We start from the raw sequence: 72,089 nt of genomic DNA, 5'->3' as shown, positions 1-72,089 counted from the left end.
ACTGATCCGCGCCGTGAGGCGGGGACCTGGTCTGGGAGGGGTGAGGGTGACCTAAGGTGCGGGTGGGGTGGGAGACCTGGTAACCCTAGCAGGGGAGGACAAGCTAGCACTCCTAAGGCTAGTCTCAGAAGGCTCGGTGCTGGAAGCTAAGCGTACACTCCTAGAGTCCCCGGAAGTGGCCTCCTCCGGGTCCTCCTCTACAGATAAACTTCGTGATCTTGACATGTTTACCTGTACACAAGTTAGCAAACATATAGTCCTTTTCATAATGTAAATCCTAATTAAATTAATATACACACATTTATACCACCTTGTCACATAAAAATATTATTATATACTTACACATATGTTGCCGATTTTACCTATTAAAGTCCCCCGTGACTTCCCCTGAATTCCCTCGTGCGGACAAGTCTGTTATTATGTTCCGGACCATAACAACTCACTTGTCCATCCAAGTTCATCCAGACCTCGTCACAATAATTTATTAGTTGATATTAAGATCCTATAACACTCGAGCTACTGGTTATATTTTAGGTATCTTTTAAAGACATCCTAATTCTTTATAACCAATGGCTCTGATACCAAGTTCTGTAACACCCCGTAACCGCAGCGGAAACGTACACGGGATGCAACAGACACATCTGATATCAACAGCATTGCTTATAAAGAAAACACCACTACATTAATTTAAACGAATTACATTGTTCCGAGTTTCGTTACCATCTAGGTGTAATCACATAAGTTTTACCGATAGTACATTAACATATTTAATGCAAAATATAGATCCTTAATCTTCCACAAAATAGCACACATCATCAAGCACGTATCATTCATTCCAATTTGGGTGTACCTAGAAAGCATGTAAAGAAAACGGGTCAACTACGAATAGTTGGTGAGTTTCACTAATTTAAATAAACCATGACAAATCATTTTAAAAATCATAAATCAATGATGTAATTATGCTGAGCCTACAAGTGAAAAATCTGTTAACCCAGAAACACATTTAATAACCTCTGGGGACACTGTTAACCCAGAAATACATTCAATAACCTCTGGGGACACTGTTAACCCAGAAATACATTCAATAGCCTCTGGGGACACTGTTAACCCAGAAATACATTTAATAACCTCTGGGGACACTGTTAACCCAGAACACTGTTTCGGGCCTTACATTATTAGCAACTCAGACAATTACCATCTTAATACACTACCGTACGATTCCCGTACAATAAACATTATATAATACATTCATTTCCATGCGATCGGCATGTACTTAAACACTTTGATAAAAACATGCTTTCCGCCCCGAGAAAATATTTAAAACAGTTCAATAAAAAGGGGCTCGTGAAAACTCACCTTTTTGGTGAGCAGAGGTGTAATACCGTGAACAGCTACCGGCCCGGATCTGTAATACGATCCCTAAGTCGTTACTACACAATTTCTATTAATATAACTTAAATTCGTGTTAACCGGTACGTCCGGGGACACTGTTAACCCAGTACCGTACGCGATCCTGGGACAATGTTAACCCCGATACACTTCTCAGGACTTAGATTGTGATATCACTTAGAGTTCTTTAGTCAAAACTATCATTAGTTTGTTTTCTCGTTTTGCGTGCCTAGCACGGTTATTCGTCTTTATGTTTTCAAAAATGAGTTTGGCCACATACGACCCGAAAGTAGTTGTTATTGATATTTTAATTAAAGTGGTGAAATTAGAGCTCGGTTTAGACACCCCGTTTGGCCGCGGGGCCCGTTTCCGTCTTTAATATACCGGAAACGACTAAATCGGGTAAAATTACCCAAATCATCCGAATTATTTTCGGATGATTTATTTTTACTTAACTAACTTAGTTTCAAGAAAATAGTCCATTTTTAAGGTTTTTATACACCAGTCAGCTCGCTTAGGCGAACTTTGCCGGTTTACACGTTTTAAGCTTTAAAAGTTTGTTTTTAAGTTCCATTTAGCACAAATAAATATCCGTTTAGTCTCGGATCTTTAAATTTTGCACAATTCAGTTTTTGACAGTAAGGAATTTTATAAAAATATTTCCAGAATTAATTTTTATATTTAACATTTATTTATTAATTTTTAAACGTCATTTAAACACCAAATATGCCGAAAATACCAAATGACTTTAGAAAAATCCCAAATTTTTCTGAGATGACTCCTGCCATCCATATGGTTCCCAGTAATTTTTACAGAACCAAAAACTCATTTTTCATGCCATTTTCACCAAAACCGAGCTAGAAAACCCTAGAACTCGTTTTACCGAAAAGCCTACTTAGACTTCTCCAATGGACCTGATATTTTGTGTGTGACTTTTATATGTTATAAGAAGCTTATCTAAATTTTTCAAGAATTGTTCATGATGTTTAGCCATTTTTCACCATTTTTTGCCAAAACCGAGCATTAAATTCACCAAATATTCATCCTTTATCCAAAAATTACCAAAATTTCACAGATCTCATATTTTCATGTGTAGATCATCTCTGTGAAATTTCATGACTCAACTCTAAGTCTACCACAATCTGTCCAAATCTTACAAATCATACGAAAAACCGAACTACCTTGTGTTTCTAGCTTTAGATCGCAAAGATCTTGCTTTCTAGCCTTTGCTAGCAACTAGATACAACACCTACAAGCATAAAAACACCACACCAAGCAAGTTATACCCACAATCAAGCCATTTCTTTCATGGTTTCGGTTAAGACATCAAAACAAAGATTTTAACCGTAAAAATTCGTTTTTGACTCTTTTAACTCCTTTCTTGGAACAAGATCCCTTGTATAACTTGTATACATCACTTGATCATGCAAGAATCGGTTTCATCTCGGGTTTTCACCCATTTTTCACTTGAAACCTCATTTTCTTGTAAATGACTCGAGAAAAAGACGATGAACACGACTATAATCCGATCTTTACCTCGGTTTCTTGGTATAAATCAAAGGAGGTTGGATGAATGTGTAAAGGGTTGAGAGGATTTGGAGAGTTGGATGTTAGAAAAAAGAAAATGAAATGTGTGTGTGTGGTACTATGGACCGATCGGTCCATTGTAAGGTGGGGGGGGGGGGGCACATCTCAAACCATGGCCACACATTTGGATTGTGTAATCCGGATAATGTTGTGGATAATCTGGTTCAGTTCGTTTTTCGGTTAAACACTTAATTCGGCTTAAAACGAGGCTAAAACGGTCGTTTTTCGGCTTAAAAATAAAATTTATATAAAACCGATTTAAAATCTTTAAAAACTTAAACCATGACATTTATTGACTCAACACATCATATTGTCGGTCATTGTGCTTCTTTTTCGGCTTGATCGATCGTCTCTTGCTTGGTTTGATGTTAAAGGTTTCGTTTAACGTATCGACGTACTAATAAATCGAAATCCCTTTTTCTGTGCTATAATTCACTCATCCCGAAGCCTTAATACTTCGTACACATCACTAAACATTATATATTTCGTCTATAATGTAATCCCCGATTCGTTCGGGTTTCAATAATCGTTCATCGATTAAATCGTAATTTCAATACGACTAGCTGTATATTCGAGTATAATTCGTACTGTGAATCTTATATACTCGTACAAACACATTATAATTCATATATTTAGTATTAAATAACACATAAATGGTATATTCCGGCTAGGGTATACCTGAATTTGCCGGAATCGTTACAGTTTCATTCCCGAAACCTAACTATTACTGAAACAAATCTGGATAAAACTTGCGCATCTCTTCTTCAACTTCCCAAGTAGAATCTGATCCTTTACGGTGCTTCCATATCACCTTCACCAAAGGGATAGATTTATGACGAAGTTGCTTCTCCTTGTGGTCAACGACCTCTACAGGCTACTCGATATAGTTTAATTGTTCATCCACCTCAATGTATACTAATGGTACATGCGACGTGTCATTAGCCAGACATTTTCTCGCTGCATTTGCACACAACCCAACCCACGATGCGATGCATCAGTACAAACAACCAAATCGTCATCACCATCGGGTAGAGCAAGGATTGGAGATTGTTTGAGTCTTCTCTTCATTTCCTCAAACGCTTCTTCCTAAAACTTACCCCAATTGAATACTACAGACTTCCGGGTCATTCCGGTCAGCGGTGCGGCTATCTTGGAGAAGCCTTCAATGAATCTCCTATAATAGCCAGCCAACCCTAAGAAACTGCGTATATCAGTCGGGTTATGTGGAGTCTTCCAGTTTGTTATCGCTTCAATCTTAGATGGGTCCACAGTGTTCCCTTCAGGATTGATTACGTGATCTAGAAACTGCACTTCAAGCAACCAAAATGCGTAGTTTGAAAACTTAGCATACAGCTTCTCTTCCTTCAGCATCTCTAACACTTCTCTTAGATGTTTAGCATGATCAGACTCGCTCTTGGAATAAATCAATATATCGTAAATGAAAACGATAACTAACTTATCCAACATCGGCCGACACAACATATTCATCATGTCCATAAATGCTGCAGGGGCGTTCGTTAGACCGAACGAAATCATGAGGAACTCGTAGTGTCCATACCGCGTCCCAAACGTTGTTTTAGGGACGTCTGCCTCTTTCACCTTTAGCTGATGATAGCCTGATCTAAGGTCTATTCGTGAGAACCAACTCGAACCTTGTAGTTGATCAAACAAATCATCAATCTGTGGAAACAGATATCTATTCTTTACCGTAAGCCTTTTCAACTCATGGTAGTCTCTACACATTCTCATACCGCCATCCTTCTTCTTGACAAACAAGACTGGTGCGCCCCACCAGGATACACTTGGTCTTATGAAACCTTTATCTAGGAGTTCTTGAAGTTGGGACATCAATTCTTTCATCTTGGATGGCGCTAGGCGGTTAGGTGCTTTCGCGACGGGCTGTGCTCCTGGTACTAAGTCTATCTGGAATTCTATCTCTCGCTCCGGGCAACGCCGGAAGGTCCTCAGGGAACACTTCTGGGTAGTCGCGTACAATAGGAACATCTTTCACTTCTTTCGTCTCGGTCGTAGCTTTTACAACATACGCCAGGTAGGCACCGCACCCTCGCCTTATCAATCCTTCGGCTTTTATCATCGAAATGACATTAAGCCCTGAACTTTCTTTATCACCATAAACCGTTACCGAACTACCATCCAAGGACTTTAACCTTATTTCCTACTCTTACACACTATCTGAGCTTAAAACTCAGATAGCCAATCCATCCCCAAAACCACATCAAACCCTCCTAAGGTCATGACGTACAAGGTAACAGGGAACTCATGTCCCTCTAGCTCTATTTTACAATCCTTAACCATTATCATTATCTTAGCCGAGGTCTCACTAGTATTTTCAACTATAAAGGTTTCGGGCACACGATAACATTTCATTTTCGCTAACTTACTAACAGTGTAGCTACGGAACTTCTATTCGCACCCGAATCAAACAGTAATGAAGCAGAAATGCCGTTTACTAGAAACGTACTTGTCACCACCTCTAGAATCTGCTTGACCTGCTCCTGTGTCAGTATGTAAGCCCTAGTCATTGGCCTCACTTGTTCAGCATCTTTATTCTCACTTCCTCCAGCTTCACCACCCGTGCAAGCCCTTGCTAAGTGACTAGTCTAACCGCACCTATAACATGTGGGCTTTGCATGGCAATCCTGAGCAAAATGTCCCATCTTTCAACATTTGTAACAGGCATTTGTCCCTAACTTGCATTCCCCACCATGGGACTTTCCACACTTATGGCACACATCAGAACCAGTGCCCCATTTGTACAGTCTTGCACGACCTCTTCTCACACACTTTCTGTCTCTTATCTCTGGGGTTCCACAATTGGGTACCAGATTGTTTAGCAGGAACAACCCATTTCTTCTCCTTCTTATCTTCTACCACCACTTCATTCACAGCCAGATCATCGTAAACTATCTCTACGAGTTCTACAGCAGATTCGAAAGTAGCAGGTTTACTGGTCTTGACCAAAGTGTGGACATTCTGTGGTAGTCCTCTTATGTAGCACTTGATTCTTTTGGCTTCGGCATTCACCATGTAAGGCACTAATCTATACATGCGGTGGAATTCGGTAGTATACTCGCGGTGTGTCATCTTTCCCGCCTTCAAGTTTAGAAACTTCATCTCAGCCCTTTCAACCTCTACATCAATATAGAACCTTCTCATCACTAACTACTTCAGGTAATCCCATCTCATCGCCTTAACCTCCTCCCGAGTCTTCCTCTGCTCTACCGAATCCCACCAGTACATAGCTTCGTCTCCGAATGACTAGGTAACATACCCCACCGCTTGGTCAGGACGACACTCGCTAATTCGGATAACCTTATCCATGGCGGTTATCCATTGAAGAGTAGCAATTGCATCCCCTAAACCAGTCATCTTCGACGGGTCGCAACCTTTGAACGACTTATAGTTACACCCACCTCGGCCTCTCCTTCTGTCATCAACCTTCACAAACCTAACCTCACTCGAGTCGCCTTTCTCCCTCTCGCCATCCTTTTTACCATTCCCTCCTGACCTCTCAGCAGTTCTTGCATGGCTTCCAACAGACTTTTCAAGTTGCAGATTCTTCACTGCAGCAACTACAGCTTGAGCAATGGCTACCTGAACAGCATGGTCAAGTTGATACCTTTCGTTTTTGCTCGGATTCCATCCAGCTGCACTTCCTTCTTCCCTTGTGTTAGCAGCTGATTCTACAGAAGGTTCTCGGGCAATACGTGGCCTACCACGACGTCCAGTACGGCCTCCCGGACCGACGACCTTTCTTGCTCCATCCATTCGTATTCTATAAGGAAATACAAACTTCATCACTTAAGGAACCATTTAGTACAAGGATAGTAAGGCTAACAGGTAATAACAGTGGCCAACTGTGGTTAGCTGATCACGTTACACTCCGTGTCCTATACACTTCCCTTTGTGAGTCCACTTGTGCTATTTCTACTTCCAACAGTTAGACAGTCACACAGTTCATATAATCACATACTCCTATCTCTAGTAATTAAGCTAACTTCCTTACACATTCTTACATTACACATGAAATTAATCATACGCTTTACCTTTACTCAGCTTGCTTGAGCGACACATGGCTTTCTAGAACTGGCATCTTCTTTCTTTTCTTACCTAAATCCCATTCTCTTTTCGAGTCAAAGCATGTAAGATGTTTAATTTTCTCAAACTTATGCTCTGATACCAACTTGTAAGGCCCTGGTCCCGGTGCCCTACATTGACATTGGATTTACTCATAATCACAGTTCTGAATATTAGAGTTAATTAAAACTTTCGCGGAATAAATAAAACTTCAAACATTCATTACAATCATTCGATTCCTGTCTTAAAAATAGAACATAATTAATTTATATAAAACATCATGACAAAACTTCTTTGGATGCCAGTCCCTTCAATCCTGCCATGTGTCCTTCTCTCAAGCCAACTGCTTCAATCTATTCACATGCGTGGATACTAAAAGTCAGCTATGCTAAGTGAGTTCTAGTTAATCAGGCAACATGCAATACATTCACATACTTACATATATACATATTACATACTTAGCCTGTTATCTTTCTTTCATTCGTACATACATACATTCTTTCTTTAATACTTACATATATACTTTCATTCATACATATACATTTTAAAGAGCATTTTGCCCTATAACCTTCGCATATATTATTAGGGTCTATTTCCTACCTTCGCATATATTATTAGGGTCTATTACATACATTCGCAGATATTATTACGGTCTGTTCCCTACATTCGCAGATATTATAAGGGCATGTTCCCTTTTTAATCATACCTTCCATCTGGTCTAAGACCATACATACCTTTCATTATATACTCATACTTTCATACATACTCATTTCATTACATACTTATACGTACATATTTCATACGAGGCATACTACACATCACTTTCCCTGTCGATACGTGCAATATCCAAAGATTGTTCACGCACCAACAAGCATTCATTCATAACATTCATACATACTAACATATCAATCATTATAGCATACACTTACCATTTAAGGTAAGTGTATTAACATTCGCATTGAGTCTGCATACATCCTCGAAAGCATAACAAGAAAATGGGGCTAGAAACTCACGTGAACTCGGTTACGTTCACCGTTAATGGTTATTCCTTTCTTTAGCTGTGCGCGACTAACTGTATAACAATTACACGTATCAATTAACTATCACTACCCATACCGTGTTTCTAGTCTAATTATAACCCTCAACGAACGGGGGTCCGGGGGCAGCGCCCCTGGCAGCGAGGTTCTAGGGGCGGCAGCCCCTAGCATGGTCCAAGGGGCAGAGCCCCTGGTTGGGGTTGAGCTGCTAGGTCAGCTTGGAAAAATTTTATTTCCATTAACTGCCTTAACACAATTTTCATTAGGATTCTTAATTTATTATTTTATTTGCTAACTCATATAGTTCAAGGGCTTCTTTGTAATTAATCCATTTTATTCTAAGTCCAGGGACCTTTCTGTCATTTCTACAAAGTCTAATTCGTTATACTGGCCCTTAATGAATGAGGTTCATTCGTTACTTCTTAACAAATGGATCTTTATAACGAATTGATCCTCATAACGAATTGGTCTTTATAACGAACTGTCCTTAACGAATGATCATAATGAATTGCTGCTAATTAGTTATTTCTCCTTAACGAATGGGCATAATGAATTGCTGTTAATTCGTTATTCTTCCATCACGAATGGGCATAACGAATTGCTGTTAATTTGTTATTCTTTCGTTAACGATTTAGGGTTTGGTCAGAATGTCAGGGAACATTTTCTGACATTCCCTACTGTTCCGGCGCCGCCTTTCCAGCGTCGCTATTGCTGAAAAACGAGATCCGTTGGAAAAGCGAAATCTCGGGTGATCCCGTTTTTCATGTTGTTTGATCCAAATCTGAGCTCGGGTGATCCCCAAGCTCATCTTTTGATCGGTTTATGCCCGATTCCATCCGGATCTGGTGACTTTAACGGTTTAGGGTGTCGGCTCGTCGTTTCAGGACTAGGTCTAGAGGGTTTGGATCCATATAATATCATACTATCATTACCTCGGATCGATGCTCGGTTTTCCTTCTTGATTTCGGTTAGAGAAAGAGAAAGATGAGAGAGAGAGAGAGAGAGAGAGAAAGAGAGAGAGCTTAAGTGTGTGTTATGGGTTGTGTATGGAATGGATGAGAATGAATGAATTAATGGTTAATTATGGTATTTATATCATGGGTCATGGGCTTAAGCCCATGGTCTTTTCTTCCTTCCTTTTTAATCTAGGTCCATTAACCATATCTATTTAACCCAGCACTAGCCCGACTCATAATAACTTATATTTTATTTTATTAACCGAAACGAGAAAACATGATGTTACAAGTCTTCCCTCCTTAAAGAGGTTTCGTCCCCGAAACCTAACTATTACTGAAACAAATCTGGATAAAACTTGCGCATCTCTTCTTCAACTTCCCAAGTAGCATCTGATCCTTTATGGTGCTTCCATATCACCTTCACCAAAGGGATAGCTTTATGATGAAGCTGCTTCTCCTTGCTATCAACGACCTCTACAGGCTGCTCGATATAGTTTAATTGTTGATCAACCTCAATGTCTACTAATGTTACATGCGATGTGTCATCAGCCAGACATTTTCTCAGATGAGAAACATGAAAGGTCGAGTGAATTCCCTCTAGGTCTTCTGGTAAGTCTAGCTTGTAAGCTACCTCACCCACACGTTCAGCAGTCTTAAAAGGCCCAATGTACCTTGGAATTAGCTTCACTCTCTTCCTGAAACGAATAATTCCCTTCCTGGGTGAGACATTGAGCACCACATTGTCACCAACGTTAAACTCGATCGGTCGTCACCGCTTATTAGCATATGAATTTCAGACTGCCCATCTATTTGAGGATGATACGCCGTACTGATGTTCAATCTTGTTCCCATAGCTTCTTGTAACTTCATCCAAAATCTCGAAGTAAAGCGAGTATCTCTATCAGACACTATTGATAAAGACACTCCATGCTTAGCCACAACCTCTTTTATACCCTTATTCAGTTGAATCAGATCTAGTAGCGCTCACCGCTGAGGCGAAAGAAAGGAGCTGAACACATTGCTTACGTTTCTGACGAGATGGCCTCTCATATAGGCAGAAAGTGAGCACTTTTCATTAAACGGTCCACAACCACCCAAATGGTATCTTGATGTATAGTTGTACGGGGTAGCTTAGTTATGAAATCTATGGTGATGTGTTCCCATTTCCATTCATGTATTTCTAGTGGCTGCATCTTCCCATAAGGTTTCTGGTGCTCAGCTTTGACTTGCAAAATATTTAAGCACTTACTAACATAATCCACTACATCATTTTTCATACCCGGCCACCAGTAGTCCCCCTTTAAATCTTGATACATTTTGGTGGATCCCTGATGACTTGAGTATCTTGACTTATGAGCTTCATATAGGATTCGACCTCTGAGATTTCCATGGCGTGGAATCCACATGCGGTCAAACCTAGTCTTCACACCATGAGTGTTATCTATCATTTATTCAAAGTCTAATTCGTTATTCTGCCCCTTAACGAATGAGTTTCATTCGTTACTTCTTAACAAATGGATCTTTATAACGAATTGATCCTCATAACGAATTGGTCTTTATAACGAACTGGCCTTTATTACAAACTGGATTTTATGATGAACTGGTCTTTATATCGAACTCGCCTTAACGAATGATCATAACGAACTGCTGCTAATTCATTATTTTTCTTAACGATTGGGCATAACGAATTGCTATTAATTTGTTGTTCTTCCATAACGAATGAGCATAACGAATTGCTGTTAATTCGTTATTCTTCCTTTAATGATTTAGGGATAGGTCAGGATGTCAGGGAACATTCTCTGACATTACCTACCCTTCCGGCGGCCCCTTCCGGCGCTGCTATTGCCGGGAAAACGGGATCTCGTCGGAAAAGCGAGATCTCGCTTGTCTCATCACCGTTTTCACCATTTTTCGTCCCGTTCGATCTAGATCTGAGCTAGGGTGATCCCTAAGCTCATCTTTTGATCGGTTTATACGCGATTCCATCCGGATCTCGTGACTTTAACGGTTTAGGGTGTCGGCTCGTCATTTCGTGACTAAATTTAGCGGGTTTGGATCCATACAATATCATACTATTATTACCTCGGGTCGATGCTCGGTTTTCCTTCTTGGATTTGGTTAGAGAAAGAGAAAGATGATAGAGAGAGCTTAAGTGTGTGTTTTGGGTGGTGTATGGAATGGATGAGAATGAATGAGATAATGGTTAATTATGGTATTTATATCATGGGTCATGGGCTTAAGCCCATGGTCTTTTCTTCCTTCCTTTTTAATCCAAGTCCATTAACCATATCTATTTAACTCAACACTAGCCCGACTCATAATAACTCATATTTTATTTTATTAACCGAAACGAGAAAACGGGATGTTACACAACTACGCTATATAATATAGAGAACACACTCACAATAATATAAAGGACTTGTTAGGTTTGCTTTAAAATACACAAAATTGTGCCTACGCAACTGCCACAACATAATAACAGTTATTCTTTAAAAACCCCAAAAACCTACCTAGTTTGCAATAAGGAAACAAGAAATGTTGCCAAAACATCAACAATTTTCATTTTAAAATCTATCTATCTATATAAATGTGTACGAAAAAAAAAAAATAATAATCATATGTGTTACTCTCTGGTTTTCATAGCCCCTAACCCTTACACACCCCAAATTAGGGCCTAGAAGTGTGACCAGTAGTTGGTATCTGTTTTGTAAATTTATCAGAGTTTAAGGTTGTAAAACGCGGAAGTCTGGATTAAAATATTATTATATTTCAAAAGACGGGGATGAAACACCCGATATTTGTTACAAAACTGTTTGAAGATGAAAAACCGTAATTTACATTATTTTAATAATAAAAACTTCATATGAGCCATCAGATCGTCCAATAGCTAACCATCATCTCCAATCACCTATTCTTAAGTACCTGTAAAACATTTTATAAAACACGTTGACACAAAATATTCTAATACTTAGTTATTCACCTAAGACATTACTTAGGCCTCGACCCAATGTTGCTTATGAAATAATCAAGTTCTGAAAGTCTGAATAACTATTACAAACTCCATCTCGACTCGAAACCACTTAGTGAACACCGCAGCGTTCGAGTACTTACCAACTACCAATATACACCAGATAATCCCCACTAGAACATTACTTAGGTCCGACCCAATGTGGCGGAGGCATTATCAGGGGTGGTGCGGTGTGCCCACCGTCTAACCATATATGTAAGGATCTAAACAAATGTATATGATAGCCTGAGTGCAGTGATTACCTTTGTTTATAAAGTTTTAGGGATACGTAATCCCGTGTAAATAATTTATAACTCGATATATAAAGTTATAAAGAGTTTGGACATACTCACCTTTTTTCTTGATCAGTGTGTCCCACTGAGTTATACTTCTTGTTACCTCAAACTCATAGTATGAGAATAGCCTTTTATAAATACTAGATCAGCAATCTAGCTTCCAACTGCATAACATTTACCTTAATAATCATTTCTTTATATAAAATACTTGGATCTTTAGTCCAAAAGGTAATTTATTTTTGATGTTTCTTCTTTCATGAAGAAACATATATACCGTTTTTCTTCCTTCTTAAGAAAATTATAAAAGTATTATATACATAAAGAATTAATATTTTAATTATACCTTTGTCTTATGAAAATTATATTCCACTTATTATCCGATCAAGGTATGGGCCATACCCCGACTAGGGTCTAAGCTTTATATAATAAAGTAATTGGGCAGAACCCCTACCCTGTATGAATTCTTTATAAGAAATGCCTAAGCTTAATGCGGGAATCACTTCTACTTGCTGTTGGGTAATCGGGAGAATAAACGAATAGCACTTCTACTCTTTGCACGTACTTCAAGAAACAAACACGTCAGAAAATCGAGATTGAGACACAAACACGTTGTTGGTTAATAGAGAGAATAAACGAAAAACACTTCTACTCTTTGCACGAACTTCGAGAAACAAACACGTTAGAACATCAAGATCGAGACACGTATATCAAGACAAGTGAAAGTGAGAGTTGATTTAGGATGCCAAATGCCGACCCCGACTCCCTTATTTATAGGGTTTAAATTTAGACCCATCGCGTATCACGATAGGGCATAAAGGGACTCCATTGCGTATCGAGATGGATCTCTCCACTGCCTTTGATTATAATATTCCATCGCCGATGCTGTGTGGAAGTAGTAGAAAAAGGTGCTAATTTTTTGAAAGGTTTGTTCACACAATGTTGAGTTTTAAATTTATAAAAACGAAACTACACAAAATATAAGCAAGTGTACTTATCGTATATGTAGTAAAGTATAAGTAAGAACCAAATATTGATCCCCGGACACACTTGTAGTGCTTTACTACTAAATCGTTGTATTTATTTAACTGAAAGTAAAGATCATTTTTGTTTTGGTTTTGGTTTTGGTTTTTAGTAAACAATTTCTAGTAGAAATAAATTAGAAAACAATATTTTTGAATTTTTATATTATAATGTGGAAAGAAAATCAAAGATAAAAGGGTATCACCTTGGTTAATACTTATCTTAACTAGGTTTGATAGTGATTAGTAAAAATGGGATCTTGAGCTGGCTATGGTAATTAAATGTGAGAATAACATAGTTAGTCATGTTATTTCAAAAAGAAATAGGTGACTCTTGACCCCTTTGACTAAATCATCATTTTATTATGTAAGCAAGTGGTTTTAAATAAAAATAAGTTAACTCACTTTAAATATGAGACAATCCCTTAAATTACTAAGTGAATTGTCCTTGATAATTTAGTAAAATATCCTTTGTATTATGGCTAATATACCAATTAAGATTAGTTGAGTCTTAAATGATTTACCTTGAATTACCAAGTCTTAACCCGCACAAATCTTGGGCAATTATAGAACTCATGTAATAACCACTTAAGAGTTGCTTTAAGTTGGTTATATTGTACACTCACTCAACGAGTAATTAACCGGTCTTAGTGGATGAATACCAACAATCCGTTTCCACAACATTGTTGATAATTCTAATTCTAAAATAGTTAATCACTATTAATATTCCAATTGGCCCATGGCAATATTAACATTCATGTTTTTTCCCAGACCAAAACCTTATAAGAATGACAATTTCTCGACTTATCATCAAGCTCAGAATCTTGGCGGCTCTTTAAAAATTCTTAAGTTATACCCAAACCCTAACAAGAGTGGCAGTTCCCCGGCTTATCGTCAAACTTGGCGTTTGGGGGTTGATTTTAAGGATCTTAATTTATCAACCAAGTCCTCACAAGAATAATGATTTCTCGAATTATCATCAAGTTCGGGGTCTTGGTGTCTATTTTAAGGTTCGACAAGGCTTCGCAAGACTAGAAATTTATTGGCTTATCGAAAAGCTTAGAACTTGGGGTATCTTTTAAGAGTAATTTTATATTTCTCATCAAGTGATAATTGCAACACAACCATTAGTTAATAAAAAATGATCTCATGTTTTACTAGTATTATCAAACTTTAATTAAGATTTATTAAAAACCAAGATGACACTAGGGAGTTTAGCCACTAATAGACATAATGATAGTTATCAAAGTAATAGATACAAACATGATCAAATTGAAATATTCTAACCAATTTGGATGACTAATATTTGATGCTAATTACTTCTTCCAAAAGCTTAATCTTCTTAATATTCAAGTGTTGGATGTATGCGATTTATTCCCTTATTAATGGTGGTGAAAGGAAGTGGTTGGAGAGTATTGAATGCTCCTCCAAGGGGTGTTCAAGTCCATTAAATAAAGAAGAAGAGCATTCAATTTATATGTTGATCAGACCCTCAAGGCACGGTCGTGCCTTGCTTAGCACGACCATGTCACCAGTTTTGTCTTGTTGCATTAATTGTCATGTCAGATCATACAACTCAAGGGAAACACGGTTGTGCTAAGCAAGGCACGACCGCGTTGAGTTCCACAACAGTCCAAAATCTTCCTATTTTGTCTTTTCTCTTGTTCTTAAGGCATGGCCGTGTTTTGCTTCAGAACCTTCTATTTTATCTTTTCCTCTTGCCTTTGATAACATGGGGTGTGTCTTGGTTAACATGGACATGTCTTGTGTTCCTAATATTTGTCTGTACTTCGTATGCTCTAGGCATGACCATGTCTTGATTCACCATGGGGTGTGTCTTGATAGTTTCACTGTTTATCTCCATTTTTTTCGGATTTCAGTTTGTTTTATTCATAGGTTATATTTACTCATAGATATAAATTATAAACGTTAGTGGTTATTTATTCTAATATAGTTGTCGAAATTACGCTTGTTAGGAGATATTTTTGTTGGAATCGGTCTGCCCAAGACACATATTAGAGTTGATGTGGCTAGTATGCTAAGATCCAAGTCGGGTCATACCCAATAACAAGCTAGACAAACACCATGATATTTATTTAAGATACGATCTAACAAAAAAATATCAACACTTAGAATATTTAGAAATGAGTTTCTAGATATTTGCACTTGTATAATATATAAATTATATGGATAATTTATATTTTAAGAGAAAACATTTCATGTTGTTGTTTAGATTGATTAAATAACAAGTATGAAAGATATGACACATAATGCATGTTACTTGCTATGTTATGTTACATTACAATACACATAGCATAAGTAACAAATAATATTGATTTTGAGTTTTGAATTTGAGTGGAAAACAAGAGGAGGCCGGGCCCCCCTTTCCCCCTCTCTCTTATCTTTATTATTCCTTGTTATTTACAAGAACATGCATTGAACTTGGTTGGTCCATGAGTTAATATTCAATCTCACTTTCTCTCTCTCACACACACAAGAACACTCTCTATTGAATTCGTCTAAGAAGATTACACAAGAAGGAGTCTTCCAAGTGCAAGTGTTATCAAATCCTAGCAAGCAAGGTGTTTGTTGAAGGCTTGGAGTGTATACAAGCTTGAGGCTCTTCTCCATTGAAGGCAACCCTTCAAATCTTCATCTCCTTCATCTTCTTTGCATCTTGAAAGGTTGTATTACATAAACCCCCTTTGGTTGTTGATTTTTGTAAGCATGTAATTTCGCACAGGGATCCGGGGCTTGGGTTTTACATATAAAATGGGTTTTATATTAATCTAAATAACAAGATTTAAAACTTATTAATCCGCTGCGTTTTTCATATAAATGGGTTTATATGAATTTGATAATCTTGTTAAAACCCAATATTTTTTGCACTGAAAAGATGTATAATTTCTTGTACATCAATCGCATAACGCGATGAAAGCTATAATTGGCCATTGTGTAGCGCGAAGTAGCCTGATGTATAACAAATTATACATCTTTTCAGAACTGAAATATATCTAAATAAGCGTAATTTCGCCAACTAAATTAGAATAAATAACCACTAATGTTATAATTTATATCTATAGGTAAATATAGTCCTAAGAAATAAAACAAGCTGAAATGCGAAGAAAAAAAAGGAGAAAACAGAACTTAACACACCCCATAGTGAATCAAGACATGACCATGCCTAGAGCATACGAAGTAAAGACAAAACTCAGGAAATCAGAACATGGCCAAAACACACCCCATGTAATCAAGAGCAAGAAGAAAAGACAAACTAGGAGGTTCTGAAGCTAAACACGGTCATGCCTTCCCAAGACACGACCATGCCTTCAAGTACAAGAGAAAATGACAAAACAGATGAAATTTGGATTGTTGTGGAACTCAACACGGTCGTTCCTAGCTTAATACGGCCGTGTTAACCCCTAACTTTATGATCTGACAATTCCACATCATTTACTCCTCTCCAACCACCTCTTTTCACCGCCATTACTAAGGGAATTAATCTCATTCATCCAAACATTTTTAGATTAAGAAGATTAAGCTTTTGGGAGAAGTCGTTAGCATCAAAGTTTAGTCATCCAAATTGGTAGATTGTTTCAATTGATCATGTTTGTATATACTACATTGATAAATATCATTACGCTTATTAGTGGCTAAACTTGAATAGTATCATATTGGTTTATAATGAATTTAATTAAACTTTAATAATGATAGTAAAACATGTGATTGGTTTTTAACAATTAATGGTTATGTTGCAATTATCACGTGATGAAGAATGTTAAAATACTCTTAAAAGATACCCCAAGTGCTAAGCTCGACGATAAGTGATGACCGCCGTTTGAGTCAATCAAACACCTAATTATTCTAAATAGTAAGAGCAAGTAGGGTATCGTATCACAAGGAGTATGTGGTTAATGCAATTCGTGTACAGATTTAATATTATGAAGTAACTGGTTTTTAGTGCTGATAACACAAGCAATTTAAGTAAATTTAGAGAACTAAGCAACGAACATGCGAACGAGTTTTTGTTGGTACATGATGTCAGTAGTTCAGTGTCTAGTGTCTGTAATCGAGTCGTTTGGATTTGTGTTTGTATGTAAGCGAAGTTAGCTCACAAGTTCGCTGATACAGGCGAACTTGTGAATTAAGCGAAGTTAGTGACAACTTCGCCTGAACATGCCAGGCGAAGTTGTCGTGATATATATGTCCTAGGTTACGGCTTAGAGAACAAAAAGAATTCAATCAGTGTATTCAGTTTACGTGTAACGAGTCCAGTATTAGTGATAGATATCACGTGTTTTCCGGTTGCAATATAACGTGTTTGTGTTTATTGTAACGTGTGTTTAATCGTATAGTCTTCTACGCTCGTAACGTCTTACGTAGAGATTCCGCACCTACGTAGAACGAGATATCTCGTGTAGATCCGGCTGGGAACTTACAATTGGTATCAGAGCTTTTGCTCGATTGTGTGGTTCGGGATTATCACGCGGGTGTAGAAATCGTTCCGTTCGACTATTCACGGGACGAGTTTTCTGAGTTTTTGTGTCCTACTCACCTCCTACAATCATAAACAACCCATAACACCTTCACAAACCTCCTAAAATCCAGAAATCAAACCTGCATATTCATCGTGTTCATCAGGCGAAGTTGCCGTCACTGTTCGTAGGGTTTCGGCGAAGATATAAGGATAAGCGAAGTTATCCACAACTTCGCCTACCTTCTCAAGTTCGCTTATCTCAAGCGAAGTTACCCACAACTTCGCCTACCTCACAAGTTCGCTTACCTTAAGCGAAGTTATCTACAACTTCGCCGAATCAGGCGAATTTAAAAAGGAAGCGAAGTTCATAATCAGCGAAGTTCAGACTTAAGCGAAGTTATCCACGACTTCGCCTACAGTACTGTTAAAAATAAAATTTTTATTTTTCGGGTTTCTGTGTGTTTCGTGAAAGATGTCTTCAATCAACATTACGGAACTAGTTAAGATGGAAGTGGAAGCGGGTTCGGCTACAAAGGCACCAAAGATGCTTAAGAAAACCGATTATGTAGCGTGGAAAGATCGGTTTGAACAATATGTCAAGTACCAAGATGCTAAGATGTGGGTGTGCATACAAGATGGTTACATTCCACCAACTGCTGAGTATGAGGGTCGTGATCAGATCAAGAAATACAAAGAGATGGAAGAAGAAGAAAAGAAAATGTATGAGGCTGAAAGCAAGGCTCATGCAGCGATTACAATGGCTCTTCCACAAGAGATTCTACACACCTTCAGAAAGTATAAAACTGCTAGAGAGCTTTGGGAAGCACTTGAAAACCGTTTTGAGGGTAATGTGGGAATTCGTGCTTCTAAGATTAAACTACTTAAAACCCAGTTCTCGTCTTCAAGTATTTGAAGAATGAATCACTTGATGATATCATCACTAGATATTATCATCTGATGACCGAACTCAACAATTATTCAATTGCTTACAAAGAAGATGAAATTGTTGAAAAGCTTCTTGATGCTCTCCCACCGAAATGGGAGATGTACACTGTGTTGATGAGAGAAGACAAAGACTTTGCCGACTATGACCTGGAAACAGCAGTTAACAAGCTACGAACTTTTGAACTAAACATGGTTCGAAAAGAGACACCTACTGATCAGGTTCAAGATCCAGGAATGTATGGTGCAAAGGTTAATACAAGTTCAAGTTCGAAGTCTGATTCGTCTGCTTACTACTCAAAGGGAGAGTCGGGCGCTAACTCAACACATGAAGGTCATGTATCTCTCAACATGAATGGCGATGTGTGCTTTGTAGCTGGAGGATCGAATGCTTCTAACCCTCAAGCAACCAAGAGTAGTTTTACCCCAAGTGTTTCAAACAACAACTACTCAAGGATGCCCATGAGTGTTAAATCTGCTGAACAGCAGTTTGCTCTCTATGCATCTTTCATTGCCTCGTATGAAAATTACATTCAGGGTAAGATTGTTGATCCTGCAACATTGGATGAAGATTATGATCAGATCGATGCTGATGATCTGGAAGAGATGGATCTGCAGTGGCAGATGGCTATGATTGTGAGAAGGGTTAAGAGGTTTATGAAGAAGACATGAAGGAAGTTTGTTGGTGAGAAACCGGGTTTTGACAAGTCAAAGGTGCGCTGTTACAACTGTCAACAGAATGGCCACTTTGCGAAGGAGTGCACGAATGAGAGAGTTGAACGTAGTCAGAACAGGTCGACACACCAGAATGGGGGTGGTAATGATAATAGAGCCATGATTTCCAGACAGAATGGGGAGTATAACTGGAATCTTCATGTTGAAGAAGTGTTCGAACAGGCCAATTTGGCGAACATCGAAACTGCAGATACTGAGGAAGTGACTGGCGAAAGTGAAGCTTACATGGGAGAGGCTCAAAATGAAGCTTACATGGCAGATGTGAAAGACCGGCTCACCGAGGTAAGTACTAAACCCCCTTGCACTAAATGTGAAAATCTGTCTGAACAATTGACAACTATAACTGATCAGTATGTTAGTTTGGATGCTCAATTTAAAACCTTAAAAGAAGAACATCATTTCACTAAAGCTAGAGAAAATAGTTATAAAGTAAAAATAAAAGCTAGTGAAAAAGATATTAGAAGTCTTAAAGCAAATCTAGCTGAAAAAATTAAAGTAATTGATCTGAGCTATGAAGTGTTAGAAGAAAAAACCAAACTAATAGCTGAAAGGGATAAACAGATAGCTGATCACCAGGTGAAAGTGGTGGAACTTAACAGGAAACTTGAGAAATTTAGAAATTCCACCGCTATACTTGATCACCTCGTTAGTGATCAAGGTTCTCCAGTTAAAAGGGGAGGAATTGGATATCATGAAGTTCCGCCACCGTACAATCATAATTACACTTTTGATCCTAGTAATCAGAAATCTGTTGATGTTGATTTTGGTCAGACAGTTCCGGTTAAGGTAACTATTACAGATCCAGAAGTTAGTAAAGGCGAAACGAGTAAGCCTGTGTCTAATGTGAAAATTTCTGCTCCTAGTCCCGTCTCATCAAATTCGGACAAGTCATCCGAGTCGAGTGAGACAAAAGAAAAGGCAGTGTTACCAAAAAGTGGAGAGAAACATAAAACAACTGAAAAGAAATCTCCACTAAACCCGTATGTCCCACCATATGTGAGACAAACGGGCAGTAATGCAGCCTCATCATCTAAAACAACTGTTGAAAAGAAAGTTGAACACAGGAGTTGTTTCAGATGTAATCAATTAGGACACCTAATTGCTGATTGCCCTCTGAAGCGGAGATTCAGAGGTGTGAGGCTTTCAAAAACTGAAAACAGAACTAACTGTAACTACAATAGTGGTAAAACTGAAAACTCATCAAAGTTCAGAAATTGGACTAATTCAGGTTTTCAAAGAAAAAGATCTCAGTTTTTCACTCCTAACAACCAAACCATATGTAATAATTCATTTAATTCAAGAAGGTTTGGATGGTCTCATAGTCAATCTCCAAGAAGGTATCCTTTTAGGACTTACAGAAATTATTCCGATACTAACTTTGGACAGCCAAGGTACGGGATGTATCGACCCAAGACCAATAGGTCTTGGGTCCCCAGATTTTAATCATCTGCTTTGAGTGTGTAGGAACAGTCTGAAAGGACTGGGAACAACAGGTGGGTTGTCAACAGTGGCCGTTCCCTGCACTTGTTTGGTAACAAGAAATTGTTACGTGATTGGAAAGTTATACAAAAAGAAAGAGTAAGTGTTGAAAGTAAAAGTGAAAAGAGTACTTCAGACGTTGATATGAGAGAAAGGATGGACACTCAGACGCCAACTATCGAAGAAGAGAGCTTCACGCATAACTCAAGGGTTGATTCTCTGATTAAATTTGCCGACTTGTTTACTAAAGGGTTTGACAAAAATCGTTTTCAAAACCTTGTTGAGCTGAATGGGATGATCAATCCCTAGTAACCATGTTTTGTGACTTTAGTTTAAAAAAAAAAAAAAAACCACGTTACTATCGCTTAGAATTATGTCGGTTGCCTCAGTTTGAATGACATATCTTCGGATATGTTTGGTCCTCATTTCTACTTGTTGAATATAAGGATAGCCATTAACCAGATGACTGAAAGTGACCGGGGCGGTTTATGATGTGTTTTTATTCTTTCGCTGAAAATTAGTCGATCATACTTAGTTAGAAGGACACATACTTGTATGTGGTCGGTCCAGCTGATCCATTGGATCTTCGGGATAGCCGTTTACCTGAAAACTTCAATTTGATCGGGGCAATTGAAGTTAAAAATTTTTCCGGGAGATGAAATTATTTTTCAAGTCTACTACTTCGTAAGAAGTTCCTTTACTATGTTTAACAGAAAATTGATCTAACCTTGGAAAGTGATAGATATACTGATTCTGTGTGCTTAACTAGTGAAGTTATTAGGCCTAAAAGACTTTAGAACAGTCATTGTATGTCATGGTAGCTTTTTATGGTGCGTAAAAGTAGAAGTGATACTAACTAAATCTACTCGATTTTACGTGGAAACTTCTTAACAGTTGTGCATGTCTCCATATATATCTTTCCGAATGATAGGCAGAAAAGCGATTACCCAGTCATACACGAGCCCGTGAGTGTTCTGATTCCCGTGAAGATAGCGTGTCAAGATACTGCAGTGATCCAGATTCGGGACTTGCAGTAGTTTACTACTCTGAATTCTGTGTAAATACTTAGAAAAAAAAAAATATTTTTTTTGAGTTATTGAGACATTATAGAGTTCATAATGATAAGACTTCTCAATCAAGATGCAAGATAGAGAACGGGAAGCAGAGTACAAAGATCGAAGAGTTCCTACTATTTAATCAGACACTACGGGTCGAGGTCAACTCGGGGTGACTTGGGGAAAGCCAAATACGCTTTGAGAATAGATAGGAGGCATCATAATCTCTGAGTTGTTGCCCACTTAAGTTTTGAGCTTAATTGAACCTAACCCGTATCACAGAAACGATGAAAACCATTTTAAGTTAATTACCTGCTTACAACCTGTTTCTTTATGTCATAATACAGCTGAACACGGATCTATGTGACAGTCACGTAGTTAGTATGATTCCTATTTGGATCTTTTCTAAAACATGGTAGTCCCTATCGAGACTGAAATTTGATCCCTTGTACTTTATTTTTAAAATTTTTTCTGCTTATGTAGTTGTATGCTTTTATACCTGGTTACTTGGTCTTGATCATATCATTTAACTCCTTAAAGGATGTTTTAAAACATAATTGCAAATTGGTCAAATCTTTTTATTCTTGAAACCCTCGGCAATTTTGACCTCAGAATCAACCTAGTATCAATAAGGGTGGTGAGCTGAGATCAAAAGGTAGGGAGTGATTCTGCATCTCAGGGGGAGTATGGAAAGATGAAGATACAAGATTGTTGAAGATTACAAGACACGTGTTTGAAGATAAAGAGATGAAGCTACTGCCAAGGGGGAGTCTGTTGGTACATGATGTCAGTAGTTCAGTGTCTAGTGTCTGTAATCGAGTCGTTTGGATTTGTGTTTGTATGTAAGCGAAGTTAGCTCACAAGTTCGCTGATACAGGCGAACTTGTGAACTAAGCGAAGTTAGTGACAACTTCGCCCGAACATGCCAGGCGAAGTTGTCGTGATATATATGTCCTAGGTTACGGCTTAGAGAACAAAAAGAATTCAATCAGTGTATTCAGTTTACGTGTAACGAGTCCAGTATTAGTGATAGATATCACGTGTTTTCCGGTTGCAATATAACGTGTTTGTGTTTATTGTAACGTGTGTTTAATCGTATAGTCTTCTACGCTTGTAACGTCTTACGTAGGGATTCCGCACCTACGTAGAACGAGATATCTCGTGTAGATCCGGCTGGGAACTTACAGTTTTAAGCATTTAACAAAACAAATCACACCCGGGGAATCAAGTAAGCAACCTACAGTTATCTCATGCAACCTAACAGATTAATTATTAGCGATTAACTAAAAACTGATCAATCAGACAAAACCTTAGACATCAACAATCTCTTTACACACGGCACTGGTTATCAAACAATCCTTGCCAATGTGACTCAATTAAGGGCAATCGTATGCTTTATCGTATTCAATCTAACCAAACAGTTATATGATTAATTATCTAGCAACTAGTAACAGATCGTTCAGACCAACGTAAACCTAAACCGACCGAACACACAGAAATACCAAACATCAATTATTATATATCAATCATCAATAATTATACACAAGTGTTCTTAATCACAAGAGAAAAACTGTAAAGATTACAAACTATACATCCCGGGTGCGATTCTAGGAGAGTAGCCGAGCCTTGAAATCATTGAATCTTCGATATGGATGATATGAATCATATGTAGGGTCTTGGCAAAAGCTATGGTAGTGAAAATCGCCTCTTCTAGCTACTAGAATCGCCTCCTAGTCGTCAAAACGGAGTTAGGGTTATGTTTTGATGTAGAATGAGATATAACCTAAAATTCCCATATGCACCTCCCGTCGCGGTACGCGATGGGGTCTTCTATGTTCAATCGCGTATCACGATTGACCAAAAAGTCAACATCAGCAAGCCGATCGCGTACCTCGATGGGTCTTGTTACCAGCAAAATTCATAATCTGTCTCGTTTCGCGTGCTGGACATCCCGGGTCTTCATTCCGTGTCACAATAGGTCCAAATTGAGCACTTTAACACCTGTGACCTAAATAATACACGTATGAAGTATCGATAGTTCTATAATAAACAGTTAAAACTAAACAATAAACAAACTAAAACATATACAAAATAACCGACCATCACATCCCCACACTTATCTTTTGCTTGCCCTCAAGCAAAGCTCTAAAGCAAACATCAACCTCCATCATAGGTATGTAGATTATCGTCATTAATACTAGTAAGGTTTAAGGTCATACCCAGTTTCCCAGACTGACACTGTTTTTAGATTGATATCTCACAAATACAATTAAATGCTATAATAAAAACAATAGAGCCGCACAGAAAAGTGTACTTTGTCTCCAGTTAAGGCATACATGCTCATACCGGTCGTAATATAACATCTCTCCTCTCGGTTTAATATATGGACTAGCAAAAGATGTGCCAGTATCACTCTACTCTCATTATCACTCATAAGTACATATTCATCCACCAAGCTGCTTTGACACAAATGCAAATCAAGAGGTCTTAAAAAGGGTTGTAACGGGGCCATGTGTAAGGGTATGGAAGGGAAATATTTAAGTAGCTCAAACGATCCGACCCGGCTTATTACAGAACATCTAAATAAACGAAACTACTATACAACTGACTGACTGATTATATACCTCTAAATAAGAAAACTGACAAACAAACTGATTTCACAATTTTTTATATAAACGAACTCATCGAACTACTGAATACAGAACTGAATATAAACAGACATCTTTTTGGCTTTTTCCTTAATTTTTTTAAGCATAAAAACGTGATGCTTAATAATGGAACAAATACAAATACAAAAGCACATACAATTACAATTACAAATAAACCTAGTAAGCCGGATCGTCTCGTAACATAATGTCGGGGTTAAACAAACGAAAAATTAGTCCAAGAAATGTTATCTAAGGGACCCAACCCCCCACCCCTCACATAGACCATCCTCATAAGTATAATGTATGAGGCCCCAACCCCCTAGTACCCACACTCACGCTCATCTAGACGAGGCTTAACCTTGTTGTCTCTATCACTTTTGCATTTTGCCAACTACGATCCCGTAATCCATGAACATCAGTGAAAGCACTCAAATGACATGTGTGTACAATATATTATATGTGTATTATATATATTTGAGTCAACTCACACACGTACCGGAGGAATAGGGTTGACGATATAAACATGTGTACCTGTCCCCATGACTCGTTATCCTCGCCTAAACGACCCCATTTTAAACTTCTCGTTATAAAAATATTTGTGAGTAAGACTAATGAGAAGCTGACAAACCAACCATGACCAGAAACCTATGACTTGGCATTAATGGCAATAATTAACTGTTAACAACTTTGGTTTCTGAACACTCTTCGAAGTACTATCGGGCTAAAACTTTTCAAATTTCCCCCATCCCCACACTTGAGGTTTACATTGTCCTCAATGTAAGAATACGCAACATTGTCCTCAAAGTTAAAATAGATAAAACAATTAATGAACATTTGAGGGAACAGGTTGAAATTGACTTTTTGACTATTAAGCAATTTTAAAAATTCGGGGCTCAAATGTGGCGGTTATACTAACAATTATACAATTACACTTTTAAATCTCGAGATGTGTAGAAGCAAGCTTCTCACAAGTGTAAGACATAGGTCTTTTAAGAGTTATGAAAATGAGTATTTGTTAATTTTATTAAAATAATTACCGAGCCAAATTAAGTCGTTTCATACGAAATTCTGTTAAATTAGTTAAAACGTTAAAAGAACCAACTCACTTTCGTAGGAATCACGATTGCATTTAGCGTATGCAACAAGCCCTGTAAACCCCCCGTTAGCCCGGGAGGACGAGTGGGGTCTCGTGAGGGTTTATAGAAAAATATACCCACAAAGTTCGAATACAATAAAATATACAAATAAATCAAACACAGCAGCAATCAAAAGATATATAAACATATATGCCCAACCAGTTACCCATACATGAAAATCCAAAATGTAATATAATATAATACAGACCATGATACTAATAAAAAAAAAATAAAGTGAAAAAAAGGTAACCAAAAAGCTACTGTGCTGGTGGATCATCAGCTTCCTCCTCCTGCGGATCCACAGGCTGCTCCTCTATAATAGTCAGTGAGTCTGGGAGCGGTAACTACAAAGAAGTAAATAATAATCGAAAGTAATCATCATAATTGGCCCGCTTTGCCACCTGCTCCTGCTGTATCTCTGACAGCCGCTGATATATCATTTGTAGTGTGACTGGCTGTTGCGGCTGGCGTGAAGAAGATGCTGATGCCTGTCAGAGTGGATGCTGCTGTTGCGGTAGCATGATGTGTGGAGTTAGACCACGCTGCCAACGTGTCGGAATACCTATTTGTAGAGAAACTTTAGCCTCCGATCCCTCTGGTGCTGGTGCCTGTGGACCCTGTCGGACCGAGACTAAAGCTAGCGGATCATGATCCTCAACGATCCAGGCCCCGACGAGCCTCTAGTAGGGCGAAAACACCCGTAGCTGGCCCCAACGTAAAATATCTGGTTGGATAACGCTCAAATACACCAAGTCGCTCAGCTATCCTCGTAATATAAGGCCCTAAGGTAAGCGTGCCGAGGATCCCTGTAGTCTGCTACCCCGAGTGAATGACGTGAGCAGGAGCATCGTCACATTGGCCAGTCGAACAAACCGGTAACATAAGCCCAAAGTAACCTATAACCCAAACAACAATCTCAACCAACCCGACCACTTTTTAGCAAACTAAAAACTAACCCAAACTTCTAAACCTAACCCCAAATTCAACTCCTTAACCCGATATCATAAACCCAATCATCCCGTAATGTGTTGAAATACTAACTCAACCTAAACTCACTAAACCGACAAAAATAATATAATAATAAATGATTACCTCGATGTCGGATCGTAAATGAAAAAGTGATAACAATAGCTACTGTACGAAGTGTGGACGGTAGTGGTGGCGGAGCAGCGTCTGTGGTGGTAGTGGGTGTAGGTGGTGGTAAAGTGACGGGGATGCGGTGGTAGGTGTAACGGCGGTGGTGGTTTGTGACGGTGACAGTGGTGTTGGGAGGTGAGCGGTGGTGATGATGGGAGGTCAGGCGGTGGTTGTGTGGTGGGTGGATGGTGAGATTGGTGACGGTGGTTGAGTTGCACGAGACGCATTTCAGCAAGGAGATTCATTTCAGTGAGTTCTTTCACGAGTTCTTGAAGTTTCAAGAGAAGCTCGGTTTTGGAAACATGGCGGGCATCGTTTCTCGGATGTTGGGAAACGGGAATTGCTTCATTCATCTCAGTTGGCATGCTGAATTTTCAGAGGTTTTTGGTTTTGGTTTGTGCAAGGAATGCAATGACACAAGGTGCCTTTTATAACCAAACAGGAAACCGAGCACGGTACCGTACTTTTGGAAGCACGCCCCCGTGTTTTTACTCTGACAATTTTGTTACAAACCAGTCTGACTGAGATTCTTTTTGCAGCGTAGATGCCGACCCGCATTTTTAGGCACTGGACCGTGCTTTTGAAAGCACGCCCCCGTGATTTTATATTAAATATATATATATATTTTTAAGTAAAACAAATATTCATAGGGCCTAGTTTTGTGAAGGTCTTGGCTAGACCTTGTTTCTTTAATTTCATAATTAAGAAGTTTGGAGGGTTAATACCTCCAACACTTCTTTAAGTGTACCGTCGATATATGGCTTTAATCGATGTCCATTTACCTTGAACTTTTGGCCGTTCGAATTTGAAATTTCAATTTTCCCATAGTCAAAAACTGATTCAACTACGTATGGACATGTCCATCGGGATTTCAGTTTTCCTGGGAAAAGACGTAAACGAGCGTTGTATAACAGTACACGATCGCCAGCTTGAAATTTTTTGTTTCCTTTTAAATGAGCGTCGTGTATGCGTTTAGTCTTTTCCTTGTAGGACCAGGAATTTTCATAGGCCATTGTTCTCAATTCTTCGAGCTCATGAATTTGATTTTCCAGGGTTGCTCCGGCGGACGTTAGATCAAAATTCACTGATCTGAGGGCCCAGTAGGCTTTGTGTTTTAATTCTACTGGTAGATGAAATGCCTTTCCGTAAACGAGCTTCAAGGGTGTCGTTCCTATGGGAGTTTTGTAAGCCGTCCTAAGGGCCCACAATGCGTCATCTAACTTTTCTGCCCAATTCTTGCGATTCATCCCCACACTTCTTTCCAAAATTCTCTTGATTCCTTGATTCGAGACCTCTGCCTGCCCACTGGTCTGAGGGTGATATGGTGTTGCTAGTCGATGATGGACCCCATATCGTGCTAAGACTTTGTTCATCAGAGCGTTACAGAAGTGGGTACCTCTGTCGCTGATTAGGGCTTTTGGAGTACCGAATCTTGAGAATAATTTTTTTAGAAATCTTCACACTCGAGCATCGTTTGTGGGAAGAGCTTGTGCTTCTACCCATTTTGATACGTAGTCGACTGCTACAAGGATGTATTTATTTCCAAATGAGTTAGGAAACGGCCCCATGAAATCTATTCCCCATTCATCAAAGATTTCACAAATTTGAATGCCCTTTTGTGCCATCTCATTTTTTGATGAGATGTTCCCGGCTCTTTGAAAAGCATCGCATGCTTGGATCAAAGTATGTGTATTTTTGTATATAGTGGGCTAGAAAAATCCCGCATCAAACACTTTCCTGACCGTGGTGGCGGTACCATGGTGTCCTCCTGTTGGTCCTTCATGGCAGTGTTTGAGAATGTCTTAGGCCTCCTTGCCTGCTACGTACCTACGAATGACTTGATCCGCACCTATTCTAAATACGTATGGATCTTCCCTGAAGTAAAACTTAAGATCGGAAAAGAATTTCCTCTGCTGTTGGTGGCTAAGCCCTTTTCTAAGGATCCCGCAAGCTAAGTAGTTTGCGAAGTCGGCATACCAAGGACTTTCATCTTTTTCTTCTATGACTCCTTGAATGTGCATGAGGATCTCATGTGGGAAATTATCGTTGATAATTTCTTCATGAAGTTCCTCGGGAGTTGGACATTCTAAACGTGAAAGATGGTATGCGGCTACATTTTCTGCTCCTTTCTTGTCCTTAACCTCAATGTCAAATTCTTGGAGTAGTAGGATCCATCGGATGAGTCTGGGTTTGGCATCTTGTTTGTTGAATAGGTACCGTATTGCGGCATGATCGGTGTAAACTATGGTTTTGGAAAGAACTAGATATGATCTAAATTTTTCAAAGGCAAATACTACTGCTAGTAACTCTTTTTCTGTTGTGGTATAATTTTCTTGTGCATTATTAAGAGTTTTACTGGCATAGTAGATTGGGTGAAAGTGTTTCTCTTTGCGTTGTCCGAGTACGGCTCCAACTGCAAAGTCACTTGCGTCGCACATGATTTCGAATGGAAGGGTCCAATCGGGTGTGGTCATGATTGGTGCGTTGATAAGTTTATCTTTTTGTGTATTGAATGACTCAACACACTTCTCAGAGAAGACGAATGGTGCGTCTTTTTCCAGAAGTTTGGTCATAGGTCTTGAGATTTTTGAGAAGTCTTTTATGAAGCGGCGGTAGAAACCTGCGTGACCTAGAAAACTTCTAATGGCTTTGACTGAAGTTGGTGGCGGAAGTTTGGATATGGTTTCTATTTTGGCCCTATCAACTTCTAGTCCGTTTTGAGAAATCTTGTGACCTAGAACAATGCCTTCCTTTACCATAAAGTGGCATTTTTCCCAGTTGAGCCCTAGATTTATATCTTCACATATAGCTAACATTTTGTCCAGGTCTTTCAGGCAATGATCGAAGGAGTCTCCAAAGACTGAGAAATCGTCCATGAAAACTTCCATAGAGTTTTCGATCATTTCATGAAAGATGGCCACCATGCAACGTTGGAAGGTGGCTGGAGCATTACATAGTCCAAATGGCATTCTTCGGTAGGCGAAGGTTCCATACGGACATGTAAAAGTGGTTTTCTCCTGATCTTCAGGAGCAATTGGAATCTGAAAGTATCCGGAAAATCCATCAAGAAAACAGTAGAACATTTTTCATATAAACTCATAACTTCGGCAGTTTAGGTGAGAGTTTTTGAACGATTGGTCTTTATGATTCTTTGAATCACGTGTTTGTTCTTGCAATATATCAAGTATCATCTTATATTCTCGTGTGTGTTTACTTATATTCAACGTATTAATCGTCTCGACACTCGTATCGTATACGTGGGGATTCCGCACCCTTGTGTTACGAGATACTCCTATGTAGATCCGGCTGGGAACCTACAATTGGTATCAGAGCATTTTGCTCGTGATTGTGTGGTTCGGGATTATCACACGGGTTTTAAGATCGTTCCGTTAGACCATTCGCGGAACGAGTTTACGTTGAAAGACCTTGTTTTTGTCAGTTGTTCCTCATCACTCATCAAATACACATTCAAATCACCCTCTCGGCCCTTGAAATTGACCTAACTATACCTGCATAACTCCTTTGTTCTTCTGGCGAAGTTTCCATCACCCATACTAGGGTTTCAGCGAACATATAGGGTTTCTACGAAGTTGTGAGTAGAAAAGTTATATAATTAGCGAAGTTGTGAAGTTAGTGAACTTGTGTAGCTGGCGAAGTTTTCATTAAGCGAAGTTGTCAATAAGCGAAGTTTACAGGCGAAGTTGTAGTAACTTCGCTGCTAACTGCACTCAGAATCTTACTTTCAATTTCTAAGTCTCGTTTCGTTCAAGTATGACTTCGATAAACATCACTGAACTGGTAAAGATGGAGGTCGAAGCTGGTTCAGCAACTAAAGCTCCAAAACTTCTTAAAGGTACTGATTTCGTTTCATGGAAAGATATATTTGAACAGTATGTGAAGTATCAAGATGCAAAGATGTGGGTCTGCATTCAAGACGGGTACATTCCACAAAGTCCATGTTTGAAGGTCGTGAACAGATTAAGAAGTACAGTAAGATGGAAGATGATGAAAAGAAAATGTATGAGGCAGAAAGTAAAGCGCATGCAGCTATAACAATGGCACTTCCACAAGAGATTTTTCATACTTTCAAAAAATACAAAACTGCTAGAGAGTTATGGGAAGCACTAGAGAATAGATATGAAGGAAATGTTGGGATACGTACCTCCAAGACAAAGCTGCTGAAAACTCAATTCTCCGTATTCAAGTATCTGAAAAATGAATCACTTGATGACATCATCACACGGTATTATCATCTGATGACCGAGCTAAATAACTACTCCATTGAATACAAGGAAGAAGAGATAGTGGAAAAGCTTCTTGATGCTCTCCCACCAAAATGGGAGATGTACACTGTTCTGATGAGAGAAGATAAGGACTTTGAGAAGATTGATTTGGAGACGGTGGTAAATAAGTTACGGAATTTTGAACTAAACATGGCTCGAAAGGATACATCGACTGATCAGGTTCAGGATCCGAGAATGTATGGTGCTAAAGTCACTCCAAACTCAAGTTCAAAAACAGAATCCACTGCCTACTACTCAAAAGGGGAACCAAACTCCACTCCAGACGGTCATGTGATTCTCAATATGGATGGTGACGTATGTTTTGTAGCAGGAGGTAGTAGTTCCTCAAAACCTCAGACCACAACTGGTAATTTCTCAACCAATGCTTCTTGCAAGAACTACTCACAGATGCCTATGAGTGTGAAATCAGCTGAACAACAGTTTGCTCTTTATGCCTCCTTCATTGCATCTTATGAGAATTACATCAAAGGAAAAATGGTCGACCCTGCAACTTTGGATGAAGACTATGATCAGATCGACGCTGATGATCTGGAAAAAATGGATCTGCAGTGGCAGATGGCTATGATAGTAAGAAGGGTAAAGATATTTATGAAGAAAACTGGTAGAAAGTTCATTGGAGAAAGATAGGGGTTTGATAAGTCAAAAGTTCGTTGTTATAACTGTCAACAAAATGGTCACTTTGCTAAAGAGTGTACAAATGAGAGAGTCGAACGAAGCCAAAACAGGCCTGATAAATAGAATGGGAGTGAAAATGAAAACAGGGCTATGGTATCTCAAAAAAACGGTGGATACAACTGGAATATACAAGTTGAGGAGGTGTTCGAACAGGCAAATCTGGTAAATATCATAACTGGAGGAAGTGACAAAGAGACGGGGGAAGTCAAGCATACATGGCAGAAGTGAACGATCAACTCTCAGAGGTATGTTTTGAACTTCATTGTGAACAATGTGAAAGCCTGTCTGATCAATTGAAAACATTAACTGATCAGTTTGTTAGTTTGGACACTCAATTTAAAAACCTAAAAGAAGAACATCACTATTCTAAAACTAAAGAAAATAGTTACACGGTAAAAATAAAAGTTAGTGAAAAGGATATCAGAAGTCTTAAAGCCACCCTAGCTGAAAAAAATACAAGTGATTGATCTTAGTTATGAAGTGTTAGAAGAAAAGACCAAACTAATTGTTGAAAAAGATAAACAGATAGCTGATTACCAGGTAAAAGTGGTGGAAATGAACAGAAAAATTGAACAATTTAGAAATTCTTCTGCGATATTAGATCACATCATAAGTGTTCAATGTTCCCCGGTTAACAAAGGGGGAATTGGATTCTCAGAAGTTCCACCACCATACAATAATAACTATACATATAATCCTAGTAATCAGCAATCTGCGAATGTTGAAATTAGTCAGACAGTTCCAATAAAAGTTTCTACTAAAGAAATTGAAGTTTATGAGAGTGAAATGAGTAAGACAAGTACTAATGTCACAAGTTCTATCTCAAGTTCTGTCTCGTCAAATTTGGACAAGTCATTCGAATCGGGTGAGATAAAAGAAGAGGTTGTGTTACTAAAATGAGGGGAGGACTATAAGTTTGATGAAAAGAAATCTTCCCAAAATCCGTTTGTCTCACCATACGTGAGACAAACTGATAGTAACGCAACCTCGACATCTGCAACAACTTTTGAGACGAAAGTTCAAAACAGCCAGAATAGTTCGAACAGAAGTTATTTTAGATGCAACAGGATAGGACACCTTGTCGCTAATTGTCCTCTGAAACAGAGAAAATCTAGAAATATGAGGCCTACTAAAACTGAGAATAAAACGAATACTAATTATGATGCTGGTAAGAATGTGAACACACCAAATTTCAATCATTGGACTAATCCAAGATTTCAAAGAAATCAGTCTCATTTTTTTCCAGTGAATTACCAAACCAACAATTATAATTCCATTAATTCACGAAGGTTTGGATGGCCTCATAGCCAGTCATCTAGAAATTTTCCTTTTAGAACTTATAGAAACTCTCCTCAAACTGACTTTGGGCAACCAAGGTACTGGATGTCGGATAACAGTTTTAATCAACCCAAGACCAGAAGGTCTTGGGTCCCCAGATTTTAATCTATTTATTTAATTGTGCTGGAACAGTCAAACAGGGCTGTACACAATATGTGGGTTGTTGACAGTGGCTGTTCCTGGCACATGACTAGTAACAAGAAATTGTTACGTGACTGGAAGTCTGTTCAAGGAGGAAGGTTTAGTTTTGCAGGAGAAAGTGGAGGAAGAATTAGTGATATTGGGACTGTGACGAATGGAAGAATAAAGTTGGAAAAGGTGAATTTTGTGGAAGAGTTGAAGCATAACTTGTTGAGTGTCTCTCAGATTTGTGACAAAGAATACATAGTTCATTTTACAAAAGATGAGGCACTCGTACTTTATCCTGGTTTCAAGATTCCTGAAACCTGGATCGTGATGAAGGCTCCAAGAGAAAAGAACACGTATGTAATGGATATGAGATCAACTGAGATGGCAAATGAAGAATCATGTCTTCTGTCAAAAGCAACAGAGTCTGAGTCAGAGTTGTGGCACCGAAGAATGGGTCATATACATCTTCGTAAGATGAACTACATAGTCAAGAATGGGTTGGTACTAGGGGTTCCTTTGAAAAACTTCAATTTTAAAGACCAATGTGTATCATGCAAGAAAGGAAAACAGCACAGGAAGCCTCATACTCCAAGAAGGTTAACTCAATTGTCAGCACCTTGGACCTACTTCACATGGATCTCTTTGGTCCGGTGAATGTAAAGAGTCTAGGAGGAACTTCATACTGTTTGGTGGTAACCGATGATTACTCACGATACTCTTGGGTCTATTTTCTGAAGGCAAAAGATGAGACAGTTCAGTTGGTAATTAACTTGATTACCAAGGTGGAAAATATTGTTGGGAGGAAGGTTAAGTACATCAGGAGTGATAATGGTACAGAGTTCAAGAACTATCAGACGGAGATGTTTTGCTTATAGAAAGGGATAGAGCATCAGTACAGCGCCCCATATACTCCGCAACAAAATGGAGTAGCTGAAAGGAAGAATAGAACTCTAATCGAAGGTGCCAGAACCATGCTGGCAGATGCTAAACTTCCCGTGGTGTTCTGGGCTGAGGCTGTTGCTACAGCCTGTTATATCCTTAATCGTGTTTTAACTGTTAAAAGATTAAATAAAACCTGTTATGAACATATGCATGGTAGAAAGCCAAACTTGAAGGGTCTTGAACCTTTCAGGTCCCCATGTTCGATATTAAAGACTAACTCTAAATTTGGTAATAAAGCTAACGAAGGTATCTTAGTTGGCTATGTTGTTGGAACACCCAACAGAAGAGTCCTTAATCTATCAAACAACAAGGTTGATGTGGTCTGTAACACTGACATTACTAGTTGCAAATCACCAAGGCCTAGCATGGGACCGGTAGAGGCTTTCGACTACGATAAGCTATTCAAATCTTTTAATGTACCTTACTTGGATTTTGCAGACATTAATGAGAAAATGGCCTCACAGATGTTGTATGACGAAGAGGAGGACATTGTACAATGTCCGCAATATAATGAAAATCAACCGACCTCGTCAAGTGCGGTTGAAACTCCTGCTGTCTCGAATGAAGATGAATTCTACAATCCATTTCACACTCAACCTCAGCCTCACTCTGATGAACTCTCTTCAAATATTGAGAATGATCTGGAAGTCGGTCCGGTACAGACCACCAAAATTTACAAGAATCATCCTTTGGAGAATGTGATCGGTAATCCTTCTGATGGTGTACGTACTAGAAGAAGTTTGGATGAACACACATGTGTGTATGCAAGCATTAAAGACACGGGTATTATAAATGAGTGCTTGTACACCTTCTTCATTAGTCAGATTGAACCAAAGAATTATCAAATGGCACTGAAGGATAACTCGTGGGTTGAAGCCATGCAGGAAGAACTGGCACAGTTTGAGAAGATGGAAGTAATGCAGTTAGTTGAAAAACCGCAAGAAGTGAACACTATTGGTACAAAGTGGGTTTTTAAATGTAAGAGAGATGAGAAGGGGATAATCATTCGCAACAAGGCAAGATTGGTAGTTAAAGGGTTTAATCAGCATAAAGGAATTGATTACAACGAAGTGTTTCTGGCATTTGCTGCACACAAAGAGATGAAAGTGTTCCAGTTGGATGTGAAGAGTGCATTTCTTAACGGAAAAGTCAATGAAGTGGTATACGTAGAACAACCTCCTGGTTTTCCTAACCCAGATTTTCCTGATCATGTGTACAAACTGAGCAAAGCATTATATGGGTTACATCAGGCACCTCGTGCCTGGTACGCAACTTTGTCAGATTACTTTCTAGAGAATGGGTTTGAGAGAGGGAAGATCGATAGTACCTTGTTTGTCAAACGGAAAGGGGGTGATTTTCTACTCGTTCAGGTTTATGTGGACAATATCATCTTTGCTGCCTCAAGAGTTACTATGTGTCAGGAGTTTGAAGCAGTCATTAAGAAGAGGTTTGAGATGAGCGCTATGGGAGAATTAACTTTCCTTTTGGGATTGCAGGTAGATCAGAAGAAATATGGCATGTTCATTCATCAAACGAAGTATGTCCATGATGTGCTTAAACGCTTCAAGATGGATGATAGTACTCCATTTGACACTCCAATCTGCGTCAACCACAAAAACTGGGTGCTGATTCCGACAGTGATGAAGATGTGGATCCCACTCAATATCGGGCAATCATAGGTTCTTTAATGTATCTAACTGCATCTAGACCTGACATTATGTTTGCAGTTTGTCTTTGTGCTTGTTTTCAGGCAAATCCGAAGGAATCACACATGAAGGGAGTGAAAAGAATCTTGCGGTATCTTAAAGGAAAGCCTAAGTTGGGACTATGGTACTCGAAAGGGGGAGAACTGGATTTAGTAGCATACACCGATTCTGACTATGGAGGCTACAATCAAAACAGGAAGTCAACAACCGGTGGATGTCAGTTTCTCGGAGGAAGATTAGTGTCATGGCAGTGCAAGAAGCAGACCTCTGTAGCCATTTCCACCTGCGAAGCTGAATACATGGCAGCATCGAACTGCTGCTCCCAGGTTTTATGGATACAACAAAAAAAGCGCGATTTTGGTCTGAATTTCACTCAAACTCCTATTTGCATTGATAACACTACTGCTATCTCAGTAACTAACAATCCCGTTAAACATAGTAAAACTAAACATATTGACATTCGTCATCATTTTATACGTGATTGTGCTGAGAAGAAATTAATTTTGCTTGAAAAGGTTGATTCACTGGATAATTTTGCTGATCTTTTTACTAAAGCTTTTGACCGATCCCGTTTTCAAAATCTTGTTGAGCTTAATGGGATGATTAATCCCGAGTAACCTTGTTTTCTCTTTTATCGTAAAAAAAACATCACTATCGCTTAAAATTATGTCGGTTGCTTAAGTTTGAAGGACATATCCCAAGGCTATGTTTGGTCCTTACATCTACGTGTAGATTATAAGGATAGCCATTAACCAGATGACTGAAAGCGACCGGGGAGGTTTATGATGGGTTTTATTCTTTCGCTTAAAATTAGTCGTTCATACTTAGTCAGAGGGATACATACTCGTATGTGGTCGGTCCGGTTGATCCACTGGATCTTCAGGATAGCCGTTTACCTAAAGACTTTGACTTGATCGGGGCGTTTGAATTTTAAATTTTTTTTAGGGAGATGATATAATTTTTTAGTCTATAACTTTGCAAGAAGTTTCAATACGGTGTTAAAATGAAAATTGATCCAACCTTGGAAAGTGATAGGTAAACTGTTTTTGTGTGCTTAACTGGTGAAAGACTTTAGAACAGTCATTGTATGTTATGGTAGCTTTCTATGGTGCGTAAAAGTAGAATTGATACAAACCAATCTTCTCGATTTACTGTGGAGAGTCATTCTGAGTTGTGCATGTCTCCACATATATCTTTCCGAATGATAGGCAGGAAAGTGATTACTTAGTCATACACGAGCCCGTGAGTGTTCTGATTCCCGCGAAGATAGTGTTATGTATCTGCAGTGATCCAGATTCGGGACTTGCAGTTGTCTTAGATTTGCAGTTGTATTATTGTCTTTGATTAAAAAAAAAGAACTCTCTAGTTATTATCGTTAAGCCTTATGAAGCTAATCTTATTACAAATATCTAGAAAGAGGGAAGAAAGAATATTTCAAAGTATAAGAAAGATCGGGAAGACGACTCAGAAGATCGATGTGTGATCATTGCTTAATCAGACACGACGGGTTGAAGTCAACTCGGAGTGACTCGGGGAAAGCAAAATACGCTTTGAGAATAGATAGGAGGCATCACAATCTCTCATGTGATATCCATCTAAATTTTGAGCTTAATTGAACCTAATCCGTATCACAGAAGCAATGAAAACCATACTAAGTTTTATACCTGCCTACAACCTGTTTCTCTATGTCATAATACCGCTGAACATGGATCTGTGTGACAGCCACTTAATCAGTGTGATTCCTGTTCGGATCTTTTCTAAAACATGCAGGTTCTCGTCAAGACTGAAATTTGATCCCATTTATTTAATTATCTTTATTTTGATATGTATTTTATATTATGGTATGTTTTCTTAAACACTTGGTTACTTGTTTTTTATCACATTTTCTTTCCTTTAGTCAACATCACTATGGGCGAATTTGTTTTTAAGCGCAGTTGCCTTTTGGGCGAAGTTATCAAAAGAGCGAAGTTGACTAATTGGTTGACTATAGGCGAAGTTGTAAAATAGTTCGAAAACCCAGTAGCGAAGTTATGGTTAACTATAGGCGAAGTTGTAAAAAGGGCAAAGTTAACCATAACTTCGCTACTGGGTTTTCGAACTATATAAGGGAAATCGGTGGTCAAAATTAGTCAAACACTTTAAACTTCTAAACCCTCAGCGAACTTACTAGTTGAATCGAACCTCTTGTTTATCAATTTTGATCCATAAAACAGGTTGGTCCGATCGGAGATACACATAATTCATAATGTTTACGGTTAATCGGTTTCTAAATAGTCTGTTATGATCTCTTTTGGTTTCCAAACCCTTATCACTATGTCGGTCCGATTTGAAGGCTCTATTGGTGATAATAAGTGATCAGGCACTCTAATCACATTACTATTTTCTTATTGATACTATCTGATCGGCCATTCTTTGCCATTATTGGATTTACTGGTTGCGCCGTTTATATAGCGAAGTTAGGGTTTCAGCGAACTTGGCATAACTTCGCCAGTCCCTTAACATCGCTAACATTACAACTTCGCCTATTTCATGCTGGGCGAAGTTGTCAACTGCTGTCATTATGATCTGACTTGACTTTTTTTTTTGCAGAAATGGCTGCTGTGGCTGGTGCTGGTGGAACTGGTGGTGACGAAGGCGGAGGTGATAAGAGACAGTTTTTTCCGGGTCACAATATGTATATCACCTTAGATCCGGATGCTCGAGGAATTGACGATCACCATGAGATCATTTCGTTTCTCATACGCTCACGCATCTTTCATGCTATTACTACTACTCTTCCGATCTCACTACCGAACATTGAAGATTTCTGGAATACGGTTGATTATGACTGTCGTGTTGATCCACCTGTGATGCGTGCTACAGTTAAAAATCAAGTGGTACAGTTCTCAGCCGATCAAATAAGGGTAGCTTTACAGTTGGGGGTTGAGACTTCCAATGACCCCATTGACTTTTCAGCCACTTTCCGAAATGGTGCTTTCGTTCGTATGGGGTACTCGGGTCCCTTGGAAGATTCTCAGAGACGAAAGGGGTTTCTGTTAGATCAGTGGAGTTTTCTGATTCATGTGATGATAGTGTGCATGTCCGGTCGCAAAGATGGTACAGATGGAATGGGGGCGACGATGCAATCGGCTATGACTGCTTTAACCTACAACAAGCCTTATAGTTTTAGCCAGATGATTTTTTATGAGATTGATTGTCAGAGACGTGCTGTTGCACGGGAGAGATTTTTGATGTATCCGAGATTCCTACAGATGATTCTGAATCATGTAGCTCCTAATCTGCCACAACGACGTCCTATTTCGTATGTGAAAAGTGTGTCTAAGAGAATCTTTGCGCAATGTAAGTCATCAAGTGCTCGTAGCAGACCTGAACTTCGTCTGAGGCACACTGCCTTGTTTGGTTATTTAGTGAACCCTGCATATGTTGCTCCTCCGGGAGATGAGTTTATGGATCCGCCCTGCAACAGGCTGATATCCCTCAACCACCTCCTGTGGTTCAACCACCACCTCCTATCGGTCAACCACACGTGCCTCAACAAGCACCGCCTACTGATCCTGTTGCAGTTCCAGAAGAACAGGTTAATCTTGAAGTTGCCTTTGGAGGGCAAGGGTTCTTTGACATGGAACAGATTGATCCAGCTGCTGAAGTTCAAGCTTCAGTAGCTGAGGCGTCTGGTGTAAATGTTTCCATGGTCGCTACATCTGTGGCGGACTCTGAAAGAACTCACTCTGATTCCTCCACTGACGATATAGTCGAAGCACAGCAAATACTTGCCAGACAAGAAAGAATTCATGGCATGTGAAAGAAAGAGTCAAAGGATAGTGAATCAGACTATGAGGAGGACTTATATCGTCTGGTACGATGATCAAAGAAGGCAAGGGTTGGTGAAAGTTCAAGAGTTGGTGAAAGTTCGATGGTTGTTCATTTTTCCCCACCATCATTATCGGGTATGACTATGTTTCCTGCTTCTTCGACTGTCACACTGCCGATAACCACAAGTGTTCCTTGGGTAACCACGTGGTCATCATTTGGTACTCCTCCAACCACGTTTCAGTTTACAGCACCGGAGATAGTTTCCTTACCGCCTCCTACTCTTACTCCATCGAAGGTTGTTGCTAGATTTGTTGAGTCGACGTTGGTTGCTACTGCGGGGTTACCTGTCTCAATACCACCCACGGTTACTTTTCAGCCTATCTCTGATATTCCAGCTAGTTTGGGAATACCACCGCCGTATGCTCAAGATATTTCTCACATGCGGTTTGATTTTGATTCTACTCTGTCTGACTCTAAAAGGATTGCGGCCCCTGAACGGGTAGTTGCTGAACAGTCACGGATCAACCTCATCCAGACACAAGCTATTTAGCGGCTGGTGGCAGAAAATCAGATACAATCATCACTCCTCATTGAACACGGTAAACTCTTTGATGCTCTTAAACAGTTCTTAGCATCTCAGGGGGAGACGAGTTGCAAGGGTGATGAATTGAGAACAAAGAAGAGGCAAGACAAAGACGATGATCCCAATGCATCGAAAGATGCAGGTGGTGAGTTGCCAAGAACTGAACAGAATCTTGGGACTTCCACACCTCAGGGGGAGTCTGCTGGTCCGTCAAGCAGTACAGGTGGTGACACAGTGGTGGTTGTAGACGATAAAGGGCTTTTGGGAAACGATGATGAGGAGTTACTTGATGATGTATTAACGGTTGATGAGATTGAAAAGATTGGGGAACAGATAGAGATTGATAGTGAGTTTGAAGAAGGGGAGATAGTTGATGATGGTGTAGAGCATGATATTCCAAGTATTGATGAGGTGAAGCTGAGTCAAGATGAAAATGTGTCGGATGAGTCTGAGTGGGAAGAACAGCCAAGATGGAAAGAAGGCTGTGCTCAGTGGTTCTTCAAGACAAAGAATCCTGCGGTACTAACAATGTTTAAGAAGAGTTACAATATCAAGGGCTACGCTAAGTCAAAGAAAGGTATCATTTGCTGGTTGTATGACGAACAGTTGAAGTTGTTTGTGATAAAGCGTTATGATGGGATTTAGTATTTTAAGAAGGCTTTGAGATCGCTTAACACCTTGCCTGAGTGTGAGGTGAAAGATTTGGCACATTTGTGATTGATTAATCGAAGTGATGACAACTTTGCAAGATGGGTTGGAAGGATTGTGTGGAAAGAAAGTGTGAAAGAGAAAAAGTTTGAGTTGTTGAAGCCACAGAAAGGGAAGTTGGTCGAAGACAAGGAAAGAGGAATGAGGGCTGATGGTAAGCCTTGGATGGTGATGAAATACAAGCCGATTCGATACTTGAAAGAGGTTCCCATGAAGATGATGCCCAAGGATGTGTTGAAGGATCTCAAGTGGTGGTACGTTGATTGCCAGACTGCTGAAGCTGTTATGGAAGATGAGGATTAACAGGAGATTATGAGAGTGTATGATCCCATGCACTTGGTTAATTTATCTCAAGCTGATTTGCAGGTACTCAATGACAAGAAGATTTTCTACATTCCTTCGTGGAAGGATGAAGCTAAGAAGTACCAGAGGGTGGTCTCTGTCTGTGTGAGACAGGGCGTTCATGCTTGAAGATGGTGGGTACGTGATTTTTGGATTACCAGACACGAGAAAGAAGATAGAGATATGAAGCTACTGCCAAGGGGGAGTCTGTTGGTGCATGATGTCAGTAGTTCAGTATCTCGTGTTTATTTGTGTCTGTAATCATTTAGATTGTTTTTTTTTTGTGTTGAATTTGTTTCTTATATGTTCGCCGCGTTTATGCGAACTTGAAGATCAGCGAAGTTATGACAACTTCGCCTAGTATGTTAGGCGAAGTTGTCGAGTTATATAAACTCATAACTTCGGTAGTTTAGGTGAGAGTTTTTGAACGATTGGTTTTTGTGATTCTTTGAATCACGTGTTTGTTCTTGCAATATATCAAGTATCATCTTATAGATCCGGCTAGGAACCTACATTCATACTACACCAACCACACGTCATCGCCCACTAGTTTTAATTCGTCACCTAATAGACCTGCCACGTGTTGCCACATGGTGACACATGGTTGGACACGTGGCACGTTGGATAAAAATCTGCTAAGGATAATGTATCCAAATTCGTAAAAGTGAGGTATAGTGCTAACACGATAACAGTGAATGTATAAATGAAATCTTGATGAACACAGAGATGTGATTACGAGGGAAAAAACCCTTGAATATGATAATCTTACTTCGGTCAAAAATTAACAACGTAATCTTTGGTCGAATTGCTTTGGTGAAAGATTAACAATGTAATCTTTGGTCGGATTGGTATGTGATTATGATAATCTCTGGCATAAAAAACCCCGGACGGTGAAAACTATCACCGTCAACTTTATTAATTACAAAAAGGGTGGTTAAAAGTGTTGTGGAGATATGATCAAAGATTACAAAGAATATCTAAGTGTGTGTGTATGAACTGCTAGAGAGAGTTCTTGACAGAGTATTTTCGAGTGTAAGCTGTGAATGAATGTGAACAAGTGACCTAACTTTGATCATAATCTCAATATAAATAAAAATAAAAGCTAACCAACTCCTATTTTTATGGCACTACTCCCACTAGCTTAGTCTTCACTTTTGACCACGTGCTGGAGGTGCCTTGTAGCATAATATTAGGTAGACCACGTCTTGGAGCCGTTGCACTTGATAAATATCAGCCTTCATATAAGAAACAACCGTTAATAACACCAAATACCGAGGATCCATGATCCTGACATAGCTCTGGAACTCTTCAGAAGGATAATTGATCCAGACACGTATTCAAGAATAACATATCCTCCGTACTCAGTTATTTGTGACACAACAAGAAGTCCTATAAATCCGCCACCTTCCCACTATCTTCATCCACGACTTTGACCACGTGTTTGACAAGTCCAATAGCGAGATATCCGGTGGAATAAGTCTTGGCGCCATTATACTTATTAAATAATAACCTACACACAAGAAACAATTGTTAATAATACTAAGTACTGAGGACCACTGATCCTGACAGGATCTGTCAAGGATAACTGATCCAAGAACATATGTCAGAATAACTTATCCACAATGTCAAATTTCCGTGCCCTAACAATTGCTCCCAAAATGGCAGTTGTGATAAGATCACAGTTGTCATTTTGCCTTTGAATTCAGACTTCCTGTAAAAACAGATGAGATTTGACAAGCTAGATATAATTATCATATATCTACAGAGTTTGAGAACTTCCCTTCAAGCTATATATCCAAAACCTCTTATTCTTCCTGCAAATCATGAACAGCTAGTAATACTTGTTTAACCTGGGTAGATGGTCCATCTTTCGAATGGTGAAATCCGGGTTAAGATTTTTGGTAATTGCAAGTAAGTTTAATAAATAGTATCTTTTAACTATCTGTTGATTGTCTGTTATTTTGAAAGTTTGTCTGATATAGCTTTAGTCTTGTTGAAAGTTTTAAGAAAAATCTTGAGTAAAAATTTTAGGATAGAGTATCCTTGCAAAAAAAATTTAAAGATTTTATATCCATAAGTAATAGAACTTACAAATATTTTTACCAAATAAATGTAAATCGATATGTAAAAATCATACCTTAAGGTCTAATTAAACCTAAGTTACCATATGCGTTGAACATTCCATAATCCTTGTAAAAAATAATTTAAGGATGTTGAATACTTAGATGTTGATCCTTCTATGATCTTTGTAATCAAACATAGGATACCTGATGCAAACAACGTATGATATTATCTGGGATTAATCCCAACAAACTGGGAACAAGCCCATAAAATAAACTGGGGACAAGCCCGTGTAATCTGGGGACAAGCCCAAATTGGTGTTAAACTGGGGACAAGCCCAAATACTGGGGACAAGCCCAAACTGGAGACTGGCCCAAAGATATGGATGTTAACTGGGGACTCGCCCAAACCGGGATTTAGCTCAAACGTGAGTGACGTGAAAACGCCAAAACCTTAGCTAACATGAAAATGTTAGAAACCTTTGTCTTAAGATAACGTGAAAACATTATAAACCGGTGGTATGGTACATCTACCATAAATTGTAGGATCCTCCATATAGCCGAAGACAACGAAATTGTCAGTCACTAAGCGTGTACTGGTCCCGGTGCCCCGGAATATACGTTGGATAACGTGCGCTCCAGGAGAGAGTGTAGAAACTCTATTTATAAGAAAGGTGAAAACCTTTAAACCCTAGAGGATATGACCATCGGGGGTCATACCCAAACGTGGGCTAGGCCAAGAGAAATACGATAGTACCTCGAATGTAAAGGAGAGGTGGCCAACCTCTTGGTTATTACACATCTTATTAATTTCCTGCATTGATACTTAAAACTTGGAAGAAACAAATCGTTAAGAATATGTTATCCTGGAATTAATAACAGGAAATTGAAAAGAATAAGTATTCATATAGATATTACCAATTTCGGGGATCCTTGATCCTTTAAGTATATTATATCCTCTTAGGATTCTGGATCCTGATTAGAAAAAATACTTCTTGAGATGGATAGCATTCCATGCTCTTGGTAGTCTATTGCCTTCCATTGTGAGCAATGATATGCCCCCTTTCTTACTTCCAACTCGATCTGATAAGGTCCTTCCCATTTGGGTGCTAACTTTCCATCAGCCGGATTGGTAGTATTTTGGAAGGCTTTCCTCAAAACTAAATATCCTTCTTGAAATCTTCTGATTCTTATATTCTTGTTGTATGCCCCAGCTACCTATTGTTGATAAGCTGCCATTCTGATCTTGGCTAAGTCTCTGAGTTCTTCTACAGTATCCAAGTCTTCAAGAAGGATTTCTTCATTGGCTTCTGGATCACGGATGCTCGTTCTTGCCGTAGGAACCACCATTTCAGTTGGGATTACTTCTTCTGATCCAAATACCAACGAAAAGGGTGTTTGGCCCGTTGCATTCTTCGGTGTTGTCCTGTCTGCCCAAAGAACATACGGGAGTTCCTCAACCCATTTTCCCTTCTTGATCCTAGCTTCTTCTTTAAATTGTTGATGATGATTTTGTTGCTAGACTCCGCTTGACCGTTAGCTTGAGGATGCACTAGAGTAGAGGTTATCATCTTGATGCCTGTAGGTTCCCTGGACGGATCACACGAGATATCCCGATATACACAGGTGCGGAATCCCTGTGTAGATCGTTACGGACGTTGAACACAATCACACGAACACACGAATACGATACGAACAAACACACGTTATATTGATAACTCAACACGTGATACTTACAGACTCTCGACCTCACGTCACTTGACTCACTGAATTACACGTAACTCAAACTCTAAAACCCTACTAAAACGATCAGCCGTACACTATATAAATACACGACAACTTCGCCTCAGGCGAAGTTGTCCTTAACTTCGCTTGTTCAACAAGTTCGCCTAGGCGAACTTGTCAACAACTTCGCTTGGTTAACAAGTTCGCCTAAGCGAACTTGTCAACAACTTCGCTGTATACAAACAAATACATAAACAATATTACAGACTCGATTACAGACATTAGACATATGAACTACTGACATATATGCACCAACAGACTCCCCCTTGGCAGTAGCTTCATATCTTGATCTTTCAGCATCTGTCTCGTAATCCTGTATCTTCACGCGTGCACTCCTTCTCTAACACATACCGTGACTACTCGCTGATATTTCCTTGCTTCATCCTTCCAAGCAGGAATATAGAATATCTTCTTTTCATTCAACACTTGCAGATCAGCTTTCGATAAGTTAACAAGATGCATCGGATCATACACCCTCAGCACTTCTTGTTCATCTTCGTCTTCCATCACGGCTTCAGCAGTCTGGAAATCAACGTACCACCATTTTAGATTCTTCAACACATCTTGAGGCATAGTCTTCATTGGAACCTCCTTGATGCATCGGATCGGTTTGTACTTCATCACCATCCATGGCTTGCCATCTGCTCTCATTCCCCTTTCTGTATCCTCCACGAGCTTTCCCTTCTGTGGCTTTAATAATTCAAACTTCTTCTCTTTTATGCTTTCTTTCCACACGATCTTCCCAATCACTCTTGCCATGTTGTCGTCACTTCTATTTATCAGGCCCAACCTGGCCAAATCCTTCACCTCACATTCCGACAACGTATTGAGAGATCTCAACATTCTTTTGAAGTATTGAATACCATCATAACGCTTCACCACAAACAACTTTATCTGTTCATCATATATCCAACAGATAATTCCCTTCTTCGACTCAGCATAGCCTTTGATGTTATAATTCTTCTTGAACATGGCTGGAATAGCAGGCTTCTTGGTCTTAATAAACCAATGAGCACAGCCTTCCTTCCACCTAGGCTGCTCCTCCCACTCAGTCTCATCCATCTCAGTACCTATGTCGGCTTTCTCAACATCAGGGATCTCGTGTTCAACGTCTTCTACTACTATCTCTCCTTCCTCAATTTCACTCTCAATCTCAATCTGCTCACCGATCTTCTCAATCACATCACTCGGCAGCACATCTTCATCAAACAACACATCATCGCTGAACATATCATCGTCAAGTTCCTTCAACGCATCAATCACGTCATCCTCCACCAACACCACATCATCACCACCAGCCGCGTCGGTAGACTCCCCCTCAGCTGTGGAAGTACTAAGAGCTTGAGAAGTTCTTGGCAGCTCACCACCTGCATCTTTCGATGCATTGGGATCATCGTCTCGGTCATTTCTTCTTTTTGTCCTGAGCTCGTCGCCCTTACAGCTCATCTCCCCCTGAGATGCCAAGAACTCCTTCAAGGCATCTATAATTTTCCCATGCTCAACCAGGAGGGATGACTGTAGTTGATTTGCTTCCACTAGGCGTTGAATAGTCTTCGATTGCTCTGCCACGATCCGCTCTAGTGAAGCTATTCTCTCTGAGTCTGACATAGGCATAGGCGAGACATCAGAAGCAGGCGTAACCACAGGTTGTACCATACCTGATAACCCTGCAGTAGTAACGACCGTTGACTCTACAAATCGTGCAGCTACCACCGACTGAGTAAGCGTTGGAGGTGGTAGAGACACAATCTCCGGAGTCGACGTCTGGATAGCAGTGATGGATGGAATGCCAGCAGATGATGTAGCCACCACGGGAACATCCGCAGCGCTTGTACTTGTAACCTGTACAGAAGAAGGAACAATAGACATACCAGACAGTGCGGCCGGAGCAAAACGTACCATCCTTGAAGTCTCTCCAGCTCCCATGCCAGCACCTGTCCTTTCCCGTCTTGATCTTCTTATCAGCTTATGTATGTCTTCTTCCTCTTCTGACTCTTCATCATCCTCCGTTCTCTTTCTTTTCCCAAACGTTCTCTCTCGAGACACCATCAACCGTCTCCCCTCATCCATGATCTCATCCAAATCTGAGTCAGCTATCGAAGTTGCTGCTCTAGTAACACTTACACCCGAACCCTGTGCAGCCGAGACCTGCACCACTTCAACTTGATCCATATCAAAATAACCTTGACCTCCAAAAACAGCGTCAAGATCTATATCCTCTGCAGCCGACACAACAGGCACAGCAGGTGGAGCTTGAGTTGCTCTTGCCTGTCGCGGTTGAGGATCTCTGAACTCGTCCCCACCAGCAGGAACATACTCTGGGTTAATTAAAAACCCAAACAGTGGAGTATGCCTTGGACGACGTTCAGGGTTGCTCCTCGCACTCGAAGTGCGGCATTGAGCAAAGATACGTTTGCTGACAGATTCCACGTATCTGATCGGGCGTCTCTGTGGTAGATTCGGAGCCACATGGTTCAATATCATCTGGATAAAACGTGGATACATAATGAACCGCTCCCGAGACATCGCCCTTCTTTGCCTGTCAATCTCGTAAAAGACCATCTGACTGAAACTGAAGCGTTTATTGTAAGTCAGTGCAGTCATTGCAGACTGCATGGTCGCACCCATACCATCCGTGCCCGCCTTCCTTCCTGACATGCAAACTATCATAACGTGCATGAGAAAGCGCCACTGATCTAGAAGGAAACCCTTCCTCCTCTGGGTATCACCTAATGGACCAGAGTAGCCCATTCGGAGAAACGCTCCATCACGGAACGGAGCCACAAACTCTGTTGGGTCATCCCTAGTCTCTTCACCGAATCGTAAAGCCACCCGCATCTGTTCAGAATTGAACTGAACTTGCTGATTGTTCACAGTCGCTCGCATGACCGGGGGCTCAACACGACAATCATATTCTACCGTCTGCCAAAAGTCTTCGATATTTGGTAGAGATATCGGCAGAGTGTTTGTGATGGCATGAAAAATCCTCGAGCGTAGGAGGAAAGTTATGATCTCGCGATAATCGTCCACACCGCTCGCCTCCGGGTCTAAAGTGATGTACATATTGTGACCCGGGAAAAATTGACGTTGGTTATCACCATCGTCTCTTCTTGCACCTCCAGCACCAGCTACCGCAACCATATCTACAACAAACTAACCAAGTTAGATAAACGTTAATGAATAACACAAGTTCGCTGGTTACCATGAGCGAAGTTGTGATAAACTCTGTATAGGCGAAGTTAAAGTTGAGGCGAAGTTGGGAACAACTTCGCTTCAGCTTTAAGTTCGTCTAATTAATATTAAGTAAAAATGATCTAGGCGAAGTTAATGTTAACTTCGCCTCATCACAACATCGCCTTAGGCGAATTTAAGTTTCAGGCGAAGTTACGGATAACTTCGCCTCAGGCGAACTTAAGCTTCAGGCGAAGTTACTGATAACTTCGCCTAAACCTAACTTCGCCTGAATCTGAATCGGCGACAGTGAGGATTATGGAACAACGTGCAGTTGATGTTTTCGTGATTAAGGAATCTGGAAAACATGATGTTAAGGTTATCTAGACGATAAATCGACATCTCGAACCTTGAACTTAATGAAATCTGGGAAAAATAACTCGGAATCGAAATAAACGATAAGTTCGCCGGAAAATCAGTAAGTTCGCCGGAAAAGATTGAATAAGTTCGCTGGTAATGAACACTGTTGACCCTTAAAATCCTTTATATAGGGGCTCTGTTATACAGGCGAAGTTACGGATAACTTCGCCTAGGCGAAGTTATCCACAACTTCGCCTGTTCAACAACATCGCCTATATATTTACAGAATTAAACCTTATAATTTGAACATTTTTCCAATTAAGTTATAAAACTTTCCTTTATGAAATAAATGACATGATCAATTCTAAGTAACCAGTTAAAAAATCATAAAACTATCTAAGTACAAAAACTTTAAAAGTTTAAAGTATAAGGGATCAAATTTCAGTCTAGTTAGGGACTACCACGTTTTAGAAAAGATCCGAACAGGAATCATACTAATTTCGTGACTGTCACATAGATCCGTGTTTAGCTGTATTATGACATATAGAGACAGGTTGTAAGCAGGTAATATACTTAAGATGGTTTTCATCGTTTCTGTGATACGAGTTAGGTTCAATTATGCCTCAAAATTTAAGTGGGCAACAACTCAGAAATATTGATGCCTCCTATCTATCCTCAAAGCGTATTTGGCTTTCCCCAAGTCACCCCGAATTGACCTCGACCCATAGTGTCTGATTAAGTTGTAAGTACTCTTCATCTGTTTCCCGTTCTTCTTCTTACTCTAAGATTGAGAAGTCTTGATTTTATCATCACTAATATGTTTCAATAACTCCAAATATTATTATTATTATTATTATTATTATTATTATTTTAAATAAACATAGACTTCAAAGTAGAAATTAACTGCAAGTCCCGAATCTGGATCACTGCAGTATCTTGAGACGCTATCTTCACGTGAATCAGAACACACATGGGCTCGTGTATGACTGGGTAATCGCTTTTCTGCCTATCATTCGGAAAGATATATCTGAAGACATGCAAAACTCTTAAGGAGTTTCCACGTAAAATCAAGTAAATTTAGTTTGTATCACGTCTACTTTTACGCACCATAAAAAGTTACCATGACATACAATGACTGTCCTAAAGCCTTTTAAGCCTAATAACTTCACTAGTTAAGCACACAGAATTAGTATATCTATCATTTTCCAAGGTTGGATCAATTTCCTGTTAAACATAGCTAACGAACTTCTTACGAAGTAACAGACTTGAAAAATAATTTCATTTCCCTTTTTCTTTCAAAATTTTAACATAAATCGCCCCGACCAATACAAAGTCTTCAGGTAAACGGCTATCCCGAAGATCCAATGGATCAGCTGGACCGACCACATACTAGTATGTGTCCTTCTAACTAAGTATTATCGACTAATTTTAAGCGAAAGAATGAAAAACTCATCATAAACCGCCCCGGTCACTATCAGTAATCTGGTTAATGGCTATCCTCAAAATCTACAAGTAGAAAATGAGGACCAAAACATATCCGAAGACAAGTCCTTCAAACTGATGTAACCGACATATTTTTAAGCGATTAATGACGTTTTTTTTTTTTTTTTTTTAATATCACAAGAAAAGCATGGTTACTCGGGATTGATCATCCCATTCAGTTCAATAAGGTTTTGAAATCTGGATTTGTCAAACGCTTTAGTATATAAATCAGCGAAATTATCAAGCGTATCCACCTTTTCAAGCATTATCAGTTTCTTCTCAGCACAATCCCGTATGAAATGATGACGTATGTCAATGTGTTTAGTTTTACTATGTTTCACGGGATTGTTAGTTACTGAGATAGCAGCTGTGTTATCAATGCAAATAGGAGTAAGTAAGAAATTCAGACCATAGTCGCGCAACTGTTGTTGAATCCAAAGAACCTGAGAGCAGCAGTTGGATGCTGCCATGTATTCTGCCTCACAGGTTGAAATTGCGACTGAAGTCTGCTTCTTGCATTGCCACGACACCAATCTGCCACCAAGAAACTGACATCCTCCAGTTGTTGACTTCCGACTTTGATTGCACCCTCCATAATCAGAATCTGTGTAAGCGACCAGCTCCATGTCTCCTCCTCTCGGGTACCACAACCCCAGCTTCGGCTTGCCCTTGAGATACTGCAGTATCCTCTTTGCTCCTTTCAAATGAGATTCTTTTGGATTTGCCTGAAAACGTGCACAAAGACAAACAACAAACATTATATCAGGCCTAGATGCAGTTAAGTACATTAAAGAACCTATTATGGCCCGATATTGAGTTGGGTCCACATCTGCATCACCGTCTACTTCAGCACCCAATTTGTGATTGACGCAGATTGGAGTATCATATGGAGAACTGTCCTCCATCTTGAAGCGCTTGAGCACATCATGAACATACTTCGTCTGATGAATGAACATCCCGTCCTTCTTCTGATCAACCTGCAATCCTAGAAAGAAAGTTAGTTCACCCATAGCACTCATTTCAAACCCTTTCTTCATGACGGCTTCAAACTCCTGACACATGGAGACTTTTGACGCAGCAAATATAATGTCATCCACGTAGATGAGGTTCCCATGAAGATGATGTCCAAGGATGTGTTGAAGGATCTCAAGTGGTGGTACGTTGATTGCCAGACTGCTGAAGCTGTTATGGAAGATGAGGATTAACAGGAGATTATGAGAGTGTATGATCCCATGCACTTGGTTAATTTATCTCAAGCTGATTTGCAGGTACTCAATGACAAGAAGATTTTCTACATTCCTTCGTGGAAGGATGAAGCTAAGAAGTACCAGAGGGTGGTCTCTGTCTGTGTGAGACAGGGCGTTCATGCTTGAAGATGGTGGGTACGTGATTTTTGGATTACCAGACACGAGAAAGAAGATAGAGATATGAAGCTACTGCCAAGGGGGAGTCTGTTGGTGCATGATATCAGTAGTTCAGTATCTCGTGTTTATTTGTGTCTGTAATCATTTAGATTGTTTGTTTTGTGTTGAATTTGTTTCTTATATGTTCGCCGCGTTTATGCGAACTTGAAGATCAGCGAAGTTATGACAACTTCGCCTAGTATGTTAGGCGAAGTTGTCGAGTTATATAAACTCATAACTTCGGTAGTTTAGGTAAGAGTTTTTGAACGATTGGTTTTTGTGATTCTTTGAATCACGTGTTTGTTCTTGCAATATATCAAGTATCATCTTATAGATCCGGCTAGGAACCTACATTCATACTACACCAACCACACGTCATCGCCCACTAGTTTTAATTCGTCACCTAATAGACCTGCCACGTGTTGCCACATGGTGACACATGGTTGGACACGTGGCACGTTGGAAAAAAATCTGCTAAGGATAATGTATCCAAATTTGTAAAAGTGAGGTATAGTGCTAACACGATAACAGTGAATGTATAAATGAAATCTTGATGAACACAGAGATGTGATTACGAGGGAAAAAACCCTTGAATATGATAATCTTACTTCGGTCAAAAATTAACAACGTATTCTTTGGTCGAATTGCTTTGGTGAAAGATTAACAATGTAATCTTTGGTCGGATTGGTATGTGATTATGATAATCTCTGGCATAAAAAACCCCGGACGGTGAAAACTATCACCGTCAACTTTATTAATTACAAAAAGGGTGGTTACAAGTGTTGTGGAGATATGATCAAAGATTACAAAGAATATCTAAGTGTGTGTGTGTATGAACTGCTAGAGAGAGTTCTTGACAGATTATTTTCGAGTGTAAGCTGTGAATGAATGTGAACAAGTGACCTAACTTTGATCATAATCTCAATATAAATAAAAATAAAAGCTAACCAACTCCTATTTTTATGGCACTACTCCCACTAGCTTAGTCTTCACTTTTGACCACGTGCTGGAGGTGCCTTGTAGCATAATATTAGGTAGACCACGTCTTGGAGCCATTGCACTTGATAAATATCAGCCTTCATATAAAAAACAACCGTTAATAACACCAAATACCGAGGATCCATGATCCTGACATAGCTCTGGAACTCTTCAGAAGGATAATTGATCCAGACACGTATTCAAGAATAACATATCCTCAGTACTCAGTTATTTGTGACACAACAAGAAGTCCTATAAATCCGCCACCTTCCCACTATCTTCATCCACGACTTTGACCACGTGTTTGACAAGTCCAATAGCGAGATATCCGGTGGAATAAGTCTTGGCGCCATTATACTTATTAAATAATAACCTACACACAAGAAACAATTGTTAATAACGTATCCAAGAACATATGTCAGAATAACGTATCCACAATGTCAAATTTCCGTGCCCTAACAATTGCCCCCAAAATGGCAGTTGTGATAAGATCACAGTTGTCATTTTGCCTTTGAATTCAGACTTCCTGTAAAAACAGATGAGATTTGACAAGCTAGATATAATTATCATATATCTACAGAGTTTGAGAACTTCCCTTCAAGCTATATATCCAAAACCTCTTATTCTTCCTGCAAATCATGAACAGCTAGTAATACTTGTTTAACTTGGGTAGATGGTCCATCTTTCGAATGGTGAAATCCGGGTTAAGATTTTTGGTAATTGCAAGTAAGTTTAATAAATAGTATCTTTTAACTATCTGTTGATTGTCTGTTATTTTGAAAGTTTGTCTGATATAGCTTTAGTCTGGTTGAAAGTTTTAAGAAAAATCTTGAGTAAAAATTTTAGGATAGAGTATCCTTGCAAAAAAAATTTAAAGATTTTAAATCCTTAAGTAATAGAACTTACAAATATTTTTACCAAATAAATGTAAATCGATAGGTAAAAATCATACCTTAAGGTCTAATTAAACCTAAGTTACCATATGCGTTGAACATTCCATAATCCTTGTAAAAAATAATTTAAGGATGTTGAATACTTAGATGTTGATCCTTCTATGATCTTTGTAATCAAACATAGGATACCTGATGCAAACAACGTATGATATTATCTGGGATTAATCCCAACAAACTGGGAACAAGCCCATAAAATAAACTGGGGACAAGCCCGTGTAATCTGGGGACAAGCCCGTGAACTAGGGACAAGCCCAAATTGGTGTTAAACTGGGGACAAGCCCAAATACTGGGGACAAGCCCAAACTGGAGACTGGCCCAAAGATATGGATGTTAACTGGGGACTCGCCCAAACCGGGATTTAGCTCAAACGTGAGTGACGTGAAAACGCCAAAACCTTAGCTAACATGAAAATGTTAGAAACCTTTGTCTTAAGATAACGTGAAAACATTATAAACCGGTGGTATGGTACATCTACCATAAATAGTAGGATCCTCCATATAGCCGAATACAACGAAATTGTCAGTCACTAAGCGTGTACTGGTCCCGGTGCCCCGGAATATACGTTGGATAACGTGCGCTCCAGGAGAGAGTGTAGAAACTCTATTTATAAGAAAGGTGAAAACCTTTAAACCCTAAAGGATATGACCATCGGTGGTCATACCCAAACGTGGGCTAGGCCAAGAGAAATACGATAGTACCTCGAATGTAAATGAGAGGTGGCCAACCTCTTGGTTATTACACATCTTATTAATATCCTGCATTGATACTTAAAACTTGGAAGAAACAAATCGTTAAGAATATGTTATCCTGGAATTAATAACAGGAAATTGAAAAGAAAAAGTATTCAGATAGATATTACCAATTTCGGGGATCCTTGATCCTTTAAGTATATTATATCCTCTTAGGATTCTGGATCCTGATTAGAAAAAATACTTCTTGAGATGGATAGCATTCCATGCTCTTGGTAGTCTATTGCCTTCCATTGTGAGCAATGATATGCCCCCTTTCCTACTTCCAACTCGATCTGATAAGGTCCTTCCCATTTGGGTGCTAACTTTCCATCAGCCGGATTGGTAGTATTTTGGAAGGCTTTCCTCAAAACTAAATCTCCTTCTTGAAATCTTCTGATTCTTATATTCTTGTTGTATGCCCCAGCTACCTATTGTTGATAAGCTGCCATTCTGATCTTGGCTAAGTCTCTGAGTTCTTCTACAGTATCCAAGTCTTCAAGAAGGATTTCTTCATTGGCTTCTGGATCACGGATGCTCGTTCTTGCCGTAGGAACCACCATTTCAGTTGGGATTACTTCTTCTGATCCAAATACCAACGAAAAGGGTGTTTGGCCCGTTGCATTCTTCGGTGTTGTCCTGTCTGCCCAAAGAACATACGGGAGTTCCTCAGCCCATTTTCCCTTCTTGATCCTAGCTTCTTCTTTAAATTGTTGATGATGATTTTGTTGCTAGACTCCGCTTGACAGTTAGCTTGAGGATGCACTAGAGTAGAGGTTATCATCTTGATGCCTGTAGGTTCCCTGGACGGATCACATGAGATATCCCGATATACACAGGTGCGGAATCCCTGTGTAGATCGTTACGGACGTAGAACACAATCACACGAACACACGAATACGATACGAACAAACACACTTTATATTGATAACTCAACACGTGATACTTACAGACTCTCGACCTCACGTCACTTGACTCACTGAATTACACGTAACTCAAACTCTAAAACCCTACTAAAACGATCAGCCGTACACTATATAAATACACGACAACTTCGCCTCAGGCGAAGTTGTCCTTAACTTCGCTTGTTCAACAAGTTCGCCTAGGCGAACTTGTCAACAACTTCGCTTGGTTAACAAGTTCGCCTAAGCGAACTTGTCAACAACTTCGCTGTATACAAACAAATACATAAACAATATTACAGACTCGATTACAGACATTAGACATATGAACTACTGACATATATGCACCAACAATGCCCTAGCTGTCACAAAACTTAGTGGTTCTTTTCCCGATAAACTGAGAACCATTGTCACAAATAATTTCCGAGGGGATACCAAATCTAGTAATAATATTTCTTTTAATGAAAGATATCACCTCTTTTTCGCGTACTTGAACAAAAGCTTGTGCTTCTATCCATTTTGAAAAGTAGTCCGTCATTGCAAGTATGAATACTCTTCCTCCTGGTGCCTTGGGTAGTTTGCCTACAATATCTTTAGAAAATGCATAAAAGGCCATGAAGAGGATATAGGATACATAGGTTCTGCTGGCTAGTGAAGGATGTTTGCATGTCTTTGACAAACCTCACATTTCTTTGAATATATATATTAGAAAATGCATGTTTTTCTTCAGAGATTTTATTTTCTCAAATGGCTAGCTTTGAGCTTCCTTTATTTGTTTGATTAGATCGAATTGTAGTTCTAATCTTAAAGCTCTAACCTTCTTAGGTTTTTCATGTTCCTTGCGAATTAATGTGTCAGCCCCAACATTGTATTTTCTTTCGTGATAAATGATTACACAATCATAATCGTTTAAGGTTTCCATCCACCATCTTTGACGCATGCTAAGTTCTTTCTGATCGAAAATGTGCTTTAAACTCTTATGATCAATGTACACGATAAATTTTACTCCGTAAAGATAGTGTCTCCATAACTTCAAATCGAAAATTATGGCACCCAATTCTAAATCAAGAGTCGTATAATTCTTTTCATGTACTTTTAGTTGACGAGAAGCATAAGCTATTACTTTCTTTCTTTGCATTAGCACACATCCCACAACTGAATGAGATGCATCACTAAATTCAACAAAATCTTCCATACCTTATGGAAAGGCTAGTATAGGTGTGTTAGTAAGCTTTATAGGCAAGTCAAAATTTATTTCATCTTAAATACTAAATTTGTTGTAGTATTCTCTAATTTCAGGATGAAATTCCCAAAAGTAGGGGATACTGTAACAACTCGGGGTTTTCGGCTATTATATATTAAATAAGTAACAAATACCCGAACCATTTTCGCTTTTAGGTAATTTTAGTCATCAACACATCGCATCGAGCTAATATTATTTCATTACTTTTATTTATTTATTTTATCAAAATAGAACTTTTAATCACCTACACTTTTAACCCTAAACTTAAGTTTTAGGTTTTTATGTTTCCATCCAAGAAGTCCAAGGACATAAATGCAAAATCCGCAATACGATTATTTTATTATATTATAACCCTTTAACCCAAACCCATTATTAAGATCCAAACCCGTTTATGCCCAACCCGAAGACCCGTTTTGATTTCTTGAAGCATAATTCTCGTTCTAAACATATAATTGATATTAAGAAATCATCCATACTGCTTAAACGATCTCGCCGACATCATTAATTTGGAAAACACAATCAATTGAATACGAATTTGTGATATTAACGAACCCGTCATAACTAAATCAAGGATATACCATCTAAAGTTTATCATAATACAATTAAACATTACTGCATCCTCTCCATGATCTCGCGAATCAAAACCCTATGCATAATTGGCATATAACAACCTGCAAATTATCTAATCTCTTCGCGTTTAGCCGCGGTTGTCATCTCGTCGTTCGTCTTCAGTTTGTCACCTATCGAGGTAATTAGACAGTGTAGCATGTTCGTATTGAATCATATATCATTAACCCTAACTCTAATTGAACAATCATTAATAAGTTTAACGAAATTTTAAATAAGGGTTTATATCGATTTGGGGATAAATTCGGATGCTTTATAAAACCTAGTGTTCTTGGATTATAACCATCTGGACACACCAGCCCAGTGGTTGGTGTGTGCGGGTTTAAACCTTTGAACCGGCCACGGGCACAGGTTCGAGCCTTTTTGGACACAGTTTTTTTTATTTAATTTTTGTTAGTTGTTTTATGGGATTTAAAAATTTTGTTAATTCATTTTAATTATATTAATATCAAATAAACATTATTTTATCAAAACCGACTTCTTGGAGTTTATGTTTCTTGTCAAATCTCCTTAAGAGATTTCTTTTATGTACATATATATATATATAAATGAAACATATATATATATTTTTATAGATATAAGTATCTGTTATAAGTATACATTAATAAATAAACCTACATTATTTTATTAAGGCCCGACACTTATTATTGGCATATACTAGTGTTTCGTGTCGTTTACATCTTTATAAACTCATAATGAAAGGCCCCGTTACCGGTAGCCCTACTTTCGTGTTGGATTTACTCATAAACACAGTTCTAAATATCAGAGTTAATTAAAACTTTACGCGGAATATAAAACTTTCATAAAACATTACATAATTCATAACTTGTCTCAAAACATCCTTTGTCTTTCAACATTAAAGCATTAAAATTAAAACATCATAAGTCTTCAGATGCCAGACTCTTATTCTTCTTCCATGTGTCCCCACTCAAGCCAGCTGTCTCATCCTACTCACCTGCGTGCATACTAAAAGTCAGCTACGCTGAGTGAGTTCTAGTTAATCATACATTATACAATACACAATAACTTATATTCTTTCATTCATACTTTCATACTTTCTTACTTTCACATCTTACGTTATAAAGAGCATTACGCCCTACATTCCTCGAGTATTATTAGGGCTCGGTACCCTCTTTCCTCGAGTATTATTAGGGCTCGGTACCCTCCTTCCTCGAGTATTATTAGGGCTTGGTACCCTCCTTCCTCGAGTATTATTAGGGCTCGGTACCCTCTTTCCTCGAGTATTATTAGGGCTCGGTACCCTCTTTCCTCGAATATTAGTAGGGTTCGGTTCCCTAGTTCTCGAATATTAGTAGGGTTCAATTCTCTCTTCGTTACCATACAACCATACATCATACCTCGAGTATTATTAGGGCTCGGTACCCTTTTCGTAACCACACAACCATACAACCATCATTTCCTTCTTTTATTAACTTTATCACGTTCATACATATAAGCATACATATCATACTTACCTTATACATAGCGTTACAACCTGACAGTACGTGCAATATCCGAAGATCGTTCACGTACTAACAAGCAATCATTCATACATTTCACATCATTCATATAAAGCATACACTTATCACTTAGGATAAGTGTATTAACAAACATATAGAGTATGCACACAGCCCCGAAAACATAACACAGAAGTGGGGCTAGAAACTCACCTGAATCCTGTTACGCTCTCCGTTAATCGTTATTCCCTTCTTGGGCTGTGCACGGCTAACTTTATAATATTTACATGTATCAATTAACTACTACTACTCATGTTGTATTTCTATCTTTATATAACCCACAACGAACAGGGGTCCGGGGGCAGCTTCCCTGGCAGCGGGGTCTAGGGGCGGCAGCCCCTAGCAGGGTCCAAGAGGCAGAGCCTCTGGCTGGGGTCGATTAACTGTCTTAACACATTTTTCATTAGGTTTTTAATTTATTTTCTAATCGAACTTGACTTTAGGCGAAGTTAAACCTTAGGCGAACTTAGCTTTAGGCGAAGTTAAACCTTAGGCGAACTTAGCTTTAGGCGAAGTTAAACCTTAGGCGAACTTAGCTTTAGGCGAAGTTAAACCTTAAGCGAACTTAGCTTTAGGCGAAGTTAAACCTTAAGCGAACTTAACTCAGGCGAAGTTAATTAGTTAGGCGAACTTGCCTGCAAGCGAAGTTAAGCCTGCAGGCGAAGTTAAGCTTGTAGGCGAAGTTAAGCTTTGCAGGCGAAGTTATGGTTTTGCAGGCGAAGTTATGGTTTTGCAGGCGAAGTTACCCAGTTCAGCTACGGGTTTGGTTTTTATCAAGCATTTTGGCGATTTTAATACCCTTGTTATGGTTCGACATCACCCACTACGTTCCCTAACCGTTTTCGGTCGTATATATATCCCGTATATACTATAAAGCTTGGACCTTTAAGTAAAAACGTTCAATATTACGTAAACTTTAAAGGTCAAGAACATACCTTTAGCGCTAGTTTGATCTTGGTTAGCTTGTTTATGCCCTCTAGATCTCGTGTAATAAGATCTAATACCAACTAACGTTTACTCTCTCTCGGATCTTGCTCGTTTATGGTGTGTGTGTGTGTTTGGAGTGTGTAGAGATTATGATGGAAATGAAATGAGGGTTTAGGGTTTTAGGTTGGTTTAGGGGATATTTATATCCCTTAAAGCCCATGGACCTAAGGCCCATTCTCATTTAACCCATCTCAATTAATCTAAGTCCATGATCCGTTCTTTACTCGATATTAATTAATTAATAACGCGAAATCACTAAACGTAACTTTCTTTATTCAACATTATAAATTTTAGGATGTTACACACACACACACACACACACACACATATATATATATATATATATATATATATATATATATATATATATATATATTTGTGTGTGTGTGTGTATGTGTGTGTGTATTTATTGTATAAAAAGTATAACAAATATATTAAACGTGTTAAAAGTATTTTTCGTTAAATATTTGAGATAAAACACCTATTTATATGTCACTATATGTATCGTTACATATTATGATTTATTTATCTATTTATTTGGTTTATATTTGTTCGAATATTAATATTATAAGTATATCTTATATTATATATTTACTTAAATTAATTTATTTTATTTATATACATATTTAACTATATATTTATCTAACACTCATATAAATTTTTTTTTTAGATTATTTAATTATTTATTCTAACAAGTATAATTTGATGGTATTTTAAAAATAATAACAAATAATCATGTTAAAAATAAATGATTAATAATAATTGTTTTGCATTAATAATAACAATAGAATTCAATCGATCAATCAATGAACATTCTAATTACAAAACATGACTCAAATCATGTCGAAACCTGAATCTATTGTACACTAGGTTAGCTACCCGTGTAGCACGCGGGTTAAAATAAATAAATTTATTTAAATAATAACCCAATGTAAAATACAAAAAATATGTTCAACAAATATAAAGATATATTATATGGAAGAATAAATTACACAATACACAATATATGAATAAAAAGTTGTTACAAAATTCATATATCTCAAAATATTTCATTGTACAATATTTGTAGTTTTATTTTTAACTTTATTTTTTTATATCAAAACTTAGTAGTTTCACATTATTTCTATTTTTAACTATAGATAATGCAACACATAACTGACCATAAGCTAAAAATTAATTGTCTAAAAAACAAACTAACTGTCTATTGTTAGGGCATGAATTTTATTCCGAGGATCTATTATCCTTAACTATCTTCTGGATAGATTATCTTTAAGATATGTATTAGGTTATGAAGGAGCAATGATCCTTGGTATTATTTGTTTACTAATGATTGAATTTTTGGTAGTGATGTGTTTGCCAGGTATAACAACTTTATGATCAAGTCTACCGTATATCTCATTACAAGGCATCTATAGCATATGGTCGAGATTGAAGACTAAGCTAAAGAAAGAAGTAACGGAATAATAAGACCAATTACTGAGTACTAAGGACAAGATCTGTAATCATTGAAGAGGTGCTTGGATCAATTATCCTCATGGAGTATTCTCTAGCTGAAGTCTGGATCCAGGATCCTTATTCAACATAGCTATTAATGGACGATTTTCGTATGAAGACTGATGTTTAAATAACAACAACGGCTCCTAGTGAGTTTATAGGACTTATTTGTTAGTTAGTTACTTGTTCTTTTTCTTTATATATCGAGTTATGATCAACATTAGAACACACGCATTCACACATACTCTAGCTACTTAGTTATTTGTAATCACACACACATAGCATGCATTCATTGTAACTGTTGATCAACAACTCCAACCCTTGTAACCTTTTTTGTGATTAATAAATTGGTGATCGACGAGTTGTCATCACCCGAGGTTTTTTTCTTTTGATCCGAACAAGATCAAAGGGTGTTTCCTCGTACCAAATCGCTGTGTTCATCTAGATATCATTCATATATTCCTTGTTACCATTTTAGCACTAAACCTCACATAACAGATTTGGATACATTATCCTTAGCTGATTCTGATCCAAAACAATTTGGTGTCCATCGTGGGGAAATTGGTGCTATAATCCGTATTACTTCTTTCAATTTTCGATTTTTTCATGCCCATATCACTATCAATGGCCTCTTAATCAACCTCTGCTTCATAAACCATGCCGTCATCGGTTCCTCTCTCATCAAGGACTTTACCACCGATGCCTCCGCCAATCACGGGAGCACAATGGCCTGCTGTTGCTGCGCCGGTGGTTAATACTAACAATGATGATTCATCTATGTTTTCGCAGGTTAAAGCATATATGGAGCAGCAGAACAAGACCAACCAGAGGATCCTTCTTGAGATAGAAGATCTCAAGAAGACTAAGAGGCAGGCGGAGGATAACACTCCTCTGATGCCCAGGATGCTGAATTTCACCAGTCCAGGATCTATGGCTCAGTTCTCGCAAGGATCATCTATCCTTCAACAAGGGTCCATGGGTCAACAGGCTCAAGGATCCTCATTGTTCCAGTCAGGATCATCTATCCTTCAACAAGGGTCCATGGGTCAACAGGCTCAAGGATCCTACTGTTCCAGTCAGGATCATCTATCCTTCAAATCCTTCAACAGGGGTCCATGGGTCAACAGGCTCAAGGATCCTCACTATTTCATCCAGGATCATCTATCCTTCAACAGGGGTCCATGGGTCAGCGGGCTCAAGGATCCTCATTATTCCAGCAGGGATCACCTATCATTCCACCAGGATCCTCTAGGTTATATCACCAGGGATCCTATAATTCCCAACTTCAAGGATCCTTCCTTCAGAATCAAGGATCCTTGGGAGTCCAACACCAACGATCCTCCGAAGTCCATGAAGGAGACTATTGCGTCGGGTGATCCAACTCCTATTGCTGACTCTTCTTGTCCCAGATACTTATCCGAGATGCCAACCTTCACCCAGCAAAGAGGTAATTTGTATGATCCTTTATCCTTAGACGCTAACTGTGGTTCCATGCAGGATGCAGGTATCAACCAAGCTATGGCTAAGGAGCTACAGAAGCTCAAGGATATGATATTCAGTGTTCCCGGGGTGATACGACTAATCCCCGAGATACCTGTGATGCCGAAATCCCGAAGCGATTCCAAACCCCCAACATGAAGACTTACGATGGGACCACTGATCCTGAAGAACATGTGGCACAATACAGAGAAAGGATGGAGATTAACCCCATTCCTGAGAGACTCAAGGAGGCTTGCTTGTGCAAAGGCTTTGGATCCACACTGACAGGATCAGCATTAAAATGGCTGCCAAGTCTTCCTCCCTTTTCAATTACCTCTTTTTCATACTCAGTTAACTTGTTCAACAGTCAATTTTCATGTAGCAGGAAATTTGAGAAATTAACTAGTGATTTATACCGAGTTATCCAACCAAGTGATGAATCCCTTAGTGATTTTGTTACAAGGTTTGGTAGGGAAGCTCAGGAAATTCCTAATCTTGACATGGCTACTGCTGTCGAGGCCTTCAAGATGTGACTTCAGAGGGGCTCCCCTTTTATGATGATCTTGTGATGACTCCTTGCAGGTCTCTAGATGAAGTAAGGAACATAGCGTTAAGGTTTATACGGTTAGAAGATGACAAAAGGATCCAAGAAAGATTGGGGGATCAAGCAAAGCAAGAATCCCCTGACAAGAATAAAGGATCCTCATACAGGAACAACAACTCAAAGCCGTTCAACAAGTTCAACAATCAAAACGTACGGGCAGTCGAATAAGGAGATGATGATGAAGACTATCCCTGCATCTCCGAGTACTGTTTCTTCGTAGACACCCATGGCTTGATTTGTGCCATGAAGGATCTAGTGGAGAAAGAAAGGTGTCCCCGAAAAAACGAGAAGACTACTACCTTCAAAGACAAGTCTAAGTTGTGTGCCATCCACGAAGATTTTGGCCACATGATAGACGAGTGCATTGGCTTAAGGAGGGAAATTGGATACCTCCTGAGCAAGGGTCACTTTAAAGAACTCTTGGGAAGGAAGAAATCCAAGATCCAGGATCCTGAAGATCTTCCACAAAAAGAAACACCACCACCACCAGACGCTCACGTGATCAACTTCGTCTCCAGAGAATACGGCGTATTCCAAACCTCTTGTCCCGCAGAAGAATTCGAATTGGACGATGAAAAAAGACCGCTCATCCCCACTACTCGAGTAACTAATGAGGGAATTTTCTTCGATTCGAGTATCCAGGATCCTCATCAGGATGAACTGGATGTGCGAATGGTCAACTTCATCTCTGGAGTTCGGACATATGTGGGACTTCATTCTCCGCAGCGAAAAGGCTCGCCAAAGAGATCAATTTGGATAATGGAGACCGACCAATAGTATCCACCACTTTGACGACAGACAAAAGGATCTTCTTCGATGAGGAGGACAAAATAAACATCCAGGATCCTCACCATGACGGTTTGATCATTACTTTATTTATCACTAACCATTATGTACGCAGGATCCTAGTTGACGGTGGGAGCTTGGTCAACATTATCCAGCATGATGTCCTCAAGAAGATGAACATCCCGGATTCCGAGATCATTCCTAGAACATCAGTGCTAGTCGGTTTCAGTGGAGAAACCAAGAAGACATTGGGGGACATCAACCTCCCAATTTATATCGAAGGGTTAAATTCATATAAAAATTTTTATGTTATTGATAACCTTTCTTGTTGCAATGTTATTTTATGTAGGCCCTGGCTACATGGAATGAAGGCGGTGGTCTCAACATATCACCAATGCATCAAACTGCCTACTCCTTGGGGAGTTGTGAAGATAGTTGGTGATCAAGAGGTGGCCAAGAACTATTACTCTTCATCAATGAAGCCAACAGCCAAACAAACTATAGCCACAACAACATCCTAGGGACGTGCTGGAAGCTCGGGAGAAAGACCTTAAAGAAGTATCATTGGACCCTGAGGATCCAGAGGTAAAGGTGTTCCTAGGATCCAGTATCCCCATCAAGATTGAGGAGGATTTGGTATCCTTCTTAGGGCAAAGAAAATCTACCTTTTCCTTTAAACATTCGGAAATGACAGGTATTTCAAAAGACGTAATCACCCATAAATTAAGCCTTGATTTATCTATTAAACCCGTCCATCAGAAGCGAAGAAAATTCGCTCCTGAGAGGAACAAGATCATACAAGAAGAATTTGAGAAACTTCTTTAGGCCGGTATGATCAGAAAGGTTCAATATCCTCGATGGCTAGCTAATGTGGTCGTTGTTTCAAAAAAGAATGGAAAGTGGAGGGTGTGTGTTAATTTTACCGATTTAAACAAGGCATGCCCCAAGGATCCTTTCCCATTACCACATATAGATTCCATGGTGGATGTAACGGCAGGACATGAAATGCTTACCTTTATGGATGCTTCCTCTGGATTTCAACAAATTCAGATGGAACCATCTGATCAAGAGGATACAGCCTTCATGACTCCTACCGGCATATACTGCTATATTGCTATGCCATTTGGACTAAGAAATGCATAGGCAACATACCAAAGACTAGTCAACATGATGTTCAAGGATTTGTTGGGCAAGACAATGAAGGTATACATAGACGATATGGTGGTAAAGTCAAAGAAAGTTCAGGATCACCTTAGAGACCTCGAGGAAGCATTCAATATCCTTGACCAATATAACATGAAATTGAATCCGTCAAAATGCCATTTTGGTGTTAAGGCTGGAAAGTTTCTGGGATATATGGTGACAAAAAGAGGAATTGAAGCAAGCACCGAGCAGATTGAAGCCATCCTCAATTTGAAGTCTCCTGCAAATGCCAAGGATGTCCAAAGGCTCACAGGAAGAATAGCCGCACTCAATAGGTTCATCTCAAGATCCTCTAAGAATTGCAAATATTTCTACGACATCCTTAGAAAAAATAAGAAGTTTGAGTGGACGGAAAGGCATGAGGCTGCGCTAACAACCTTGAAGGATTACTTATCCTCAGCTCCAGCTCTGAAGAAGCCTGTGGATGGAGAATCTTTATATCTATATTTAGCTGTCTTAGGAAATGTTGTAAGTGCCGTCCTTGTGAAGGATCATGAAGGTGAACAACATCCCGTTTATTATAAAAGTCTTCTAGATGCGGAAGCCAGGCATTCTCATTTAGAAAAGTTAATTCTTGCACTTATTATGGCTTCTACTAAATTGAGACATTATTTTGAAACTCATACTATTATTTTGAGAACTAATTATCCTGTTAAGAATGTTCTTAGAAAACCAGAATTATCAGGTAGAATGGCCAAGTGGGTCGTGAAACTAAGTGCATATGATATTAAGTACGAGCCAAGAACATCAATTAAGTCACAAGCACTCGCAGACTTTGTGGCTGATTTCACTAGTGACCTACAAAAAGAAGCTGACTCGGAGGTCCAACAACTAGAGAAGACTAAGGATCCTTGGATACTCTTCAAGGATGGCGCTTCTAATGTAAGAGGAACAAGATTGGGGATCCTACTGAAATCACCCAGGGGGACATATTACCCCAGTCTATAGTCTGTGAGTTTCAAGCAACAAACAACGAAGCAAAGTATGAAGCTTTGATCGCAAGTTTTCAATTAGCTAAGTGCATGAGGAACATGTATTTTCAAGTATATATAGATTCATTATTGATTTCTAACCACTTTAATGGCTAACATGCTGTTAAAGGAGAAAAACTAATCAAATATCTAGATGTTGTGAAGGAACTAGCAAAATCCGTCGAATTGTTTAGTATTATACAGGTACCAAGGGAAGAAAATGCCGGGGCAGATGCTTTGGCAAATTTGGCTTCATCTCTGAAAATTCCAGAAGACACTTAGATCCCAATCATTCATGTTCTCTCACCAGAAATAGAGAACAAGAAGTAGGGGAGATAACAAATGACAAAGAAATTATACTTTGGGATCCATTATCCTCGAATAATCAAGAATCATGGATTCTCACGATCAAGAAGTACATTCAGACTGGAGAGATTCCAACTACCGAGAATCCCAAATCCATCAAACTCAAGGTATCATAATACATTTTATTCGATGATATGCTATACAGAAAATCTCTTGCAGGTCCATACTTGAGGTGCATCGAGGATCCTGAAATCCAAGAGGTCCTCAAAGATTTTCACGAAGGTGATTGTGGTAATCACATCGGAGGTAGAGCCCTGTTTTCTAGGATTCTAATAACAGGATACTTCTGGCCAACAATGAAGAGAGATGCAGTGGAATATTTAAAGAAATGTGACGCTTGTCAAAGACATGCAAGCATCCTTGACCTGCCAGCAGATGCTATGTATCCTATATCCTCTTCATGGCCTTTCATGAAATGGGGTATGGATATTGTAGGCAAACTACCTAAGGCACCAGGAGGAAGAGTATTCATGCTTGCAATGACGGATTACTTTTCAAAATGGATAGAAGTAGAAGCTTTTGTTCAAGTACGCGAAAAAGAGCTGGGGCATCAAGATGATTACCTCTACTCCAGTGCATCCTCAAGCTAATGGTTAAGCAAAGCCTAGCAACAAAATCATTATCAACAATCTAAAGAAGAAGCTAGGATCCAAGAAGGGAAAGTGGGCCGAAGAGCTACCATATGTTCTTTGGGCCGACAGGACAACACCCAAGAATGCAACAGGCCAAACACCCTTTTCGTTGGTATTTGGATCAGAAGCAGTAATCCCAACAGAGATGGTGGTTCCTACAGCAAGAACGAGAATCCGTGATCCTGAAGCCAACGGAGAAATCCTTGTTTGTTCTCGTTTATCTCGTTCTAATCAATATCTAATGCTTAGATCTAATCTAGATCTATATGTTGATATTAATTATACGGACCTAACTATATAATACCTTAGTTCGATTGCCATTAGTATGTAGTATATATTATCAGTATGTATGTATGTAATTATAATGTTAATTTAAGCTTTGAGTGAGAGAGATCTGCAAATACGTTAATACCTTAAATAATTTTTCTCTCTCTGTTTTCGACACTTTACAAGTGAACAGTGGTTCACTATATATAGAAGGCGACCTGGTTCGCTAACATCCCCTAGCGAACCAGCTTCCCCTTCGTTAAATAAGTTAACTTAACAAACCTCCCCCTGATTCGTTAACATCCCCTAACGAATCAGGAGGGAATACATTATAATGTCCTAGTTCGCTAACATCCCTAGCGAACTAGACTTAAACTTAACGAACTAGTCTTAGTTCGCTAACAATCCTAGCGAACTAGACATAATTTTAACGAATTAGATAAATATAAACATTTAACATTATATTTAAATATCAAATAAACATTAATGATAAATACAAAGACTCTAGACGCAAAACCATGCACTAACAGACACCCCCTCGTCTTGAGCTCTTTGTCTTTAACTTATTTGAAACGCTTTGTCTGCCAATCTCTGCAACTATGAATCCCATGTTCATGACATACACGAACGACACGTTGGAATTGCATAGCCAGGTCTTAATCTTCTTGGCGTTCAAACAAAATCTGCTTCCTGTGTAGCACGTCATTGTCTGTCTTTGATAAATTAACCAACCACATCGGGTCGATTATCTTGATGAGCTCAGTCTGTAGTCCTCGACCACGAACAATAACGGCCTCGCCAGTACGATTGTCATAGTACCAACGGTTGAATGACAGATAAATATCTTGAGGCATTGTCTTCACAGGAGCCCTTTTCATTGTCTTTGGTGGCTTCACTTTCAAGACAAGTTTCTTCCAGCCGGTCCTTGGATCAATCTCATCAATACGTTTACGTGTTGGGACCTGGGGCTTGAATAATTTGAAGCCATGATTGACCTCGAACAGTAAGTGTTGATAAAACCACTCAGCAGTTCGGTTACCCCCACGATTGATAAATGGACGTCTCGCGAGGGTACGTACATCCCAACGCGGTAGTGTTAAAACATCCATTATCCTCTCGTAATACTGGACACCCTTTTCCCATTTCACAATACATACCTTAAGGTCTGAATCATAGAGCCAGGAGACAATATCAACATGTACCTTAGAAACAGTCTTGAAGGTAGTCATCTGATTTGCCTCAATCCAAGCAGCAGCGGTATCCTTTCTTTCTTTATCTACATACCGAAAAGCACTGATGATCTTACCCACTTTCTGGCGTTTGAACCATCTTTCAATGTCATCATCAGTCACTTCTTTGAGTGAAGGAATAGTCTGTTGCACAATCTTCTCCAAATCATCCTCAGTCTCTTTAATTATGTCTTCATGAAATACCGGAGCACCTTGATCAACATTTGCGTGTTGATACAAGTCCGGGTACTCTTCAGCTGTCACATCCTCCATCTCAATCTCCTCGTTCTCATAAATAAAATCCGTATCCATAAATAACGGATCAACTTCCATTTCATCCTCATTGATCACTTCGACATCGGGCTCAGTCTCTAATGCAGTCAGCTGATCGTCATTTAGCCCAAGTAGAATCAAGATCTGCTCCCTTGTCAAAGATCTAATCACAAACTCACCAATCTGTATCTCATCTCTGTTCACCACACTTCTAACCATCCCACATTCATCAATAAATATCACCGTGTTAGCCTCAATCATTTCTATTGGCTTGGCAGCTGTTGGATCTTGAAATGAAATTATCTGCTTGTTGGAATCATCAGCGCCACTAACACCAGCACCAGAGGATGAACCATGCGATTGTTTAGGCTCACCTCCTGCATCAGACTCGTCAGGGTCATCATCGTCATTTTTGAGTTTCTTGAGGGCATCATCTTTACAAGTCAATTGTAAAATCAACTCATCTTGTTCCTTTAATTTCACCCCCTGAGACTCAACAATCGTACGTAATGCTTTGGTCTCCTTTTTACAGAAAGAAATATAACTCATCATCTTTCGTTGATTCTCCATGAGTCGTTCTTGAGTTTGTCGGTCGGCTTCCATTTGATTTTCATATAAATGTAGCAGATTAAGCAGAATTTCCGTTTGTCGACCTGGTGGCAAGTTGTATACAGATGGATGAACAGGTTGAACAGGTCCTTGAGGCCGAGTGATTCTCATGAATGAGACATCACTAGGCGGAGGTGGAGGAAGAGTAGTTGTTGGCAGAGGAGGAGGTCTCATTGATATGGTGGAAGATACTGTAGACAACACAGCAGGAGGCCTCGGTATCTCGGTCAACGCCATTTGAGGAATTAAGCCGAGCCTCTCATGTGACACCATCATCGTGGTCAAAGTAAGCATCGGAGTGCTAGTAGTTAGAGGCACTACCGAGCTTTGAGTAGTTGTTTGACGTGGTGGTGGTGTTCCAATAATCACTCCAGCCCCAGCAGACACACGGGGCTTCTTTGGTGGCTCACCAGTAGCTACAGCTTTACCCTTTCGTTTTCTTTCTTGCTGAGCTTTCATGGTGGCAGCTAGAGCAGCATCGACTGCATCTTGTTGTTCTTTCAGAGCTCGCTCACCAGCTCCATCATCACCATCACCATTGTTACAACCATCATTGTTCCCACCTTCTCCCCCTTCACGCTCGGAATCCGAATCATCATGGATCCAGCGCTCATTAGGAGGACATACATAATCTGGATTGATTATATGACCAATCATCCTTTTGTCCTTTGGCTTATCCTTTCGATAAATCAACATACGATGTACCGTTTCCGCTTTCATATGTTCCATATCAAGAACATCGTTCACCAACGATCGATCAATCACCAAATTAGGTATCAGATCCTGAATAATTAGTTGTAAGAAGTGTGGATACATCAAGAACTTCTTTGACGGTAAAGTTTGCTGAACTTGCTCTTTCAGATGATCAAAGATGAGTTCTGAGTAATTGAAGGGCTTGTTCAGGATTAAAGCTACAAATGCCGATTGCAAGCTTAGTCTGCATTCATCGAAACCACCGCGACGTCCACTCATACAGTGAAGCAAGACATGCAGCAAATACTTGTAAGGTGGACACAAACCATTCTTGTTCAACATGGACCGACGAATATCACCCCCATAATTTAATCGTGTAAATAAACCCCTTACCAACGTCCTGTCAAATTCACTCGGGTAATCATCAATATCGTGAAATTGAAGTACTCGACGGATGACCTCAACATCAATCGTAATAGGGATCTGATTAATTGTAGCTTGAACCCAATTATTTTCTTCAACATATACCGCCGTGTTCCAAAACTGCCTGATTATACTAAGATACACCTTAGGTTTAGCAGTGATTGCATAATGTATCTTCGAACGGCTTAAGAAAGTCAACATAGCTCCGAACGTTCTCAAATCAGTCACGTCGTGATCAACATAAGCACAGATGTTGTGCTTCTTATCAGACGGTAATAAAATCATGTCAGCTTGTTGATCTTGTTGTTGTGGTTGTTCTTGACGAGGTTGTTCCTGTTGTGGTTGATTTTGTTGTTCTTGATCAGCCATGTTTATCTATATAAATAAAAGCCGAATATGAGAATAGATATCACTATATATAATCAAAAGATATGTGTAATTAATCTAGTTACGCGTATTAGACGATTCAAATCCTTTAATTAAAATTAAATGAATATTAAAATTAGATAAAAAAAATATATATTTTTTTTAAAATGTCATTCGTTAAGAATCACACTGATTCGTTATACAAAGATAACGAATCAGGCGATTCGCTATCAAGTAAATATCTTAACGAACTGTACCTAGCGAATCACTAATTAATTTTAACGAACTAAGATCTAGTTCGTTATACTTAAGCGAATCAACCTCTGATTCGTGTAACATATTATTCGCTAAGCTAGTTCGTGTAAAATCTTAACGAATTGGACACGAAACAGTTCCAATTCCCTAAGACTAACGAATGGTCAAAATTAAGACTTGTTCTTTGACTTCACAAAGTCAAGGTCAAAATAAACATATACAACAATAGTCAACATCTTAAACTCAGATTCAATTAGACCATAACTATCGTCGAATCAACAATATAATCAGCTCGTTGAGCTCGAAAACACACTAGTGAATGTAGGTGAATGAGATTGAGACTCAATACCCAAATGTGCTAATAATCAAACGAACCAACAGTGAACATCAAGAACACACAACAATAATTAACCCAGCAAACAATAATCAAATATTGATTATAGTCCACCAAGGGTATCGGAAAGTGATTCCGATCATAATGATATCAAAATCATACAATTAATAACATAAATTATACACAGGAAAAATTTCACAAGTTCAAAACCCTTAAACCCCTAAAATTTCATAATTTAGCAGTCAATACATGACCATTTTTGATGAAATTGATATCGCCAAGATCAGTTATACCTTAGAAACTCAAAATAATCTTTGAATTATTCAAACTTAAAGATCGAAAATATCAGAGAGAATTTGAATAGTTTCTTA

Source organism: Bidens hawaiensis, unplaced genomic scaffold, assembly GCF_021521415.1.
Source record: "Bidens hawaiensis isolate Kalapana, Puna unplaced genomic scaffold, B.hawaiensis_p1.1 tig00004817_1, whole genome shotgun sequence".
Classification (NCBI taxonomy): domain Eukaryota; kingdom Viridiplantae; phylum Streptophyta; class Magnoliopsida; order Asterales; family Asteraceae; genus Bidens; species Bidens hawaiensis.
This window is presented reverse-complemented; position numbering follows the sequence as displayed.